Source organism: Peromyscus californicus, unplaced genomic scaffold (assembly GCF_007827085.1).
Source record: "Peromyscus californicus insignis strain IS unplaced genomic scaffold, ASM782708v3 Scaffold_10__1_contigs__length_136768540, whole genome shotgun sequence".
Lineage (NCBI taxonomy): Eukaryota > Metazoa > Chordata > Mammalia > Rodentia > Cricetidae > Peromyscus > Peromyscus californicus.
In genome coordinates, this window is record NW_026294391.1 from 101,691,023 (window position 1) to 101,763,111 (window position 72,089).

At 43.3% G+C, this 72,089-nt stretch overlaps 2 protein-coding genes across 2 annotated transcripts; one reads left to right on the plus strand and one right to left on the minus strand.

The window, feature by feature from the left end:
- Positions 1–31,296: 31,296 nt before the first annotated feature.
- LOC128117582 (homeobox protein Rhox13-like) lies at positions 31,297–36,876 on the minus strand. The gene is made up of 3 exons (XM_052749592.1): positions 36,485–36,876; positions 35,759–35,804; positions 31,297–31,416 (listed from the first exon to the last, which is right to left on the minus strand). Exons 1-3 carry the CDS (start codon positions 36,874–36,876, stop codon positions 31,297–31,299), a joined length of 558 nt encoding a protein of 185 aa, XP_052605552.1.
- An 11,594-nt stretch (positions 36,877–48,470) lies between these two features.
- Positions 48,471–57,483, plus strand: LOC128115798 (rhox homeobox family member 1-like). Its single transcript, XM_052746873.1, has 3 exons — positions 48,471–48,868; positions 49,425–49,470; positions 57,388–57,483. Exons 1-3 carry the CDS (start codon positions 48,471–48,473, stop codon positions 57,481–57,483), a joined length of 540 nt encoding a protein of 179 aa, XP_052602833.1.
- The last annotated feature ends 14,606 nt before the right edge of the window (positions 57,484–72,089 follow it).

Genomic DNA, 72,089 nt, shown 5'->3' on the forward strand with positions numbered 1-72,089 from the left:
GTAAAAGCAGTTTGCTGGTCTCTTTCCCCCAAGCTGCTTCTTCAGAACCTATTTATTTTTTATTTTTATTTATTTTATTTTTGGGGGGCAGGGGGTTGAGACAGGGTTTCTCTGTGTAGTTTTGGTGGCTGTCCTGGATCTTGCTCTGTAGACCAGGCTGGCCTCAAACTCACAGAGATCTGCCTGAACTTCCTCCCAAGTGCTGGCATTCAAGGTTTGTGCCAACACCGCCTGGCCAGATCCTATTCTAACTCAGAAGGAATACCAACCTGACCCTCACAGAATCCTCCAAGGGTGAAGAATGGTACATCTTGAACTGTCAAGTTTCTGATTTTTTTTTTCTTTTGCTTCCTTGGGAAATGCTTTGAAATCCAGGAAGCACAACATGATCCAGGTGAGAAGGAATGAAATGATGAAGCACACATCCAATGTCTCTTGAGAGGAAAGATTTTAGAGGATCTCCTTTGCTAATAAAAAGACACTGGTCCCTGCTGTCATCAGTCTACAGCCCACCCGGGGAGTAGTGTGCACACAGCATAAACAAGAACATTGGAAAACGGTCAAAAGAATATATGAAGTGGGACCTGGTAAGATGGGTCACTGAGGGAGACAGCTGAGTCTTTAAAGTGGTTACCACGGGTGCCTGAAGACCTGAGTTCAGATCCCCAGCACCTACTTAAAAGCCAGGCAGAGTGGTACCTGATTTGAATCCCAGTGCTAAAGGAGAAGAGACAGATCCCCTGGAACTCACTGGCCAGCCAGTTTAGCCTATCAGTGAGCTTCAGATTCAGTGAGAGAGACATTGTCTCAAAAAGTAAGGTTGACCAGGTATATAGGCGCATGCCTTTGATCCCAGAGACAGAACTCTATGAGTTCAAGGCCAGCCTGGCCTACATAGTGAGTACCACATATACCTACACAAAAGTATATACGTATCCACACATATAAATGAACATATACACACATGCACCACACACACAGAGTAGCTGTCATACTCCATTACTTCCTTCTCTAGCATGTTCTCATTGCCTCTGTTCATGTTGAACTCTATTACCCACTATAAACTTACAAATAAAGGGTTAAAAGTGGCAACCAAACACAAAGCCCTCTGTCATTTTAGCACTTCCCTCCAGTTCAGCTGAGTCAGCCTCACATTGGGGCTAGAGGCCCCCTTCATGGTTACCAAATCCACACTGCCCTCTGCTGTAAGAGGAAGTCATTGTAGTTTCCTTTCTGTTTGCTGTGATAAAACACTCAGACCAAAAGCAGCTAATGGATTATATAGTCCATCTCTGAGAGAAATCAGGGCTGAAAGTCAACCAGAAAGTTGAAGCAGAAACCATGGAGGAATGTTGCTTGCTGGTTCGCTTGTAAGCTTTTTAATACAGCTCAGCAACACCTGCCCAGAGGTGGTACCACTCCCAGAGGCCTGGGCCTTCTTCCTCTGTCAATTATCCATCAAGGCAATCCCCTACAAACAGGGCCACAGGCCAATGTAATCTAAACATTTCCTCAGTGGAGGATTTCCACTCAGATGACAGGCACACACTGGCTGACTAACAAAGCTAACTGGATCTTTATAGTCACCCATTCTTGCAAGCTTTCTAGCCCTCTCTGCAATGAGCCCAGAACATTGAGAAGTGGACATGAAGTCTCACACCTAGCTAAGGAACTATTGGCAGGTGATAGCTATTGGAAAGGAGAGACTTAGTTTTATTTAAGGACTCAGACCTGTTGATCACCCTCCAGTGAAAGCCACACATCCAAGAGTGTATGGGCAGCACCAGCTGTCCGTGATGGCTTCAAAAGAAAAAGCAGACATCATGTTGTGCAGGTAGGGAAGGGGTGGATCCAGGAGAGCTAGATCAGCATTTATGAGTATTTGCTGCTCTTGCAGAAGACTCGAGTTTGATTCCCAACACCCACCTGGTAACTCATAACCATTTGGAATTCCAGTTCCCCAGGATTCAAGCCCCACTTCTGACCTCTGCAGGCACCAGACATGGCACATATGAACGTGCCAGTGAAACACCTATACATATGAAGTAAAAATGAGTAAATATTTCAAGAGACTAAAACTTCTCATGCTGAGGTTCGGAGTGTTAGGGGACTTGCTTAACAGGCAGTAGGTCTTAGGTTCAATCCACAGTAACACAAAATGACATCACAGAATATTAACTGTGGAAGAATAGAGACCATGCAATTAATTCTTGGAACTCTGTGCATTGTGGTAACCTGAAGGAAGAGATAGGATGGTAACTTTCCCATCACAGGGCAGCACTAAGGAAACTGCACTGCCTAGTGGAGTTTAAAATCACAGTGGGATGTAGAGTTTCATGTTCTTTGCCTGCTGTGATATTCAGCATACAAACCAAGAAGAATTCTTTCCTCCCTGATCAAATGTTTGATTTGTGAATAGAAGGGTGACTGGGGTGGTGTGATCTGGTCCTTGGAAGCTACTGTAGCAGCTATCTTGGAAAAACTATTGGCTGCTGAGGACTGGACACTGTAGCTGTTAGCCCACGGTTCCTGATGCTCAGGGTCCAGCAGTTGAACAAAATCAGGAACCTGGCCTCGTTCACTATAAGACCAAGCTGATCTTATGAGGTGAATGGAGGTTTGTGCTAAGCAGCTCAGTGTAGGTGTGATCATGGGCTGCTAGAACTTTACACCTCCCAGACAGTAGCATATCAGCTCTCCTGTGAGTTGCCCAAATTCAGGGATCCTGGACATAGCCTCATGCCATGGGGCTATCAAGGCCCTCAGAAGAGAACTGAACCTGGATTTCCTCAGCTCTGTGTGCCATCTGCCAGGAGCTATTCCAGAAGGAACCTAGGCTACATGTCTTGATCAACAACACAGTCAACTTCTAGGACTTGTATATGGACACTGAAGATGGTCATGACATGGATTTGTGATTCTGGAGTCAATCAAATATTCTTTTTACCAAATAATAAGTTTAGAGTTCTCAGAAGTGGCTGTTAACAGAACACCCTGGTAACATATATGATAATTATGTTGAAAAGTGTCCCCAGCTGACCACACTTGTTAATTTGTTGTCACGAGCCTGTATCAAAGATCCACTGGAAAGGTATGAAGACTTTCATCTCTTCCATCTCTTGACATGGAGCCTACAGTGTCTTGTGAAGGAATTTGGGCGGTTGTATGAAGAAAGCATGATTGTCCAAGACTGTGGAGGACTCTGGAGGAAGAGAATCCTGGCACATCAGTGAAGTGATGTCTGGCATATTGAAACTGGAGCAAGGAGTAAGAGCTATTTACTAACGGGATACAAGTTATTCCGTGGTCAGGAACGCTGTGCCCGAAGCTCTTGCTACTTGAAAACCTAATTTTGGTTTTAGAAAGAGCTAGTGAGATACATACAGCAAGTTCCAAGATAGCCAGGGATACACACAGTAAGGGAAATAAATATATTTCAAGTCACTGAGACATCATATTTCAGCTGTCCCAGCCATAGAATCTTTCTGTTTTGTTTTGAGACAGGGTTTCTTTGTGTCCTTTTGGAGCCTGTCTTGGCTCTCACTTTCTAGTCCAGGCTGACCTGGAACTCACGGAGATCTGTCTGGCTCTGCCTCCCAAGTGCTGGGATTAAAGACATGCACCACCACCACCTGGCCCCATAGAATCTTAGGAGTAATAAATTGCAATTTATGTGGCACTGTAGAGACAAAATCAATTCAGACATGCTTCAAACACCTAGAAAAATGTAAAGAGTAGAGGTTTTATGCAAATATGTGTTCTGTAGAGACCAAATGGTATATTCATGTGCCTGCTCCCCACCTTGCTCTCCCAGGCCAGCCCTCTGCCATAAAGACAGAGAAGGAAATTAGACAAGGAGAGTAACATTGGAAAGAAATTTCAGACAGATCGTGTGTGGGGGTACTGTGTTCCCCAAAATATTGTGCACTCTAATAAACTTATCTGGGGTCAGAGACAGAACGGCCACTAGATACAAAGGCTAGAAAACGGTGGCACTCGCACCTTTAATCCTAGCATTCCAGAGGAGAAATCCCTCTTTATCTCTGTGAGTTCAAGGCCACATTGGAAACAGCCAGGCATGGTGACTCACGCCTTTAATCCCAAGAAGTGAGCCTTTAATCCCAGGGAGTGAGGGCAAAAAAAAAAAAGCTTTATAAGGCATGAAGACCAGGAACTAGAAGCATTTAGCTGGTTAAGCTTTTAGGTTTTGAGCCGCACAGTTCAAAGCTGAGAGCCATTTGGATATGAGGACACAGAGGCTTCCAGTCTGAGGAAACAAGATCAGCTGAGAAGTTGGCTAGGTAATGTTAGCTGTGGCTTGTTCTGTCTCTCTGATCTACCAGCGTTCACCTCAATAACTGGCCTCAGGTTTTATTTTATTAATAAGACTCTTTAAGTTTCCTGCTACAACCATGAACATGACAGATATGTAAATTAAAACTATCTGTAGCATTTTTGAAATGTGTATGTGTGATGAGGTGCTCTGTACAACACTTTCACATTATATTATGAGAAATATGAGGGAAGGATCTAAATTTCAGAGATGCTGAGATACTTAGTGACTAAACACTGTGATTTGTGGATTTACCTAAAATTATTCCAAGGGTAAATTTAGGGTGTTGTTGAATTTGGTAGGTTATCAGTAGAATCCAATTGGCTATGAATGATAATTGTTGAAAGGAGACAATGGAGTACAGTGTGTTAATATGATCCTCCCTGCTTGTGTATAATGGAGCAACTATGATACAAATATTTGCCATTCCGGGTAAGCAGACAAGTGATACATGAAGGAAACGAGAGTGGGTGATGTGGGAAAGGCAATGCCTCCTGCAATCTCAGTGTTGCTGGAGGAATGCAAAAACAAGTCTGAATGATTTTCCAGGTTCTCAACATTGGTGGGAGGGAGAAATGCCTTATAAATCCTTCACATTATTAAATGCTAGCAGCTACTTGAGACACTTTATGGAGAGTGTGCTGACATGAGAAAGACACCTGGAGACCACTCATAGGGCAGCTGCCCATGGATACCTTGTTTCTGAGAAGCTGGCAACTCCTCTTGGGCAGCAGAATGCCACAGAGAGCCCTGTCAAAGCTGGCACTCCCAGAGGGCCACTCTTTTCCCATTGTATCCTTACCATATGTCTTGATCCAGTACATGCTCTGCCCTCCAACTACACTCCTGCCTGTGAGTCCCCGAATTTCATCCTTTATTCTCTTCAGTCAGCTCTGTTCTCCTAACCTTGGTGGCCACTGAGCACCACCACATCCAGTAACAACACAAGAGGTCTCAGAGTGACAACTGAGGTCTTAGGGCCACAGCTGAATTAAAAACACCTTTCTGACACACTTTGCAGTCTATTTCCTTGACAAACAAGTAGCTTGAGGATGTCTTCAGAAAGTCACCACAAAAGATAAAATAAGAGGCCAGGGAGATCTGAGAATCCCAAAGAAGCAAAGGATACTTTGTGATATGGCACAGCCATATCTGAACTGAATGGCAGAAGTCATAAAGCCAGCACAGCTGCTTGACAAAGATCCAGCAAAGCTGAAAAATCTTTAAAAATTAAAAATTAAAGAAAAAAACAGAAGAAGAAGAAAAAACGTGACATGACATTATGAGACAAGAAATCTTCAAAGGTGCCCTTGAGTTCCTTTCAACTTGGCCATCTACTGCTGGACATGTGGCCTATCATTAAGAATAGTTTGTTTCCCCAATTAGAGAAAGCTTCTGGGTTAGGGATGGGGGTATGTGTCCACTTTGTCTTTCAGATCAAGGACCCCATGTGGTGCAGACCCATGTGGACCCTGCTCATGCTGCCTTGGTCTGTGTGAGTTTATATGTGCATTGATCATTTTGATTTAGAGGCCTTCTTTTCTTGGTGTCCTCCACTCCTTCTGGCTCTTACACACTTCCCCTCTTATTATCTGCAGGGTTCTCTGAGCCCCGAGAGAAGGGGTTTGATGGACACATTCCATTTAAGGCTGAGTGTTTCAAGGTACCTCATACCCCACATATTGTCTGGCTGTGGCTCTCTGTATTTGTTCCCATCTGTCACAGGAGGAAGCTTCTCTTATGGTGGCTGAGCAAGGTACTGGTCTATGAGTATAACCTAATGTCATTGGGAGTCATTTTATTGCCACTTGTTTTAGAACAGTAGTGTTTGGTTTTCTTCTAAGTCCCGGGACTATCTAGTCTCTGGTTCTTGGTCACTCAAGCAGTGTTGGGTGTGGGTTCCGTCTCATGGAATGGGTCTTAAGTCAAACTGGATATTGGTTGGCTAATGGCACAAGTTTTGTGGGAACAACCTTGAATTCACTGGCACAGGAAAAGACTTCGTGAATAGAACACTGTTAACTTAGTGCACAGGCATTAAATTCAGCAATTAATAAATGGGAACTTGTGAAACTAAAAAGCTTTTGTAATGCAAAGAACACCATCATTTAGACAAAGCAGCAGCCTACAGAATGGGAAAAGGTTTTTACCAACCTCATGTCTGATAGAGGACTAATATCCAAAAGACATAAAGAACCAAAAACACTAGATGGGGCTGTGTAGATGACTCAATGGTTATGTACACTATCAGTTCTTCCAGAGGACCCAGGATTAATTCTCAGCACCCACATGGCAGCTCACAACCATCTGTAGTTCCAGTCCCAAGGAATTCAGTGTCTTCTTCTGGTCTCTAAAGGCACTGCATGCATGTGGTACACAGGCATACATGCAAGAAAATCACCCCTACATATAAAATAAAAAAAATCTAAAGGAATGCAAAAAATAAATTAGATATTATGAAAACAAATAACTCAATTTAAAAATGGGGTACAGATCTAAATGGAATTCTTAAAAGAGGAAACTCAATGGGCGAGAAACACTTAGAGAAACGTTCAATGCTCTTTGTTGTCAGGTAAGCACAAATCAAAACTACTCTGAGATTCCATTCTATCCCTGTCAGAGTGCCTAAGACCAATAAAGAACCTGAACCTGACAGACCATGCTGGTGAGGATGTGGAGTAAGAACACTCATCCATTGCTGGTGGGAGTGCAAACTTGTATAGCCACTATGAAATCAGTGTGGTGGTTCCTCAGGTAGATGGGAATTGATCTACCTCAATATCCAGCTATATTGTTCTAGGGCATATACTCAAAGGACACTTCATCATACCACAGAGACACTTACTCAAATATGTTTATTGCTGTTCTATTGATAATAGCCTCAAATTGGAAACAACCTAAATGTTCCTCAACTGAAGGATGGATAAAGAAAATGTGGTACAATTACACAATGGAATATTACTCAGCTGTTTAAAAAAATGGCATCATGAAATTTGCAGGTAAATGGATGTAATTAGAAAAAAATCACCCTGAGTGAGGTAACCCAGACCCATATAGACAAATATGATACGCATTTTCTTATATGTGGATATTAGCCATTAAGTCCATGATAAGCAAGTAACAATCTGTAGACTCAGAGGATGGACACAGAGTAAGTGACTACGGGGACAGATAGATCTCCCTAGGAGCGGGAAGTAAAACAGATAGTTATGGATGGTTGGGAAAGGTTGGAATGGGAGGATGTGTGAGTTTTTGTTTTATCTTATCTGTTTTATTTTATTTATCATTATGTCTTAGAAGTATCTTTCTAGAAAGAGACAGGAAGGGAGTGGATCTGGATCAGAGTGGAGGTGGGAGGAACTGGAAAAAGTAGGGTGGGGGAAAAGTAATCAGGATAAATTATGTGAGAATAAAAATGAATTTTCAATTAAAGGAAAATACATAAACTACCAAAAAATGAAAAGAAAAGACAAAAGGAAAATGAGCTGAAAAACCACAGGCAGCTAGCCAGTAAGCAATGTTGGTCCACAGCCTCTGCTCCAGTTCCTGCCTCCAAAGTCCTATCTTGAGTTCCTGCACTGACTTCCATGGATGATAAACTATAACTTGTAATATACAAAACATGCTTTGCTCAGCAAGTTTGATTCTGGTGATGTTTTTAAATGCAAGAAATAGAAACTCTAAGACAGCCTCCAGACCACCTCTCCTGATGGAAACTTCATATTCTAGTAGCTTCTCATTCAGGGATGGAACTTGCAGAATACTCCTTATAGCAGCTTCAACTTGCATTGTGGACATCTTCCTCACAGCATCATCAAATTCCACTATCTCCTTAGTGAAGAATTAATCCTGTTGAGCACCTCCCCCATGGCATCATCAACTGCTTCTAACTCCTCAGTAAAGAAGAAGCCCTGTTGAGCACTTCCCTCATGGCATCATCAACTACTTAAAACTCTTCAGGAAAGAATGCGCCCCTTTGAGCACCTGCCCTCGGCAGTTTCAATTGCCTATAACTAAAGGGGTGGTAGAGCATGGAGAGCACCTCCCTATCATAGCTTCAGTTGCCAATAGCAACTCAGTAAGGAAAAGGGCCTCTGAAGTGCCTCATCTTTGACAGCATCAATTGCCAAAGCACCTCAGTAAGGTATAGGGACTGGAGAGCACATTTGATGGCACTTTCAATTGCTAATAATTATCCAGTAAGGGTTAGTGTCTGGAGGACACATCACCTATGGTAACTTCATCTGTAAAAAGATACACAGGAAGTTATGGGGCCTATGGTGGCTAGTGTTTTGTCAAATCGACATAACCTAGATGCATCTGAGAAAAAGGAAACACAATTCAGAAAATACCTCCATAAGATTGGCCTGTAGGCAACCCATGGGGCCATTTCTTGATTAAGAATTAGTCTGGGAGGGTTCAGATCATTGTGGAAGGTACCACTTTTGGCATTTTGTCCTGTGTTCACCAACAAAGCAAGCAAAGCAAGCCAATCACAGCAAGCCTGAAAACATCATGATTCCATAGACCCTGCCTCTGTTTTCACCTCTAGGTTCTAGCTTTAAATTCCTATAGTGCCTTCCACAGAAAATGGACTATAAGCTACAAGATGAAATGAACACTTTTCTCTAAAAGTTGATTTGGTTCATGGTGTTTATCCAAGAACTTGAAACTCTAAGACAGGGAGTGAAGTTCACCTTTCCCCATGGAAGATTTATATGCTAGTAGCTCCCCAGTCAGGGATGGAAATTGGAGAGCATTTCCCATAGCCAATTCTACAAGCAACATCTCCTCAGTAAGGGGTATGGACCTCCTGCATGACATCTTCAAACAGCACTAACTCATCAGTAGCAGAAGAAGCCTGGAGAACACCTCTCCCAAGGTTGCTTCAACTATCATGAGCTCCTCAGCAAGCTATTGGGCCTGGAGAACACCCCGACCAAGGCAGATTAAACTGCCAATAGCTCCACAGAAGAGGATAGGACCTGCAGAGTACCTCCCATGACAACTTCACCTGTGTAAAGCTTCCCAGTAAGGGACAGGGACTGGAGATTACTTTCTTCCTGGCAGCCTCAACTGGCAGGATCCCCTAAGTAAATAAGAGCCACAAAGGGCACCTTGCCTCATGAGAGATTCACCTATCAGCAGCTACTCAGTAGGGGATATTTTCAGGAAAGCACCTCCTCCGCGGTCCATGGTGGCTTCAACTGCCTAGAGCTCTGCAATAAGGGACAGGGTTTGTGTTTGCTGTTTTGTTTGTTTTGTTTTGTGTTGGTTTTGGTTTTTGTCAACTTGACACAAGCTAGTCAACTGAGAGGAAGGACACTTAATTCAGAAAATACTTTCTAAAGATTGACTTGAAGCCAACTCCTGGGGGCATTTTTTGATTGAGAATTAGTGTGGGAGGGCCATGCTCACTGTGGCAGGTACCAGTCTTGGGAAGGTGATGCTGGGTGCTGTAAGAAATCAGGATGGGTAAGGCATGACCAACAAACCAGTCAGCAACATTCCTTCATGATCTCTGTTTCAGTTCCTACTTCCATGTTCCTGCCTGAGTTTCTGCCCTGACTTGGTGAATAATGGACCACAAGCCATATAATAAAATAAACCTTTTCTTGGAGATCATTTCCCATGGCAGATTCTGCTAGCAACATCTCCTCAGTAAGGGATATGGCACCACTCCCATGGCATCTTTAACTAGCACTAACTCCTCAGTAAGGGATGAGACCTGAAAAGCACCTCTCCCAAGGTTGCTTCAACTGTCAGTAACTCTTTAGCAAAGGGTAGAGTCCCAAGAGAACCTCCACATGACAGATTCTACTGCCAATAGCTTGCAATTAAGGGACAGAAGCAGGAAATCCCTTAAGCATAGAAGATTATACTGCCTTCAGCTCCTTAGTAAGGGAAAATTTGTGGTAGAGCACATACTCATGAGAGCTCATATGGCCAGAAACTCCTCAGTATGGGATAGGGTCTGGGAGATCATTTCCTTCAAGGCAGCTTCATCTACCAGTATTTCCTCAGTGTGGGATATTATCTGCAGAGCGTTGTCCATAGCAGATTCTACTAACAACATCTCCACATAAGGGATGGGACCAGAAGGTTTCATCTCCCATATCTCTTCAGTAAGGGAAAGGACTTGGAGAACTCCTCCCAAGGTAGCTTCAACTGCAAACAGCTATCCAGTGGCAGTTGGGGCCTGGAACGTTTCTCCTCCATGACTTATTAACTGCCAGTAGCGCATCTATAAGTGCTAGAGCCTACAGATCACCTTCCTGGCAGCTTCAACTGCCAGTGTCTCCTAAGTAAGGGATAGGGAGGGCTTGAAGAGCAGCTCCTCACTGCAGCTTCATGAGTTCCTCAGTAAAGGTTAGATCCAGGTGGAGCACCACCTCACATCACAACTTCAACTGCCAATCAATCTCCAGTAATTGATGGGCACAGGAGAGCTCTTCCTCAAAGCAGCTTCAACTGCCAACATCTATATAAGGGATATGGCCTGTGGAACACCACACACATGGCAGCCTCAACTGCCACTAACCCCTCAGTAAGAGACAGAGCCTGAAGTTCACTTTCCATTGTCAATAGGTTAACAGGGACAGGGCCTGAGGACCACGTCCAACATCAGTGTTAGAAGATTCTGCTGAAGGTGATTTAAGATTTAAGACAGGATAATAGTAAAGAAATTGACATTTGAAAAAATTAAGAATAGTAACAAACAGGATTGACTGGTGCAGAGGGAAATACACTAGACAAGTCTACTATCCAAAATTGCTAGAATAAAATACGGCAATGAGGTCATGACTGAAGGGTGTGACTGGAGAAATGAGAGTCTGGAGACAGCACAAGCAGGATAATATCTCACTGAAGTACAAAGAGATAGATTCAGTGGATTATTATTCTAGACGTTTGCTTCTAACACTTGTCCAAAACTCTGAAATGGATAAGGTGGCCTCCTCATTCAGATGTTGTCTGCTCCCCTCTGATTCCCCTGGCTGCTCTGAGTTATTTCAGTTTTATCTTTTATGACCTCCTGAAGATTTCTGCGAGAGGGAATGCAGGAAGAAATCACTTCTTCATGGGTCAACATGTATCACCCAGTCTTCCTGACCCTGGCATTTCCAGCACACACTGTGCAAATATACCAATCAGTCAGTATAAGCCAGATGGCATTATGTCTGGCTTAGGGGCAAAATCACATTGTCCTAGGCATTCAGGAGCTAATGTCTCAATAATGGCATCTGTATTCAAGGCAGCCACATAGGGATGAAGAAGATTTGAAGGGCAGTAAGTCCCCAGCTAATTTTAGCTGTGGGATATCATATATTTTATTATTTTTCCATTCCATCTTTTTTTTTACTATGAGACATTTACAAATATTTTATTTTATTACTGTTTCACACAGAAGGAAGATACGTATAAAGATAAAAAGTCTATACTATGACACAGAATATAAATAAGCTTATTGAGAACTTAGTTATAGAACAGAACAAAATGAATTTTGAAAGTTGGAGAAAATATTTCAGTCAGAAACATACTTGAGAAAAAATATCTTTTGGTTCTCAATAGCACTGAGTAGATAAAGTTGCACACATAGCAAATATTTCACATATACAGAATTGGTGACATAGACACTTCAGCCACATTAGAATTCACTTGAACTTTGCAGTCTGACACCTGAACCCAAGTCATCATACATGCTGAACAAACATAGTACTATTGAGCTACACCCCAGCACCAAACCACATTTTTACTAATGAGGTCCGTGAATAAATGAAGTTGAGTCTCAGTATATTTTCGTAGAGCTCCTGTTTTTTCTTTATTTATGGAGGGGGTGTAGATGACAACTAGCTACATTTTTGGTTCTCCCTAGACATCTAGGAAATTGAGGATTTATATGCACTAAAAACAATCTGTACATTTAATCCTTCTCTTCAACAAGTCAAAGGGGGAAAGAATCATGGACTACTGTTAACCACACAACATAAAGTGATATATGGTGAAATGCAATTATGTTGGAAGGAAATGACAGATTGGAAATCAACTTCTTTTGTTCTGCCTTTAGAATATTAAGTGCATGGGATCATTCATTTGAAGTCACATTGTTGTAGTATGCTTGCAGTTCCAGAAGAAAAAATTTCTTGGGAAAACAGTTTCTTATTCCAAACTACAGAAGCTAATTCACAATAGTGCAAGCAAAAACAAAGGCGTATTAAAAGGAACCTGTCATGTATACTTCCTGGACTTGTGAGAAATGGAAACCAAAACTCAAGGAAACCAAGAATCAAGATAATTTCTCACTCTCGGCCCACTTTCTTTTTTGAACCATCTTGTGTTGCATACTGTTTGTGTCCCTCAGTGATTCTTTTTCATGTTTTCTTTACAGATCCACTTTGTATCCATCTACCTAAAGAAGAAAATCAAACTACTATTTCTAAACTAGAACTGATGAGATGATAAAAGAAGAAGAAATGCACTTTATCCTCTATATGTGCCAAAGATGGCAAGAGCTAGAAGACACTTTCTGGAGGGACAGTTATACTTTGTGGAAAAAGCTGAAATCCCACAGATACACTTTCAAAATCTGCCTACTCTACAAATTAACACTGTACCCATTCAGTAAAGTATATTTTGATTTTTCGATTCTCTAAAATATGGATACCAATATTTATGTTGCTCATATGCTATGTAAATCAGTTAAAGTAAAATTATGACAGGACTTGTCACTAAGTAGATACTCAAGAATGTATTGCTATTGTTTATTATGTTGTTTCTTTGCTATCAATTTACTATACTTGTCTTAGTGTTATTAGTATGTTACAGATAAGATTCCTCTATGTAGGGTATTTGATGAAGATGGTGACAAGAGTTAAGGATTTTTAAAGTCCTAATTTTTTAGTGTTCTTTTACCTTTAGCTCAGAGATGTCTCAAGTCTCCCTTGGAGCAGAGTTGCAGAGCTGGGGCGACATTGAAAGAATGTTCAACTCATCATTCTTTTTGTACACCTAAAGGGAATTTTAAGAAATGGAGATTGATCTCTGCAATGACTAAAGTGTTGGATTAGCTCCTTCTGAAGCACTCTCTTCTCTGGATTTCATAACACCATTCATGCCTAATTTTCCTCCCAGCTTCTCTCAGTTTCTTTGTTGGTTTCCTTTTGTCTGTCTATCCTTTAAATCTTGGTGTGTCTTAATGATTGTTTCCCTCTTTTCTCTGAATCTTTTCAATCATGTTTGTTCACAGTCCTACCTATATTTATGACCTCTAATTTTATATTTTTGATTTCTGAATTTTCTTTTCATAGATACCCAAAGAGCAACACATCAAGTAATCAATCCTTTCCCTTGTTATCTCTGCAAAGAATCTGCCTTCCTTCTCCCGTGTGTGCTCTTTTAGTGTGTGCACCACAATTAACCTGTGAGGCCAGCAGAAACATAGGAATTGTTTTTGACTCTTTTTTTCCACCATTACCATGTTTCTACTCCTAATTCCTTTGGTCCCCAAGACCTGTGAGGACTAGTCTAGGATACTTATCATCCCCTGTCTAATCATTTTAATCACCTACTAACTTTCCTCCTTGAACAAACCATCAACATTCCCTATACATCCTCTGTAACCTGTCCCAAGAGATCTTGAATACATTTTCAAGGCAGACTCTTACACCGTGTGTCTGTGTGGCTTCCCAGTTCTCCCTGTTTTTATGTATTACCCAGAAAAGCATACCTTTTCTTTTTTCTTTCTATTTCTGTTCCAATTGTGCTTTTCCTAACACTTCGGACTTCCTTAATCTTTTTGTAAAGCCCAGCTTCTCACCATGTGGCAGACCCCCCCATGCCAGCTTAATTCAAGCAGTATGTGTTTTTCTCCTTCTCTACTCCATTCTCCTCCATCCATGAAGTGGTCAAGAGTTCGGTTTGCCTCCTTCCTTGGGGTTCTTCTTTTAAACCCTAATAAAATTGTCCTCAAGCATATGAAACAGCTTAGCAGGTAAAAGAACCTACCTGATGACCGGAGTTCAATCCCTGTGACCCACATGGTGGAGAAAACTGACTTCAGAAAGTTTATTCTGACTTCCACACATGCTGTGGCACATGAACCCCCTCCCCAATATTAGTTTTAAAAACTCACCTTGAAAATAGTAGTTGTCCCTTAAAGAATCATTCGTTACCATGTGCTTGTTTCAGGATAATGTCTTAACCCCTTTAGTGGTTTACATAACTCTGATCAAATTTTAGTTTCTTTTCCAGATTTTCATTCTTTCCTCACCCCATTCCCTGCATTTTCTGTTCTATTCAGTGTTAATTGTTCTTTCCCTGGCACAAGATCCAGGGTCTGGCATGTTCAGTGCTCTTTTTGAGTGCATGTAGACCAAATGAGCAAATCAGGTACAATGTATAGGGAGCTTGGAACTTAGTTTGAAGCATTTTCCCTATAATCTTGTTTTAGTTATGCACTCCAGAGTTAAGATTACATTTCTGTGCTTCACACTCTGCCCTACCTAGGCTTTTCTGCTTTGTAATGAGTATGCTTCGATACAGAAATGGTTGTCTGCCTTTGAGTTTCCAGTTCAAGGCTCATTAGACTGCATTGATCAGTTCCAATCAAATGACAGTGGAGAGTGAGTCCAAATTCAGGTGATGAAAGCACCTCACTTCTTCGATCAGTCATATTGCTATATATTCTTTCCTATGCCCTGTGAGTTAGATAGGAAAAGAAATGAAATCATTCTGAACTGAACCAATCTGTGGTTCAACTTGACCCAGCGTGTGTGTAATCCTGGGAGGACCTTGATGAGAATTGTCTTCTGGACTCTAGTTCAGGGATCTCAGTGTGTAGAAATCAGCTTTCCTTACACTTTAGTTCTGACACTTGCCACTGTGAACATATGTGAGAACTAATGGCTTCGTTCCTTCTATTGTCAGAGTTTAATGTTCTTGCAAATTATTGATTGATTGCCTATTATATAACTTCTTATTGGTTGAAAATGTGAAATAGAAGAGACTTTAAATGGCATTTGTTTTTTTTTTCTTTCACAGCCCGTTTGTCACGTGTAGCAATTATGAATATGCGTGACCATGCTGGCTGCTAACTGGCCTGCCCTGGTCACTGCCTCAGTCTCCTCACCTTCTGACTTCCTCCTCCTTCTTTCCCTCCCTTCCCTCTCTCCTGTCCTCCCTCTTTTCCTCTGCTTTTATATAACATCATCACGCCTGCATTATTTTCTCCTGCTTTCTTTTATCTTCTTGCTGTTGTTTCTCTATCTGATGAATGGTGTATTTGTGTGCATGTGTGCATTCACCAAAGAAGAAATGAAATGAGAAAAATATGCTTTCCACTTGAAGGAAATTTCAAGCTCACTTGGAGTATTTTTCCCTCATTCTTACACACAAAAAGAACATAAAATCTATCACCAGTTGAGCTCCTAGGAAGCTCAGAGACCAACTGGATTCTCACATGAGCTACTCGAAGCTCAGAAATGTTAAATGACTCACGTGAGCCAGACCCAGATGTGAGGGCAGAAATTGATGGTGTTTATGAGTGGAAGACTAAAGCAGATGTAGGGAGAGTAGCAAAGTCACAAAGCATGTAGGGAGAAGGGACTGTCCTAGCCTACCTTGTGCAGTGGTGAAAGGACTTTATCACAGTTTAGAAGATTTACATCTTCAGTCACACTGTGGTGGTCCTGGCAGATATCTGAGCATTCTTCATCTGTCACGATTGCCAACCTCAGTCTCCAAGTCCTCTTATCATCAGCTACATTGGTGTGTACATGAAGGATGCGACCTCTTCACTTCAGTGACTAGAATGTAGGACAGGTGACCTAAGTTTCAGACTCTGTCAACTCAGAGCAGAGGGAATTGAAGTCCCCTGGGTCACACATGTATTTTCTAGTGGCCGTGGTTAGAGGGAAAAGATCTAAGGCCCTCCATTAGAGGGAAAATTTGGAGGCCCACGTGCACATTGGAGATGCTCTGAGGACCCTTTGATCCTGGTCCACTTGGGCAAAATGGAAATTCTGAGATTGCTATAGTAAAAGACAATCATTCTTATGACTCTCCTTGGACAGAGAGGTAAGGTGTGTGGTATAACTTGTAATAGCAGAAAGGCCTGTCAACCACTTGAACCAAAGGAAAGTTCTGATAACCCTTCATCAATAGGGCATGGTGTGTGATGCCTTGAGAATAAGGACAGTTTGGGGAGTCCATATTCAGAGGGGAAACTTCTGAGGTCATTCTGAACTGCCTTGCTTAGACAGAAAGTGTCTGGCCTTGTTTAACCAAATAGTAAGATCCAATCACTCCATTGCCAGAATGGAACGGACTAGCTTACTTTGGGTGGTGAGAGAATGGTGTGGTTCTGCATCATGTGCTTCCAACTATTCTTTTCAGCTCCCATGATCCATATATTACATTGACTGTTTGGAAGAGAACAAGAAGCAATTACAACAGTCTTCCAACAGGATGCGTGATTGTCTGGACTTTGATGCTTCCTCAAGGTTGTATTGATCTGTGCTTATCCATCAATGAATGATGGGAACATTGCATTTCTGACAATCATCTTCTGGGTAGATAGCATGACTATTAGTTTTAGCTTTCTATATTTTGCCATCTGATCTAAACCTAGAATCTTGTGAGGTCCCATTTGTGACAAATGTGTTTGCCTAGCAATCTTGGTTACAGGGATTAGCACTAAGATAATATAAGTTCTAAGGTCACATGTAAGGTGTACTTTGAAGGCAGGAAATTGTCTAGGGCTTCCAAAGGTCAGAGGCTAGATCTGAAGCTCCACTGAGTATAGAATGAAGGATTGAGAGCCCCTTGGCCATGGGAACCAATTCTGAGGTCTCATTCATTATATGGCCAGACATTCATAGACAAAAATGGGATCTCTGTAGTCTTTGTGGTTGAAAGGAGGTAATCATAGCCCTCTTTTGCACTACACTGAATTGCATGTGGGCAGATCTTATTCTCACTTGTACAGAGGGAGTGGTGTAAGGAATACTTGGTCTGAGCCCTCTTTAGTCATAGGGAAATAACTTAGGCCCACTTACAAATAAACAGAAAGTTTGAGAGTCTTTTCCACAAAATGAGTACTTGAGACCACCTTGGGCAAATGGGGAAGGTCTGCAGTAGGCTTTGTCCTGGGAGGGAGGTTTGACATTCTCTTCAACTAAGTAAAAGGAGTGAGGCAACTTGAGAAGAGAGGAAGCACTGGGCCCCTTGTCAGAAAGAGAAAACCTTGACACCTGGTTGGGCAAAGGTATGAACTGGAAAACCCTTGGAGAGAGAGGAGAAGTCCCATGCACAATTCTGTTGAAGGTGAATGTCCCTGCTACCTTATTCCATAAAGGAAGGTCTCATCATTGCACTTCAGCTTCCAGCTCTACTTTAGAATTTCCAAATCTTCTGTTGAGTCTCGGAGAGTTAAAGCAGCAATCAGCACCTTTTTCAAGGAGCTTGGATGGCTGTCCCTGGCTAGGTCATCTCTTCTTTCAGTTTGTCTTCATAGTCCATATCTGGGCAGCATTGATGGGACCACTTCATTTCTAGTGATTGGATTGAAGAGCATAGCATAGGATTCAGTCTCTAAATATACACTTAGAAACTGGACCCTCAAACCAGTGTGGAGCAATGCATTTCCCTAGCCACCAAGGTCAAAAGTGAAAGGTTTAAATCTCTCTTATTTGCAGTAGCATATGTTGGAGGTACTTCAGAGACTTACAGGGATGCTTGAGAATTTGTGAAATAATAATACAAGGTATGATGCAGTATTATTCAAAAGAGTATGTCTAATGCCTTCTTGGGAATAAAAGAAATGCATGAGTTTCCTTGTGTCAAAGACAGTAGTTCCAATTCCCCCTTGTAGAGGTGAGTAATGTCTAAGACCACATTTTAATGGGGTGAAGGATGGAGTCTCAGTATGACGCAGGATAGTTCTCATGACAACTTCAATAAACAAAGAATGTGTGAGGTCCTGTGGGAACAGAAGAATTCTGAGAACATCTTCTAGGGAATGGGAAGTCATGAGACCACCTTCTGCAAAGGAGAAATGCTGAACATCTTTGTTCACAGGGAGGAAGCCCTCAGCCATATTTGATAGAATAGTGTAGATGTAATTCAGTGTAGATGTAGCCAACGGTTTTATCAGACAAGAAGCACAGAGCCGATTCAGAGAAGAAAGCCAAGAGGTCAGAGCCAAGAACCTCGCCCTTCCTGATTCAGGGATCCTTCTCAGCCAAGAGAGCTCTCCGAAAAGGAGCCCTACTTCCTGTGTGTCTGTCTCTATAGTCTCCTTGTTCTGGCTTCTCATTGGTTGTAAACCCAATCATGTGACTGCCTCGTCACTGCCTGTATGTACCGCCCTCCCGGTCCTTAAAGGCGTACGCCACCACTGCCACGCACTTGCTATGGCTCTAATAGCTCTGACCCCAGGCAACTTTATTTATACCACCACAGAATAGGAATATGCAGTTCACCCATGGTCAGAAGAGGAAGGTCCCAGGCTGTTCTGAGTAGTGGGAAAAGGTCCTGGCTCTGCCTCACTAGCTTCCAGCTATTTTTCCCAGTACAAACATATATACACTGTGTGAAATCTTTGAGAGTCTAAGGTAAATCTCATAACAGTTATCCAACAGGATAAGGGTTATGCAAATATTGATGTTTCATCAAGGTTGTGTTCAGCTGATCATATATGTGAATAAAAGACAGGAATAGTGCATTTTTGATAGCCAACTATTGAGGCAGATGGCTTGAGAGCAGATTTCATCTTTCTATCTGCTGCCTATGATCTAAAAGCAGAAAGTTATGAGGTCTCATTGGTCACACATATATTTGTATGGCTATCTCCATCAGAGGGGTCAGCTCTATAGCAATCTTAGTTAATAGGGGAATGTGTGACATCACCATGGAAAGAAGGGAAACTCTGGTGGTTCTTTAGACATAAGGGTTGATCTAAAGTGCCAAAGAGCAGAGTGTAGAGGTCTGAGACATCCCTTGGATACTGGGGAAGAGTTTTGAGTGCCCTTTCAATAGAGTTTGAATTCCCAGATCTCCTTTTACAGAAACTGGATGTTTGAAATCCTCTTGCTGGATGGAGGTGTATAATTGGTCCACAATCTATTGGGAAGATCAAGAAGGTCTGACTCTTGTTTGTGCAGAGTGGTATAATGCACTCTCGGTCTGATGCCCCTTTAATGAGAAAAGAAGACTCACAGACACTTGGTAGGAATGGGAATATTTAAGGACCATGTAACACAAAATAAATGTTTCAGGCCCCATTGAGAAAATGGGGCTTAGAACAACATTAGTCTCAGGAGAGTTCTAACAACTTGTTCCATGTACTGAGAAGGAATAAGATGATAATAATAATAATAATAATAATAATAATAATAATAATAGGAAAAGTGGAAGCTCTGAGCCCTATGTGACAGAGAAGTCCTCTGAGGCCCATTTAAAAATGAAGACAGAATCTCCTTTGGGTAGAGGATTAAGGTGCCATATACACTTCTGTTGAAGGTAATTATCCCTGGTACATTATACAATGGAGAAAGTTCCCAGCATTGATCGTGAGCTTCTAACTCTTATTCAGAGTTTTGTAACTTCATAGTTTGTGTTCATTCTGGGAGAGATAAGGCAGCAACAACCCATGTCTTCTTCCAAAGGCCTGAATGACTGTCCCTGACTAGGTTGGTTCCTCTAGTTTGTCTTCAGCTTTACAGATCTAGGCAGAGATTCTGAAGTCATTCCACTTCTATAGACTGACCTAAAGGCAGATGACATGGGTTTCAATGTTGTGATTACTAAACTTGGCCTATGGGACCTCAAACCAACGTGGACTGGTGCCCCTTGTTTATAGAGAGTCTCTCATAGACCTATGCCTGATCAGTTCAATGTGAGACCCATTTAGCCATATGTGGGGAAATGTCAGGCCCCATTCTTGAACAGAAGAAAGTTTTGTGTTGGCAGGTTTAGTAGGAATGAGCAGTAAGGTCCAAGAATACTTCATGCAGAAGATGAAGCTCCCAGGTTACCTTGAGAGTTGGATGAAAGTGCAGGCAATTTCTTATCAGGTCCAAATGTCCTCACACTACAGAATACCCATGTGTTCTGGACTCTGAGTCTTGCTTGCCAGCAATCAGAGCATTTTTTCTTACAGGTTGGTTAGTAATCCCTGGCTCTGTGTCTACATCAGCAGCACAGGCATAGGCAACAAAGATGGGACCACTCCATTTCTGGTGAGAATCTTAAAAGTAGAAGGTGTTTAATCAGGGATCAGATTTTTATAGTCATGTCCCAGGATATCAGTTTAGAGTGATCTGACATCCCTTTGGTCATTTGGGAATGCCTGGCCACCCAGGTCAGAAGGGAAAGACTAAGACCTCATTTAGAGGAAATGCACTCCACTAATTCTCAAGCAGGCTTCAGACCTAGCACTTCAGAACCACAGGTCTTCCAAACTGCTGTATGGACTGATGAGGTTTCTTTTCTGTCCTTCAGAACCAGGGGTTCTCAGATCATCCCAAATGGCCCAGGTTGCCTCAACCTTATCTGTCTAGAACAAAGATAACTCACAACATTCACCAGTAACTCAAGGGGGGTTGGATCTACCTCTTCAACATCAAAAGCTTCAACCATTCCCCAGTATTCAGGGGACATTGTCACACCTTTCCTTTAAGGACCAGGGGGTCTCAGGCACTCACTAATTGTCTTCTGGTTCTAAAGGAGTAAGTCTGAGACCCCTTTGTCAGAAACACAATTTGGAGAGCCCTTGGACAGAGTGAGAATATTTGAGGCACCCACAGACGAACAGGCAATTTTGAGGACACCATTCTTCAGAGGCAGAAAGTCTCATGTTATGTTGGGGAAAGCAGAAACATCAAAGAGTCTGATGGGGAACAGGGGCACATCAAAAGTCAATTTGGGGATTAGAGAAGGCCGGAAAATTTCCTTATCCAATCTTCATGGGAATATAGAACATCCATGTTATGCAGGGCAGGCAGCAGTGTGATCAATCTCCAACATGCTAGGAGGCAGTTCCCAGCTAGTTCTCCTGACCAATTCAGCTACCTACTTCTGAACATGAAGGGCATGGCTTCTTTATTCATGCTGACCAAGTTAAAGGCATATATCCTAGGTTTAGGGTGCTGCTGGACACTCTTAAGCTCTGGGACTTCAGGCATCAGGTCCTTTTATTTTTGCACAGAGGTGATGAAGTCAGATGATTAGAATAAGAAACACTCAGAGCCTCTTAGGCACAGGGAGTTGATCTGTCCCCCTGCTAGGTCAGATGAAATCAGTCTAGGGCCACATTAGTCAGAAGGAGCACATGCTGTTCTCAATGGGTAATAGATTGAATAGCATGTTCTGGATAGAAACTGTTATCTATTCTTAACCAGAAGGGAAACACCTGCCTTGCTTATAGTCAGATAGGTCTATCTGATGCCTTGATGTGCATCTGACATAGCCAGGAATTGAAGTCAAAGGTTCGACAGATGTTTGATGACAAGGAAACATTCTAAACTCCCATTGTTCATGTGGGTAACAAAGTGAAAAAATATGAGGCCAGCGTGTGGGTAAAAAGATCTGAAGATGTCATGGTAAGAGAGAGTATGGCCCAGGCTCCCCTCTTGAGATGAACATCTTCAGAACTTCAATTGGGCAGGCATGTAAGGTCTGAAGCCTCCATGGGCAGAAGGAGTATGCCGGGGCATCCTAGGGCAGAAGTTGAAGTTCTGACCCACTCTTGTTTAGGGGGCACATCTCTGAATTCCCTTTGGTCACAAGGAGCACATGTGAGACTCACCTTGTTAGATGGGGCATGCCTGTGGCTCTCTCTTTCAGATTGAAACATTCTAAGGCTGCCTTGAACAGGGTGACCATCAGAAATTCTGAGGCCCCTTTGGTCCCATTGAGAAGGTCTGATACCTGGTTGGGGGAAGAGGTTAAAACTCCAGCTCCGTTTTTGCAGCAGGATCCTTTTGAGACTGCATGAGATTGAATGTAAATATCTTTGGCCTCCTAGGACAGAAGGGTCAAATATGGGGACCTCATATTCATACTGGAAGGCTATACCTGTCCCTTGGTAAGAGAGGGAAGATCTCAGGTCCCCTAGTTGAGATAGGGTATGTCTGAATTTCCCTGGGACAACAGGGAATGATATGCCACTTGCTTTTGGAACTGGTGAATATATGAGTCCCCATTGGACAGGACACAGAGCCCTGAGCCCCTCTCTGGCACTAGTGAGAGGTTTTTGTCCCTCTTGGACAGAAAGAGTATGTCTAAAGCCCTCCTTGGTAGAAAGAGGGTGTCTGGCATCATCGCTTTGGGGTGATGAGTAAGGTGTGACACTCCCATTGGGACTGTCTCCATCTGTAGATGAGTTGAAGCTTTCTTGGGCTGCAGGGGAAGTTTTAATGGCTTCTTGAGTAAAAGGGGCGTCTCTGGGTCTTGTCCTGGTAGTAGTAGAAGTAGTATGGCTGAAAGTCCCATGGGGAGAGGTGGAATGTCTGAGATTCTCTTCATGAGAGGGAGTAGTTCCTGAGCCCCCTTCTGTACAGATGAAAGATTCTATGTTCTCTTGAGGAGTAGGCTTTGGTTTCTGGTCCCTTTTGGCAGAAGAAGCATATCTGAGCCGACTTTTTGACAAACAGGATTGTTTACAGCCCTTGTGCTCTAAATGGGAAGCATGAGCATGTGCTTTGTCAGAGGGGGCCTTTTTCAAATTGGTTTTGGTAGATTTGGAATGTCTAGGGATGCCTTGGGGGAGATGGAGAACTTCTGTAGTGCTCCTCACAAGATCATGAGGATTTGCAGTCTCCCTTATCAGAAGGAGAAGTGGTGAGACTCCCTTTGGGTTCAGTTTGAAGTCTTATACCCCCTTTGTCTGAAATGGAAGCTTTGCCCACCTTTTAGGAAGAATGAAGAAGTTTCAAGTCCTCATCTTCTGATGAGATAGATTTGAGGCCTGCTTCTTTAGAAGCATGTCTTGATTTTGTTTTCTTTGATTTAGAATGTCTGGAGCCACCTAGTGGAGAGGGAGTATGTCTGAGATCTTCTTTAGGAAGGGGTCTAGATCTGACAATTCTGATGATGGGGTGGAACTCTGAGGAGTAGAGGTAGGATTTGAATCCTTTTGGGCATACACTGAAGACATGAGCCTACCTTTGGCAGAAAGAATAGATCTTAACCTATCCAGTTCTGAAAGGGAATATCTGATATCCCCTTCAGGAAATGGGACATGTCTTGATACATTTTTGGTGGAATTGGAAAATATGGAGCTTATTTTTGGATAAGGGGAATGCCTTGGGCAGTCTTCATGAGAAGGAATAGGAAAGAAGTAGCCAGGTACATAAATGGACAGGCCCAGAAACTCTGTTGAAAAGCAAGGTCCCACAGCTTCTTGGGTAGATGGCATAGGTTCTAGAGGCCCTTGGGCTGGTTTGGAGTTTTCCAGAGTATCATGAACAGATGTCGATTGTCCTAGAATTCCTTGATCTGATACTGAAGGACCTAGAGCTCCTTGCTTAGATTTCAAAAGTCCCAGAGTCCCTAGAACAGATGGAAAAGATTCTAAAGTGCCTGACATTGATTCTGAAGTGTTACAAACCTCTTTGGTAGATGACAAAGCTTCTATTGTCTCTGGAGAAAGTGGGCAATGATTCAGAGTCTGCACAGAAGGAAGTGGAAGTCCTAGAAAATCTTGGTAAAGTGGTGAAACTTCTGTAATCCTATGGGTCGAAGATCGTATTTCTAGAGTACTTTGGGTACATGGGAATATTCCTAGTGTCCCCTGAGCAGACTGAGAAAGTCCAAGATCTCTTGGGTCAGATGATGACTATCATAAGGGCCCTTGATCCAAACAAGTGCCTGAAGCCTCTTGCGATGACAAGGAAGTATCTGGAGACCCTTCAGCAGAATGTCCTAGAGATTCTTGTATTGATGTGGACAGTCTCAGAGCCCCTTGAGTAGACAATGCATTTCCTAAAGAGATTTTCTGAGGTGGTAAATCTTCTGGAGTCACTTTTTCACTCAAAGACACTTCCTGTAAACCCTGGTCTGTTAGTGAAGATCTTATAGGCCCAGTTTTACATGAGGCATATTTCACAGACTCTTGGTCAGATGGAAAATGTTCCAGAGTGTCCTGGGAAAATGTTGGTGATGCCAGTATCACTTGGTCAGATATAGAAGGGTCCACAGCACCTTGGGCAGCTGTTGAAAGTGTCAGTGCCTCTAGGTCAGATGTCAAAGTTTCTAGGGACCTTGGGATAGATTTTTAAAGTTGTATGAACCTTTTGGGGAGATGGCAAAGGTTCTGATGTCTCTAGTTTAAAGTGTGAAGGACCCAGAGTCCTCTTCAAAGAAGCCTGTATTCCCAGAACACTTTGAACAGATGATACAGAATCTATAGACCCATGGGCAGATGATGGCGTTTCTCTAGCACCTTGAATAGATGATGATGGTCCTAGAGGACATTCTGAAGATTGGGAAAGTCCAGAAAGTCCTGGATCAGATGAATATGCTAAAGCCTCTTGGGGTAAAGAAGGGCCACACTCCTTTTGGGAAGATGTGGAAGTTGCTGGAGATCATTGATCAGGTTTTGAATGTCCTACATAATCTGGTGTTGATATGGAATTTCCCAGAGCCCCTTGGACAGATAGTGATTCTTCTTAATATCCTTTCTGAGATGGTGAAGAACCTAGAGACCTTTGGGCAGATCTAGGCAATTCTAGACACAATTGGGCTGATAATAAAGATTCCAAGGTCCCTGGTACAGATGGAGTAGGTCCCACTGAACCTTTAGAAAATGGAAACAGTTGAAGAGTTTCCTGGAGAGAGTTTGATGATTCCTGAATTGGTTGGTCAGAATCACAAAGGCACTCATCACCTTGCGCAGATATTGAATGTCCCAGAGAACCTATGAGAGGTGACAAGGTTGGACCCTGACCCCCATTCCTTGGATGGCTGTTGCCTTGCTTGCTGACCTTGATCATATGTCCTCCCTATGCTAATTCCCTCCCGTTTCCTTCCTCCTAAATGGCTTACCAGAGGTTCCTTTTTTGTGTATCCTGCATATTGCTGTAAACAGCTAGGATGCAAGAATGTAAAACATCTGTAGTGAACTTCTGCGCTCTGGGGTTCTCCCACTGTGCTGTAAGCCTGTATTTAAGGCCTCTTCCCTCCTTCAATAAAGGGCATTCTACTGAGATGAATGACCCACTGTCTTGTCTCTGTTTTAATCCTCAGCCCCTCCCGTGGACATGATGAACAGGTAGTAGCACAGGCGCTACAAGTGGAGGTCCCACTGAGATCCGAGAAAGAAGAGATGTGCTGAAGTACACCCAAAGAAAGGCTGGCCAGCATTTTTAAAGAAGGTATGAGTGGGTGAATTGTTATGGGTGCAGCTAGTTCGCAGTCGCTCCTGGAGGAACAATTAATTGGACTGCTGAAGCAACAGGGAATCACCATTAAGAGTAGAATGGCTAAAGATTTCATTCAGATCCTCCAGAATGTTAGTCCCTGGTTTCTGGTCTGTGGGGGATTTAATATACCAGATTGGGAACAGGTTAAGATTAATTTACAAAAATACTTGCATAAAGAAGGGCCTGATTCCATACCCTTCGCTACTTTCTCTTTGTGGTGCTTGGTTAAAGATGTGTTGCTTAGTGATAATATCAAAGTTCAAGAATTAACTGAAGCTAAAGCTGTGTTGGAAGAGGCTCAGGTAGAGGAGGCTTTCAGATCCCTTCAAACTTCTGATGTTTCTGACTGCAGAGTCATCTTCAGAGGGTCATGATGTAGAAGTCAGATTAGAAAAGAATACTAGATGCTTAAGAGGGAGATTACAGAAGATTTCTTACAAGGATAGACCTCCAGCCCACAACCCTGGCTTTTGCATCACAGAGGTTCATCCTTCCACACCCATAGAGGAGTTAACAGGGGGATTTGCTTACCCAGTTAGAGTCTCAAAATGCTCAACGTCAGAGGCAAGAGGAACACAATCCCCTAGATTTTAAAAGCATCAAACAGCTTAAGGAAGCTGTAATGTCATATGGGCCCCATGCTCCTTTTACCACAGCTATACTTGAATCTTCTTCTGCCTTAATTATACCCCTAGAGATTGGATGCAGTTGTGTCGTGCTGCTCTCTCTAGGGTGGGTTTATTTAAATTGGAGGAGTGAGTTTCAAGAACATTGTCAAACTACAGCTAATAGGAATGCCACTGTGGGCTTTCCAGCTCGCAATCTTGAGATGCTCACGGGTACAGGGCAAGATGCCACTTTATAAGCACAGATTTTGTATGATCCCACAGTTTATGCACAGATTAGCATAGCCGCTACCAGAGCATGGAACGGGCTGCCTAACAACCCTGCTGGCAAACAACTATCTAAAGTCATTCAGGGACCATCAGAACCATTTGCAGAGTTTATAGATCATCTGCTTCAACAAGCAGGTAGACTATTTGGGGATGCTGATCAAGCCATGCCTATCGTAAAGCAATTGGCCTTTGAAAATGCCAATAAGTATTGCAAGGAGGCCATTAAGCCCCATAAAAATAAGAGCTTAAATGATTATCTTAAGATATGTAGAGATATAGACGGGTATCGCATCATGGGACAGGTAATAGCTTCAGCCATGAGGGGAAAATATTGTGGAGGAGCCCACCAAAAAAGCTGTTTTGGATGTGGCCAGCAAGGTCATTTTAAGAAAAATTGTCCTCGAGCACAAACAGTGGCAAAGACACTGGGACTTTGCTCCCGATGTCAAAAGGGCCATCACTGGAGTATTGGGTGCCGATCTAAGGTTGATGCTCAGGAAAATCTGTTACCACCTTTGGGAAATGGGCAGTGGGGTCCACTCTGGACCCCCCACAGTCAGGTGTACTGAGCCCTGGATACACCCGTCCCAACCCCTGTTTCCCACCATCCCATCAAGTTTGTTCCTCGCAAAAATCACTTTCTGTCCAAGACCTTATCAGAGGGACCCCTGGGAGTGCAGGATTGGACCTCTGCGCCTCTGCCAGAGCAATATTAACACCTCGGATGGGCCCCCAGGCTCTCAGTACTGGAGTCATGGGTCCACTACCTGCAGGATCTTTAGGACTGATTCTGGGCAGGAGCAGTGCTCTTATGCAAGGTATTAGAGTAATTCCAGGAGTGATAGATGAAGAGTCTGAAGGAGAAATAGGAATCATGGTTGAGGCTGGTAAGGGGGTGACAGTTATTCCCCAGGGTGCTTGCATAGCACAATTGCTTTTGATGCCTCACTTTCAAACTAATAATCCTTTTCTTAAACCACATAGAGGTAAGGGTGGATTGGGCTCTATGGGCCCTCTAGCCTGCGAGGTGTCCACCTTAGAACAAAGACCCACACTAAATTTAAAAATTAATGATCGCAATTTTTCAGGGTCTTTTAGATACTGGTGCTGACACTTGAGTTATCTCTATAAAACATTGGCCCAAAGCATGGCCCCTTAAAGATTCCACCTCTAACCTACAGGGTATCGGCACAGCTCAGATGCCATTACAGAGCAGGCTACTCTTAAATTGGAAGGGTAAGGAAGGTCATGCAGGAACTTTTCAACACTTTGTGCTACCTGACACTCCAGGGAACTTGTGGGGACAGGACGGATTAGACGGTATGGGAGCAGTGCTTACTACACAGACTGTACAACAGATGCTGAAGAGTCAGGGCTACTGCCCAGGCAGAGGCTTAGGGAAAATGCTGCCAGGAGATCCACTACCTGTGACAGACAAAAGCTGTGTTACTAGATGTCCTGGGGATACTAGAGGATTAGGATTTTTTCCAAGGGGTCACTGCACAGCAGCCTGCGATAATACAGCCGATAAAAATCACTTGGAAAAGTGATGACCCTGTACGGGTGGAACAGTGGCTCCTTAATAAAAAAAATTGGAGGCTGTGAATGCATTAGTTAAGGAAAAGTTAGAGGCTGGACATATCATTCCTTCCACCTCACCCTGAAACACACCTATATTTGTTATTAAAAAGAAGTCAGGAAAATGGAGGCTATTACAAGTTCTTAGAGCTGTAAATAAAACCATGCTTCTCATGGGAGCAACACAGCCTGGTTTGCCTGCCCCTGTGGCAATTCCTAAACATTGGCATTTAATTGTGATTGACTTGAGGGATTGTTTCTTCACCATTCCTTTACATCCCAAGGACAGTTCTTGCTTTGCTTTTAGTGTTCCATCAGAAAATCTCAAAGAACCTTATCAGAGATATCTGTGGGCAGTTTTGCCCCAAGTAATGGCCAATAGCCCCTACTATATGTCAAATTTATATGTCTTTGTCCACAGCTCCAGTTCGAAAATCTTTTCCAGATGTTTATATAATTCACTATATGGACGATATTTTATTGGTTCCTGAAGGCAAAAAAAACTTGTTTTTGATGCCTTTTCTAAATTACAAGAGGTTCTTAGCCTGGATAATTTACAAATAGACCCAGAAAAAGTCCAGGTATCCTTTCCCTATCATTATTTAGGTCATAAAATGTTATGCACAGGCATACATCCACAAAAGATTACTCTGCATATGGATCAGCTATGCACGCTTAATGATTTCCAAGACTTCCTGGGAGATATTCAAAGACTTCAGCCCACTTTAAAGATTTCAACAGATCAGCTTCATCCTTTGTATGATGTCTTAAAGGATGACCCTGATCCTATATCTCCACAACATTTTGTTCAATTCTAACATGTTAATTTTTGTTTTACTTATTGTTACTATTTATTTATCTGTCTATCTATCTATCTATCTATCTATCTATCTATTTATTCATTTTGCATTTTTCAAGACAGCATTTCTTTGTGTAGTCCTGGCTGTCTTGGAACTCAATCTGTAGACCAGGCTGGCCTCAAACTCACAGAGATCTGCCTACCTCTGCCTCCCAAGTGCTGGGATTAAAGGCATGTACCACAACAGCTTGGCTATAGTTTATTTTATTATTACCCCTTAGAAGCCTGTATGTTTTCCATACACATACACACACACACACACACACACACACACACACACACACACACACACACAATCTTTATTGATTCCTTGGGAATTTCACATCATGCACCCTAATTCTGCTCATTTCCCAGTCCCTCCATATCCTCTCTTCACCCTTGCAGAGTCCCTCCCCCAAAAGAAAATTAAACAAAAAACCAAACTCAACCAACCAACCAAACAAACAAAAACCCCACTTCTCTCCTCTGTCTTTCCTGCCTCTTCAACATCTCTTCTTTCATTTTATTGGCACTGGGATCCTCGGTGTGTCATGCAGTATACACTTTGTTCAATCAGCCCCACCCGAAAATGTAAATTGTAATGAGTCATTGGTCTGGTTCAAGGCCTCTGGTTTCTGGTACACCGTCATCACTGGACCCTCACTGAAACTCCTCTCTGATATCCCATGTATGCCCCTAGTCATGGAGATCTGCAGAACCAGTCCCTTCACATGCTCCAGCAGGTCCTAGATGGGGTTGATGTTAGGGTGGGCCAATCCAAGGCCCTGGATATGGACCTGGGTGGTAGTTGAGTTGGTCAGTCCTTGATACTAAGGCTGCCCACTCAGGTGGAGGTGGAACCAGCTCTCCTATGCCCATGGCATCAGGGCCAGCTCTCTCATGCCTGTGTTGAGAGGTGGGGCCATCTCTCCTGAGTACAAGGGGCCAGATCTCCATGCCAATGTCATTAGGGCCAGCTGTCCTGTGAGGGTCAGGGTTAGCACTCTTGCTGCAGTGTCTAGTGAGGGGCAGGGCCAGCTTTCCTAGGGCCAACACAGGGCAGGGCCGACTCAGCACCGCCCTTGGATTTCATCATGCATGGACCCCTATGGTAACATGGCCCACAGACATCAACACAGACCCCAGTTGCAGCAGGACCACAGATCCAGACATGGCCCTTCAGAGCACCATGGGCCCAGATGTCACCATGTCCCCTGTGGCAGCTCAGGTCACTGAGATCAGTTTGGCTCCACCAGCAGCATGACTCTCAGACAACAAAATTGTCTGAGGTGACTAACCAGACCCTGGGCATCTTCATGGCCCTTGGTGGCAACAGATGCCATGGACATCAACTCAGACCCTGGCTACAGTAGGACCATGGACCTAAACATGGCCCTTTGCAGCAGTCCAGGCCCGGGTGTCATCACTTTCCTGGGTGACAAGCAGGTCACCTACCTCAGCCAGCTCCTCACCACCTTCGAGTCTTCGGTTCCACCTCTTTCCACAGCACATGAACCATCATTCTACCTCTCTTTTTCTCCCATTTCTCCACCACACATTTGCTCATCATAAAGGCACCCTCCCCCTGTCAATGTCTTTAGCCAGCCCTGATCTTGAGGACCCAGGCTGGCCTGGGGGTGGCTTCCACCCACCTGAGCTGTTTTCTAGTGAGAGACAGAAAGGGGGATATATCCAGATGGGAGGGTAAGTGGGGAGGAACTGGGAGGAGTAGGGGGAAGGGAAACCATAATCAGGATTATTATGTGACAGAAAAATCTATTTTCATTAAAAGAAAAAAGAATTGTTGTGACCCCTCCCCAAATAAAAAGTAATCATCAGCATCAATACTTTCTGTGCCCACCTTCTCCTTAGATTCCCCATTTGCAGGGTTACTACTGAATCCCTTGCTCAAAGGATCAAGTGAGCTTGAATCAAAAAGGCTTAAGTGATCCACTGTTTCACAATTCCCATGTATAGGCAATAGTCATCTATGCAAGCAATACTCATGACTTAGAAATGTCACCCCAAAAAACAAAACTTGTCATTTTGTTTAAATGGCATTTCCTGAAGAGTGTACATCTGTATACTACAAAACCCCAGAAAGCATATGAAATTAAATAACTTGGAAATTCATGATTTTATTGTTAACATGAGTGCTGAATTTTAGTGAAGCTGGACATTGAGTACAGGTGTCACCAGATTTCCCTCTAGCTCCTGAACTAAGATTGCACTCTAAGGATAGTCGTCCCTATCGATAATGAGAAGGACCTTTTCAATACGAGGAGGTGTGCTCTGTACTACGACACGCCTCTGACTCTTCCTCTCTTCTGCTCTCCGATGGACGAACCATGTCTAAAATTAGAGGAAGGCAGGATTGGAGTTAGCATTGGCTTCCACCCCAGAGCCAAGAGATAAAAACCACTTTAAGGCACATAACACTGACTTTCGATTCAGCTCATAAAAGCAAATACCAGCTGTGTGTCAACTTCTGTAACAGGCCATGATTTTGTCTTTTTCCAGCAGTATAGACACTTCAGTGGTTTCTTTTCTATTGGATGGAAAGCTTAGATTACAACATGTTCCAGTTCCTTGATATTAATTCAATATACGGTAACTGGGTAAAGGAAAGTCTGCATTCTGACATTTTTCCATCAGCTGTAGAATACCCTCCTCACTAGTGATCCATTCCTCTTGTTTGGGCAGAGATTGTAGATCACCAAATGTTAGCACATTTTAAAGGCCTGTGGACGGGAACAGCTTTCTATTTGCAAAAGCAATCTTCACTATGAAGTAATCAACAGAAACAACTGTGAAAGATTTTTAGAAAGAAAATAGCCTTCAAGAGTGCCAATGGGATTGTTGGTGCTTGAAATTTCAGGAGAGCAAACAGGTGGTAGGCAAAGAAGGCATGGGCAATGGTTTGACATCGCAGCCTCCAGTGTTTGTGAAAGTTGACAAATTTAACCTAAATGACATACAGGACACTGAAACCTTTGCCATCTCCAGGAGTTCAGCAGAAAGGGTAACTTCCACCCATGGTTAATCTGAACAGAATATGTTCTTTCATGAACAGTATATGTTCACAGTAAATCTGAACAGTATATTCTTTCATGTTATACAAAGTTCTCCATGATGAGGACGAAGAATAATATCTCTGATTCAGCTATATTTCTAGAATCCTGTCCAGCACAGAGGGCACACTAGGACATCTTCATCAGGACATCTAAAGCCCATCATTCTTCAAAAGGCAAAGAGTAAGATGGTCCACAACAGTGTGGGGAAAGTAGTCATGAATCAGTTCTTCCTAAATATTGTCTAGCTATGGAAATACAGTCACAGTTAACTGTTAAATGTCACCATCCTCTCAGGCTCCTAGTGAATGAGGGTCCATTTTATTGGGAAGTTCTCAAACTGTACATTTGTGCCTCCATGTCCTTTCTTTCCCTGCCTATTATGTGGATGTATAGTCTAAAGAAGACCAAACAAAGGAAGCCCTACTTCCATCATGATGCCTCCATGAACTCAAAGAAAGTCCCAGTGGCTGACTCATGTGTGCTCACATTAAGAGTTCCCTGTGTTTGATTCCTAAAGCCTATCTATTACGTTTGTAAGAGGAAAGGGGAAATCAGAAATGAGGCTTTTGGAAAGTCACAATTAAGAGTGTGCAAACAGGAGACCATGGATGTTTTCTCTTGTGTCTTGTGTCCACCTTCTCTCTGTAGCTGCAGTGCACCAGTCTCTAGAGCTGTAGTTCATCAGTCTCTCTAGAGCTGCAGTGCATCAGGCTCGCTAGAGCTGCAGTGCAACATTCTCTCTAGAACTGCAGTGCACCAGTCTCTCTAGAGCTGCAGTGCATCAGCCTCTCTAGAGCTGCAGTCCATCATTCTCTCTAGAGCTGCAGTGCATCATTCTCCAGTGAATCAGCCTCTAGAGCTGCAGTGCATCAACCTCTCTAGAGCTACAGTGCACCAGCCTCTCTAGAACTGCAGTACATCAGACTCTCTAGAGCTGCAGTTCACCAGCCTCTCTACAGTTGCAGTGCATCAGCCTCTCTAGAGCTGCATTGAATCAGCATTTCTAGAGCTGTAGTGCATCAGCCTCTCTAGACCTGCAGTGCATCAGCCTCTCTAGAGCTATAGTGCATCAGTCTCTCGAGAGCTGCAGTGCACCACCCTCTCTAGAGCTGCAGTGCACCAGCCTCTCTAGAGCTATAGTACATCAGTCTCTCTAGAGCTGCAGTTCACCAGCCTCTCTAGAGCTGCAGTGCACCAGCCTCTCTAGAGCTGCAGTGCATGAGCATTTCTAAAGCTGCAGTGCATCATTCTCTCTAGAGCTGCAGTGCATCATTCTCCAGTGCATCAGCTTCTAGAACTGCAATGTATCAGCCTCTCTAGAGCTATAGTGTATCAGCCTCTAGAGCTGCAGTGCATTCGACTCTCTAGATCTGCAGTGCATCAGTCTCTAGAGCTGCAGTGTAACATTCTCTCTAGAACTGAAGTGCACAAGCCTCTCTAAGGCTGCAGTGCAACATTCTCTCTATAACTGCAGTGCACCAGCCTCTCTAGAGCTGCAGTTCATCAGCCTCTCTACAGTTGCAGTGCATCAGCCTCTCTAGAGCTGCATTGCATCAGCATTTCTAGAGCGGCATTGCATCAGCATTTCTAGAGCTGCAGTGCATCATCCTCTCTAGACCTGCAGTGCATCATCCTCTCTAGAGCTGCAGTGCATCAACCTCTCTAGAGCTATAGCGCATCAGTCTCTCGAGAGCTGCAGTGCACCACCCTCTCTAGAGCTGCAGTGCACCAGCCTCTCTAGAGCTGCAGTGCACCAGCCTCTCTAGAGCTGCAGTGCATGAGCATTTCTAAAGCTGCAGTGCATCAGCCTCTCTAGAGCTGCAGTGTATCATTCTCTCTAGAGCTGCAGTGCATCATTCTCCAGTGCATCAGCTTCTAGAACTGCAATGTATCAGCCTCTCTGGAGCTATAGTGCATCAGCCTCTAGAGCTGCAATGCATTCGACTCTCTAGATCTGCAGTGCATCAGTCTCTAGAGCTGCAGTGCAACATTCTCTCTAGAACTGCAGTGCACCAGCCTCTCTAGGGCTGCAGTGCAACATTCTCTCTATAACTGCAGTGCACCAGCCTCTCTAGAGCTGCAGTGCATCAGCCTCTCTAGAGCTATAGTGCATCAACCTCTCTAGAGCTGCAGTGCACCAGCCTCTCTAGAACTGCAGTGCATCAGCCTCTCTAGGGCTGCAGTTCATCAGCCTCTCTACAGTTGCAGTGCATCAGTCTTTCTAGAGCTGCAGTGCATCAGCCTCTCTAGAGCTATAGTGCATCAGTCTCTTGAGAGCTGCAGTGCACCAGCCTCTCGAGAGCTGCAGTGCACCAGCCTCTCGAGAGCTGCAGTGCATCAGCCTATCTAGAGCTGTAGTGCACCAGCCTCTCTAGAGCTGCAGTGCACCAGCCTCTCTAGAGCTGCAGTGCATCAGCCTCTCTAGAGATGCAATGCATCAGCCTCTCTAGAGCTGCAGTGCATCAGCCTCTCTAGAGCTTCAGTTCATCAGCCTCTCTACAGTTGCAATGCATCAGCCTCTCAAGAGCTGCAGTGCATCAGCATTTCTAAAGCATCAATGCATCATCCTCTCTAGAGCTGCAGTGCATCAGCATTTCTAAAGCTGCAGTGCATCAGCCTCTCTAGAGCTGCAGTGCATCATTCTCTCTAGAACTGCAGTGCATCATTCTCCAGTGCATCAGCTTTCTAGAGCTGCAGTGTATCAGCCTCTCTAGAGCTATAGTGCATCAGCCTCTAGAGCTGCAGTGCACCATCCTCACTAGAACTGCAGTGCATTAGCCTCTCTACAGTTGCAGTGCATCAGCCTCTCTAGAGCTATAGTGTATCAGCATGTCTAGAGCTGCAGTGCATCAGCATTTCTAGAGCTATCGTGCATCAACTTATCTAGAGCTATAGTGCATCAGTCTCTCTAGATCTGCAGTGCACCAGAATCTCTAGAGTTTCAGTGCATCAGCCTCTCTAGAGCTGCAATGTATCAGCCTCTAGAGCTGCAGTGCATCACCCTGAATAGAGCTATAGTGCATCAGCCTCTAGAGCTGCAGGGCATCAGCCTCTCTAGAGCTTCAGTGCATCAGCCTCTCTACAGTTGCAGTGCATCAGCCTCTCTAGAGTTGCAGTGCATCAGCATTTCTAGAGCTGCAGTGCATCAGCCTCTAGAGTTGCAGTGTATCAGTCTATCTGGAGCTGCAGTGCACCAGCCTCTCTAGAGCCACAGTGCATCAGCCTCAATAGAGCTGCAGTGCAACAGCCTCTCTAGAGATGCAATGCATCAGCCTCTCTAGAGCTGCAGTGCATCAGACTCTCTAGAGCTTCAGTTCATCAGCCTCTCTACAGTTGCAGTGCATCAGCCTCTCTAGAGCAGCAGGGAGGGACTTGGTCCTGCCCCAACTGAATGTACCAGGTTTGTTGACTCACAATGGAGGCCTTACCCCCTATCAGGAGTGGATGTGGGAGTGGGGTGGGGTGGGGATGAGAGCAGGAGATGGGGAAGGAGGGGGAACTGTGGTTGGTATGTAAAATGAAAAAAATTTTGAATAAAAAAAGTGCCTAGGACAAGGCTTCCCAAGACCTGAGGAAGGCTGTAGATTGACTGTTCAATGTCTTTGCTTGGATTTACTGACCTTCACTTTGACTTCAGGAATATTCAAAGCTTGTGCAAGTTCTTTCCTGTGGAAAGGAAACCACAAATGTTAGCATGCAGTGTTTTCCATGAAATGCAAAGTCATAAATGATTTCTCTGCTTTTTTAATATTGCTATCCTCCCTCACATCCCCCATTTAACTTTCATTCTCAGAACTAGTCTTGCTTTTGAAATGGTTTTACCTCTTACAAAAGTTTCTAAACAATAGAGATGAAAAATTTTAACACACTATTAAAAACTAAAAATAAATGCCAAAGTGTATGCTGAGCAAATTGTACTAATTAAAAAACAGCACCAGGGGAAGGGAAAGGGAAACTGAAAGGAGTTGATGGATAGGTACACAGTCCCTGAAAAGATGACGAGACTTCTGGTCAGGAGGTCACCCAACAAAGTGTAAATCCTTAACACTGGTGAATTTTACACTAGTGAGTATTTTGACACACTATACTCATGTCTCTATATTTTACAGAAATTAAGATATGACTCAAAATGAGTGGTGTTAACTATGTATACTTGTTTCAGATCAACCCTACACGCTAATACTGACCTTGACCTGGACACAAGGCCCCCTCCTGTACCCACCACCAAGGGAGAAGACAGCAGTGGCTTAGGGAGGGATGATAGGAAACCAGGGCCTGGAACAAAAGGACACCTCAACCTGAGACAACAGGGAGGTTGGGGATAGCTCCTGGTGCAAGACACATACCTGGCAAGCGCATCTGGGTACTGGGTTTCTTTGAACAATTTTTCCATTTCCTCGACCTGCCCCAGTGTGAACTTCAATGTGGTTCGCTGTCGCCTTCGTGATGAACGGCGCCTCGGAATCCGAATCACAGCCTCGGCTGAGGGCCTTGGCTCCTCCTGGTGAGGCTCCAAGGAAGAGGCGTTCGGGTCCCTACTGCCCTCCTCAGAGTTGTTTTGGCTCTCAGGGACCTGGCGGACCCCGTTATTTAGTTCCATTACGCAGCCTGCGTCACCTCCACTAGGGTTGCCACCCACCATGGCCAAGGCAGCCTCTAAGGTGGAGACCTCAGCTATCTCCTCACCATTCTCATTCCTCACAACGTATATATATTGCCAATGGACCTTGCGGGCCATGACTAGTAGTGGGCCGAAACCACAGAGAGAAGTGGGGCCCCAGGAATGACGACACTCAAGGCCTATTGTTCGGTCATGTCTACTACTGATGAGGAATCAAGAGAGGCCTGAGGAAAGGGTGACGTCAACGTGTCCTTCTGCGCATGCTCCACACTTCTCCATGTTCCTCAAGGTTGACGTCAACACGCTCCTCTCCAGATGGGCGCTATAGGCTTTTCCCGCCCTGACTGACTGCTCTGGGCTTTTTGACCTCTTGCTGAGGTAGGTGGTATTTGCTTTGTTGCACAAATGGTGGGTGTGGCCCAAAAGATGAGGAACTAGGGAGCCATTGTGAGCAGGGTTGTGAAAGGTCGTGTGAAGTTAAACCTTGCTTCCAGGGCATGCGTGTAGAATGAGTTTTAGCTTGCATCTGCGTGCATGTGCATGCTGCCTGTTCCTTCTAGGTTGTAGAAATGACACTGAAAGTGAATTGTGTAGCATTGCAAGATAATTGGGGAATAGAGTATGAGAGAAAGGTGGGAACACACAGACCACAGGACCCTTGTGTGAACATGTAGAAAATTTCTGTGGACCTCACCCTCCACCTACTACTGCTGCTCAGAGAATGGGCTTAGAACTAAGTGGACATGATCAGCTTAGTGGCTGCTAGTTCAAGAGTGCCTGTTAGTACATTGAATGCTGGCTAGCCATTCCTCTTCAAGCTCAACATCAACATCTTGGGACTGAATTTGAATATAATTCTAGTTAATAACACTGTTGAAAACCAAACAAAAGACATCCCCTCCTCTAAAAAGAAAAATGATCTGCTTGAGACATAATTACCTCAGATTATAATAAATTTATAATCTCTGTTAAATTCCACATGTAATATTTGCCTCAGTTCTTATCACTGAGGATGTTGATACAGTCCCTTATTCTGTTGAATGGAAGGTAAATACATAAATATTCAGGCAGTGTTTAAAACAATATTTGACATGTGACATATGGCATATGACAGCTTTTCAGAAAAATAATAGGTGCCTGAGTTAGCCACTGTTGGAAGTGGGGAGGGTCAGTACCACCCTTCCTGACAGATTCCCAGAAGTAAAGAAAATTTTGCCTTGTTCAGGATTACAAATTAATTAATTACAAATTAATTAATTACTTAGGATAGAAAATAGGTCTACAAAAAATTAGACCCCAAAAGGTACAAATTAAGAAAGATCAATTACGGACTCTTAATGACTTTCAAAGATTACTTGGAGACATTTCCCGTCTACAAACTGTTGCTGGGGAAAAAATTATGAATTGAGTAATTTGTTCAAAACCTTAGAAGGTGACAAGGACTTAAATAGTCCAAAAGAATTATCTGCTGAAGCTGAGAGAGAATTGGCCTTGGTGAAAAATAAAGTACAGGAAGGACATGTGGATGTAGCTAGAGTTTTCCTACCTGGCCCACAGTCAGGACAAATCTCTTTCACCTGCCAGTCCCACAGCCCCTCAGACCCAACCAAGTAAACACAGAGACTTATATTGGTTACAAACTGTATGGCCGTGGCAGGCTTCTTGCTAACTGTTCTTACAGCTTAAATTAATCCATTTCCATTAATCTATACCTTGCCACATGGCTCGTGGCTTACCGGCATCTTCACATGCTGCTTGTCATCATGGCGGCTGGCAGTGTCTCTGACTCAGCCTTCCACTTCCCAGCTTTATTCTCCTCCTTGTCCCGCCTATACTTCCTGCCTGGCCACTGGCCAATCAGTGATTTATTTATTGACCAATCAGAGCAACACATTTGCCATACAGAACATCCCACAGCATGTGGATCCAAAGCTTGATTGCATTTTGGTTATTTTACCCTCTAAGCATTCTCCTACAGGAATTTTAATGCAGAGGGAAGCTATTATATTGGAATGGATATTTCTACTAAATAAACAGAGTAAAAAATTAAAAACTTATGTGGAATAGATCTCTGACTTGATTTTAAAGGGAAAATTGAGACTTTGTCAATTAGCAAGAATAGACCCAGCAGAAACTGTAGTGCCTTTAACTAAGGATGACATTGAAAAATTATGGGTGGAAAGTGAACCTTGGCAAATAGCTTGCAGTAATTTTTTGGGAGAGATTAACAGCAAATATCCCAAAAGTGATAGAATTCAACTTATAAAGAGAACTGATTGGATTCTGCCTCATATTGTATGGGAAATACCCATATCTGGAGCCTGTACATTTTATACAGATGCAAACAAACAAGGAAAGGCAGGTCACAATTCAGAAAATTTAAGTAAAGTGGTTCAAAGTCCTTATAATTCAGTTCAAAAATCAGAATTGTATGCTATTCTGTTGGTATTAATGGATTTTTTGGAACCTCTCAACATAGTTACTGACTCTCAGTATGCTGAAAGAGTGGTATTACATATTGAGACTGCAGAATTTACCCCTGATGAGTCAGAATTATCTTTGTTATTTATTCAGTTACATGATATAATCAGGAATAGGAAACATCCCTTACATATAACTCACATCTGATCCCATATGGGTCTGCCAGGCCCTCTAGCACAAGGTAATGATGAGATTGATAAACTATTGATAGGAAATGTGCTCAAGGTCTCAGAATTTCATTAAAAAAACATCATGTTAATAGTAAAGGTTTAAAAAAGAATTTTTCCGTAACCTGGCAACAAGCCAAGGAAATTATAAGAAAATGTCCTACTTATTCTTTTAACAATCAGAATCTACTACCAGCAGGATGTAACTCAAAGAGTACTCAGAGGAATGAAATCTGGCAGATGGATGTGTTTCACTTTGTAGATTTTGGAAAATTAAAATATGTACACCACACTATTGATACTTATTCAGGATTTCAATGGGCAACTGCTCTGAGATCTGAAAAAGCTAAATCTGTAATCACGCATATGCTGGAAGTTATGGTCATCATGGGTATACCTGCACAAATTAAAATTAACAATGCTCCATCATATGTCTTTGTTACAATGAAATAGATTTTTGCTTATTACAATATAAAGCATATTACAGGCATACCACATAATCCTACAGGCCAAACACTCATAGAAAGATCAAAAAGAACTCTAAAGGATATGCTAAATAAACAGAAAGGGGTAACAAAAAAAACCCAGAAATAGATTACATAATGCTCTGTTAACTTTGAATTTTCTCAATGCTAATGAGAAAGGAACAATAGCTGTGGAGTGACATTGGATAATAGAAAAAACTACTGAGTTAAATCAGCCTATATACTTTATTGCTGACCTCAGAATGGGAACCAGGATATGTGTTACATTGGGGACGAGGTTTTGCTTTTGTTTCTACAGGAGAAGATAAGCTGTGGATAGCATCAAAATTAGTAAAGGTTCAATTGAAAAAGAGAGACCTCTTAATTAGAAGAGGTGATAGTTCATCGACCAGCATGATCATCCAAATAAAATTAACTTATATCACTAACAAATCCTTTTCATTTAATCAGATGTAACTTGCCAAAAAGGGACCTCCCCAAAGTTAGGCTTGGAGAAGGGATTTTGTTTTTGTCTTTCAAGAGAACGAAGGCTAAGGAATCTGAAGAATACTGGACAAATGGGACATCTCAAGAAAAGGGACAAATCATCCAGAAAAAATGTCCCAAGAAAAAGAGTAAATTGGCCTATTGTTATATCACATATAAAATTTCATAATGTCTTCCTAAATGTTTGTTTCTGCTCTTCTCTCCAGACAGTCTTCCTAAATGTTTGTTTCTGCTCTTCTCTCCAGACACTTAACACAACCCTAGGGTTTTCCCTGCTCTTGGAAGTTTGGGGAGGGTCAGGATTAAAAATTCAGTTCAGGGCTGGAGAGATGGCTCAGAGGTTAAGAGCACTGACTGCTCTTCCAAAGGTCCTGAGTTCAATTCCCAGCAACCACATGGTGGCTCACAACCACCTATAATGAGATCTGGTGCCCTCTTCTGGCCTGCAAGGACACATGTAGGCAGAATACTGTATACATAATAAATAAATAAATCTTAAAAAAAAATTCAGTTCAATTTTTTAAGGTTTATTTTTCTTTTTCTTTATGTGTATGTATTATTGTTCACTTGTTTGTATTTGTACATGTGTGTGGGTGTAGACACATAATAAGGCATATGACACCTTTTCATAAAAAATGATAGGTGCCTGAGTTAACCACCGTCGAAAGTGGGGAAGGCTCAGTAACCCTCTTCCTGACAGATTCCCATAAGCCTTACAATGTATTTTGTGTGTTTCTAAAAGTTGACTACTTGGCTGTCCATGGGTTTGTTAGTGTAGATAAAGAGACAGAGACCCTGAGTCTGCAGCACGCTAATGCAGGAAGCTGGGGTCTTTATGGTGGATGTGGAGCCATGGAAAGGCACTTGACATTTGTTTTTTTTTGTTTGTTTGTTTGTTTTTGTTTTTGTTTTCTTTTTTGGTTTTTCGAGACAGGGTTTCTCTGTGTAGCTTTGCACCTTTCCTGGAACTCACTCTGTAATCCAGGCTGGCCTCAAACTCACAGAGATCCACCTGACTCTGTCTCCCAAGTTCTGGGATTAAAGGTGTGCACCACCACCACCCGGCTTGGCACTTGACATATTTACTTGGGCCTCAGAGGGCAGTTTTCCCTCTCACTGACTGCCACACAATTTCTAGGAGATCTCTGCATTATAATTTCAGAGGGGGGAAGAGAGCAGAAGGTAAAGAAAGAAGCAGCTGAGAAAAAAGAAAACAGGATGGGCGGTGTCATCTCTATTTAGCTAAATCCCAAAGCCTGAGCTCCGTATATCTTGGGACCCTGAATGAAATGAAATGCCTAGTTCACAGCTTCCTTAACCATGAAATGGGGATAACATCAATGGCACAGGACGGGGATACCATCAGGGTTCATTGAGTTACTTGCAGAGTTTGACATCCTTTTACTTCAACTTCACAAACCAGTGTACCAGTAACTACAGTTTACTTCCCCTGAAAAGCATAATCTCAGCACTAGGACAGTGCTTCCAGAGCCTTTGTCAGCATGGAAGCCTCTGACTTCTGAATTTCTCTAAATAGCCCAATCAAGCTGCCTATAACAATCCAGTGCATCTCATGCTCAGCTCTAAACAGGATGTCTCCATCAAATCCCTCCCCTCAGGGCTCAGGGAACCCCAGAGAAGAGGAGGCAGGAAGAGTGTAAGAGCCAGAGGGGATGAAGGACACCAGGGGAACAAGTCCCTCCAAATCAACTGAGCAAAGCTCCTGTGAACTCTCAGAGACTGTAGCAGCAAGCACAGGGCCAGCATGGGTCTGCACCAATCCTCTGAATTCAGTTTAGTGTATTATGGGACTCCTGAGTGTGTTGACAAAGGGTCTTTGATTCTTGGGGTCAGTCCAGAAGCCCTGGGACTTCCATGCTTTCACCTTGTGATTCCAGAGCTGAGAGAACATTTCCCTAAGTATTCCTAGTCCCTGTGTCATTGTGAGTTAAGCGCCATGCTCAATGGCCCGAGAAAGGGCTGTGCTCAGGCCTCATTCCTCACTCCTTGGCTCATTTCATGCTTCTGACAACAAGCTTCTGAGTCTTGTCATTTGCCTCCCTGCCTGCCTTGTGCCCCTTTCCGTGCCTTCCTTCACACCTTCCAGGGTGCAGCCCTTTCTTCAACCTACTCCTTTACATTCTCAGCTTCTCCTCTCCATTCACAAAGGGTCGTGGTCCCGCGGCTTTCCCGTATATCTCCTGTCTCAAGTAGACAGGGCTGGTACCTCAGACTCATGGAATTTTCGTCTATTTTCACTGTGAAGTATGCTTTTGTTCCCCTGCTATCTACCCTGAGGTCATGGAGGGGAGGAGCCTGCCATCCAGTCTCTCCTGAGCTCTGAGCCCAGACTCTGAACTTAGGACTTTGTGTCTGCCTGGTCCGAGTTTAGCAAAGCTCCTGCTCAGTCAGTTGAGCTGTCCTGCATAGCCTAGCACTCCCGATGTCTGCTCTGCATCCTCATCCTTGCACACACCCAACAGAAGTCTGGGCACCCTGACCTGACTTAGATAAAGTCTTATTATCTTTATTCATCCAGAATTACGCCTTCCTACAAAGGATTTAAGTGAGTAGATTTCCATCCACTACTCTACCCTCTGGTCTGAAGCTGGGAATTGCCACATTCCCAGGCTGCCATTTGTTTATTTTATTAGATTTATTTATTTTAGCTTATGTGTATGACTCTTTTACCTGCATGTATGTATGTATACAAGAGGGTATCAGATATCCTGGAAATGGGGTTATGGATAGTTGTGGGCCACCATGTGGGTAATGATATCTGAACCCAGGTCCTCTGCAAGAGCACCAAGTGCTCTTAACCACTGAGCCATCTCTCTAGTCCCAACCAGGCTTCATTTTAGTGACAGTGACCTCAGTTTTGGCCCTAAATTCACTGAAGAAGTAACTAAAATTTTCTTTCTCCTCCACAGTTAGGGCCACAGACCTGGTAGGTCAGTGTTTAGGCCAAAGAAGAGACTTGACTACGAGCTGTCTTGACTGTGGCCCACACCTGAATCTGAGCTTAGCTCCTTTCCCTATAGCTGTCTTGAGGCTCCCCTGGAACAGTCTCCCTATGTACTGTTGAAGAGTTCAGTAAACGTTTTCCTTTCGTAGTTGTGATGCTGTAACATTGACATCCCTTAGCTCCTGGACCGCTCATCTGGGACCCCAGGTATTCATACTTCAGTGTTGAGCCTTCACTCCTGACCTATATACTTGACATCTACTTATGAATCATATTGCAGAAGCATTGCTTCAAGCAGCTTCTATGAAAACTGGTTAGGATGGACTCAACTCCTGAGGTTTAAGTCTACTCTGAGACTGACTCTAAATGATGGTTAGAGTCCTGAGCTTCTTTGAAAAGACTCCTCCTAGGTGCAAAGACTTTTTTTAGCTTCATCTTGTGTGGGCATTATTCCCAGATTCCTTGCTAGGAAGGTTTTTCTTGGTAACAAATGGGTCTTTCTGATATATGACATCATGTGAAGATCTCATCTGAATGGAACCCTATTCTTGAACCCCTACTTTCTGACAGAATTTTGATGAAGGTTACTTGAACATTCATTGCAGTATTTGGGATATGGAAGTCACCTCATTGGATATACCAGGTTCTGTTCTCTGTTTCTGTCCTCCTCCTCTCTCTAGTCATCTTCAATCCTTTTTTCTCTGGCCTTGAACCACTTAATGTGTGCCTCATAAACCCTTCCCTTCTCCATCTGTGCTACCCTGCCATACTGCTTCTTTCCCACATCAGACCCTGTGCTGTCTACAGTCACCTTTGTTTAGAACAGTGGTTCTCAACCTGTGGGTTGTGACCCGCTTGGGGTTGCTTATCAGATATCCTGCATGTCAGATATTTCTGTTACGACTCATAACAATAGCAAAATTACACTTAGGAAGTAGCAATGAAATAATTTCATGGTGTGTGGGGTCACCTCAACATGAGGAACTGTATTAAAGGTTTGAAGCATTAGGAAGGTTGAGAACCACTGGTTTAGAATCTTATAGAAGGCTGCTCCCTCTGAGCCAAGTCAGATGGACTCAGTGGCATTGCAGTCACCCTATACCACAGCTCTGATAGCAAAATTCCTAAAACACGGCCTTTTGGGAAATTCTGAATCCTTGGCCAGTTTATCTGTATTCAACAAAGCACCCAGCATGTGCACTCTCAAGTATCAGGTGGCACATGTGTTCTGAGCTGTGGTGTAGCCTGATGCTCTCTGTTGCATGTCCTCTCCACAAGCTTGAGTGTTCTGTGGCCTGGGATCCTGCTGTGTACCTGGCTGGGTGTACCCCCACTCCTGTATCATTCTTCTGCCCCTCAATAGTCAGTCTTGTTTTGTAAATATAAACTGATCTGTTGCCCAGGAATAACAACAAGCTGTGTTATATCCAAATGTGTCAGAAACATGTATTTTTAACGAAGATGATAGGGTTTCTTTTGTGGCCTACTATACTATATTAGTAGGTAGCTGAAAGTTATGATGCCATATTAATTTCCAAGTATTATGTGCCTTCTCTGGGAGGGTATAACAGGGAGCATGACAGGCTCAAGTGTACATTTTTATCATTGATTCTTTTTACAGCTGTTGTATAGCAGTTTCCTCCTGGATTGAAACATTCAATTCCACAGAAAAGCTCCTTAAGAAGGAGTAAAAAAACAGGGATTGCGGATTTAACTCAGTGGTAGAGTGCTTGCCTAGCAAGCACAAGGCCCTGGGTTCGGTCCTCAGGTCCAGGCAGTGGGGGGAAAGGAGTAAACAACTGAAATACCTTCAGGAAATTTCTGAACCTGACTTCATTCAGTGGGCCCCGCCCTCCTCAAGAGTATATAAATAGTTAAGAGTGCTGAGAGTCTTTCTCAGACCAGTGGAGCAGCTGGGAAGAGACCAGCAGACCTGCTCAGAAGGAGCAAAGACCAGTTGAGCTGCCTGGGAGAGACTCAGACTAACAGCCACCTGGAAAGACTGTGACCTGTTTTTCTGCCTGCAGGCTATATAGAGTGCTTCGGGTTTCCAGATTTGGAGAGCCATCACTCGAGCTGAGGTAGGATTTGGTGACAAAGGTGACTTTGAGTCATTTCTGCTCCTGTAAGCAACCCCTCGCCCGTATTCCTGTAACTCTGGTAAAATCCATTGGTTCACTTAGTTGGACACTGGTACAATCGTTACTTCTGTCTGTGGGGGGATCCCTTTCTGTAGTGAGTAAACGTGTGTTGTTTCCCTAGAAAAAATGTGTTTCACAACAGCAGCTGAGTGTAAAATGTTCCCAGGAGGCAAAAGGAATAGGTGAAGCAGCAATACAGGAGGCTAACATAACTGAGAATTAGACACAGTCATCGAGGATCCTAAGACACAAAGCTCAGGATTTGGACCTGGGCACCCATGTGCCCCCTTACACTACTGATCATCACCTTGCTTCACAGCAGCATACCTTTTCCATTCCTTTTCTGCTCATTCTTACTTTTTTTCCTCCTCTCTTCCTCCTCGAGGGTTAGAATCAAAGGACTTCCTAGCAGTGAGTGGAAAGGGAAGGTGACTGTGTCCTGTCCTGCTGATGCTCACATGATGGAAATATCAGGGTTTTTTTATGTTCAGCATCACCATGAAGACCTCAGCTTCTAGCATTAGCAGGTTGCAGTCTCAGAGGCTCTGCTTCTTATTCTATACTACCCAAACCTGCTAACAACCAAAGAACTAATCTTTATAAAATCACACAATCCATTGAAAGGGGTCTAATACAGCTTCAGAAAAGATAGTATTCTCTTCAGAAGGGATATTCTACTCTTCCTCCTGATAGGATGCTTAGGAGGAATTTGACGGGATTTACTTGGGTCAGGAGTTCTGGGGGGAATACTGTTAGGATTTATGAGACCCTGTAGTCTATGTAGGACTCAAAGTCCAGTAAGCTGAATATCCAAAGGCATTCTAAATGTTGTTTCATAATTTTGAGCAGGCATACTTTTACAGGACTTTGCCTGGACCATACCCCTGTACACAAAAATGAATCTTTGTGTGGGACATGAGGACTTCTGTGATGTTTCAGTGGGTAAAGGTGTTTGCTGACAAGCCTGATTACCTGAGCCTGATCCCTGGGATGCACATGTAGAAAGAGAGAATTGATTCTCCCAAGTTGTCTTCTCACATCCAACGTGTGCTGTGGCCTGCACTCCATGGTACTGGTCCATACACACATAACAAATAAATTCAACAATTAAAAGAATTCCTAATCTACTCAGCTCCCAACTCTATGGGTATTTGACAAGGCTTTTGTATTTAAGGACATTGATTTTCACATTTGCAAGTCAAATTATTTGCACTACAACTTTCTTAGGCATCTTACTTGCTGCCCTAATATCACAAAACTCTAGGAATCTACAACTGAAAGGAAGAAAGAAAAAGTTTGCATTTGTGTGAGGGGACTGGAAGATGGCTAAATGGTTAAGAACTTTTGTTGTTCTTTCAGAGGACCAGAGTCCAGTTCCCAGCATGACCTCAGGTCCTCACAACCACCTATCTATAAGTTGAGCTTTAGGGCCTCCAGTGCTCCCTGTAGGCACCCAGAAGCATGTGCACACAAACAAATAATCATCTTTTTAAAAAGGAATTATGTTTTTAGGTTTCTTAATCTGTAACTTTAGTAAATTCAGTATTAATTTTTAAAAGCAATATTGAACTCTAGTTTTTCTTTTTTATTAATATATTAATTATTTTCCCAGCCCAATCACATTTCCCCTCCCTCCTTCCTCTCCTTCCAGACCTTCCCACTAACCTTCTCTCTTCCCCCATTCACTCCTCCTCTTTTCTCTTCAGAAAAGGACAGGCCTCCCTTATGTATCCACCAGCCATAGTTTATCAAGTTGCAGTGAGACTAGGCACCTACTCTCCTGTTAAGGCTAGACAAGGCAATCTAGTAGGAGGAAAGGGTCCCAAAAGCAGGTCACAGAGTCAGAGACAGCCCCTGCTTCCACCGTTAGAAGCCCCACAAAAGATCAAACTATACATCTGTAAAATATGTGCAGAGGGCCTAGTTCAGACCCATGTAAGCTCTCTTGCTGTCTATTCAGTCTCTGTGAGCACCTATGAGCCCAGATTAGTTGATTCTGTGGGTTTTCTTGTGGTTTCCTTGGCCCCTCTGGCTCCCATAATCCTTCCTCTACCTCTTCCACAGGATTCCCTGAGGTCCACTTAATGTTTGGCTGTGGGTCACTGCATCTGTTTCTATCAGTGGCTGGGTGAAGGATTACATTTTCTTAATGAGATCCTCTTGATATTTTCCAACATCTCAGTACACTGAAAACACTTCTTTGAGACTATTAACTCCTTGAAAGGAACTGGGCCTGACATTCTTTCCTTTTCATTTTCTTAATGCATATATGGTGTTTAATCAACCCAGGTACTGTTCCAATGCACGCTCAACCTTAAGTGGTTTATTGACACTACAAAAGGGCACTTAACCATGCAGTGTCAGCATTTGCAGACACAAGAAGCACTGGGCAGGACACTATACTACTCTGATGGAGATTTTTTTACAACAATCTGGAGTATGTGAATTTTTTTTCACTGATGACATCAATTTTTTTTTTGCAGTGTCTTGTCCACCAGAATGCTGCACATACCTGGCTCCACAAACATGCCACTGCTGCTGATGGAGGACAGTGATTGGCTGTGTTTTCAGTGTCCTTACAGAAATTTGGAACAAACACAAACTGAGATAACCATGAGCACTTAGTTCCTAGTTCCTGCAATGTGCACCCAGTGAGATATAGAGGCTAGAAGTTCTCCAGAGGTTCACTCAGGGGCCATGTGCTCAGTGTAAATTCTTGTCCTCGTCCTTGCTTGTGTACTTGCAACAGCTTGCTTGCTCCTGAAGTCCCTTCTTCTCGAGGTTTTGATGGGCTTGGTTGGATTCCAAGTTGGGTACATTCTGTACATGCTACCTAGAGCCACTTCCATTGACCACATATCTCCTATAGGGATCATGGGATGAAAAAGACAGATGTGAAACTTGCAAAAACTCCAGGCACTGCAATACCATTCAATCCACAGAACATTTGTAGAGGTGACGCTACTTATTCTCTTTTAGGTCCACCATGGCTCTTCAATTCCAACATGTAGACCCCGATTTCTACAAGCAGGAGGAAAATGAGATCGAGGTGAGCCTTGAGGATGAACAAGAGACCACTGTAGCAGCAGAAAATGGCAACTTTGAAGGTTCTCCAAATGGTCCAGACAAACTAAAGAACCAGGGCATCCCAGACCAGAAGGATGATGTGATCCACTACATTGGTGATGACATCAAAGATGAGAGCCATGGGAGCCACCAAGGGTCTGGACACCCACAGTTGGAGAAGCAGGAGAACTTGGCTGCTGCCAGAGTTCCACAGTTCCGGCGCACAAGGCCACGGATCCAGTTGGGTCTCACACCCAGGCAGCTGAGTGAACTGGAAGAAGTTTTTGAACAAACTAAGTACCCTGATGAGGCCACAAGGTATGTGGCTTGTTTCAGTAGCCAATCCCACCTCCCATCTTTCAGCTTCTCATTTGGAGGTGTGTTCTCCACACTGTGGCCCCTATCTGCTTTGAGCCCCAAGGCATGGAGGTCTTTACCTGTTTCATTGATGGGAAGGGATTTGTCATGTCAGAGTCAATATTTCCATGTAATATTGATATAGATTGATTCTAAAAACTGGTTGGTGCCTCTCAATTCCTTCATTCAGTTTTCTTTTTGTTTATGTTTGTTTTCTTCCTCCTCTTCTTCTTCATGCTTCCTTTCCCCCTTTTGTAATGGGAATTGTACTCAAGACCTTGGGGTTTCTAGGCAATCCCACTACTACTATAACATATCCCCCATGTGTTAATTAATTAATGCGTTTATTTATTGTAGTAAAGTAGAGATAAATGAAAAGCCACTTTTATACTTTAGAGAGCACCACCTTTACATATTTTTGTGTTGGTATGTGACCCATCTCCAGAAGTCTCTTCATCTTGCCAAGCTGAAATCTGTATTCCTCTAACAGCTCCACTTTTCCATCTTCTTTCCACAGGAGGGACCTTGCAAAGCGCTTGTTCCTGGGAGAATCCAGAGTGCGGGTCAGTAAATCTAAAAAGGCTTTGGGTAGGACACTCTGCTTCAGGCTGTGGTTGATTTTCTTGTAGCCATTATGAAAAGTGATCATGGGTGGGAGGTGCTGTTGTCTGTTTTATAATGGCAACCAAGCATTGAGTCTTGCAGTTTTCCAGAGGTAAAAATGGAATGAACACCCAGCAGCTTATGGTCCTTTCCCATTACTGGAGGCAGCATGATCTCTTAATTGGAAAAAAAACCTGAAAAGGCAGACTACTTATAATCAGTGTGTGGATATCAGATGTATAGACAGCATTGAATATTATAATGCCATGCATATAGGAAGACATAAATGTTTACTGGAATGTCTGCAGTGATTAATAGTGAAGTCCAGACACTCAGGTCATTTCAGGGCACTTACATCTAGGATCATAGTAGGGCTCTAAATGACCTTGGGGACCTCTAATTGATGTAGCAAGCAGCAGGGATAAAAAGGGGTTCAGTTGCAACAAATATACATTTACTTAAAAGCATGAGTTAATTGAGACAAGGGAGAAATGCTTCCAAGAAACACACTTTTTCAAAAACTCACCTGTGTTTAGTTTTGCAAAGAGTCATGTGGGAAGACACTTTAAAAGTCCACGTGGTTGGCCCTCCACCTTTGTAAGTTTGTGGAAAGGTGATGTAGACAACAGCAAGGCCGAATTTTCATGTTCTCCCATGCTGTGTTTAGGTTATCTAAAACATTGCCAAAATAGTCTCATTAGTGTTTGGAGAGGTCTAGGGATGACAGCTTTGGAAGTTTGTGCTAAAATTAAACACAAACGAAAGCCGGGAGGTGGTGGCACATGTCTTTAATCGCAGCACTTGGGAGACAGAGCCAGGCAGATCTCTGTGAGTTCAAGGCCAGCCTGGTCTACAGAGCGAGATCCAGGACTGGCACCAAAACTACACAGAGAAACCCTGTCTCGAAAAAACAAACAAACAAACAAACTAAACAAAAAAGAGTCAGACTGAATTAATTTCAGTTAATCTTATAAGGAGGACGTGATCAGGGGAAAATAGCAAAGTCAAAATGCAGGTTGGGGCTGAGGAAAGAGCTCAGTGGATAAAGTACTTCCCACATGAGTTGGATCCTCAGCACCCACATAAAAGCTTAGTAGGTATGTTAGCTCACATGCATCATAAGCTCAGGTTCAGGAGGCACAGACCATGGGTCCTGAGGGTGATTGAGACTAGCTTAGTTGCTGAGCTTAGGTTCAGGGACAGAACCTGCCTCCATAAATCATGTGGGGAACAAGCTAGGAAGATGCTTGACTCTGATCTCAGTCCTTTGCAATCAGGAGTGTGCATGTGCACATGGACACACATGCACATCATACACCATCCACATAAAAAGTAAAGGTTGCCAAACCACAGACAAGTAAGTCTTCTGTTGAATAACTTGAAAACAGAAAAGGTACCTTTTCCTTTAAAGGAGACTGTGTTGAAGATACAGGTTTTTTGAAAATTTGGAAAGGCTAGAGCTCACTTGAAGGTAGGGTTGTAGCTATCTTATTTTCAAACGAATTTCTTTCCTTCAGACAGTAAAGACTAATGTTTAGCTCATGAGATAAAAAGCTGAGGCCATGAGCCCAAAGAAACTGAATACTCCATGCCAAATCAGAAAGGACAAAGGCAGCGCAGAGTGCTGTTAATGCTAACTTCAGCATGCATCAGGGCAGTCATGACGTAAGCATGCTGCCCTACCTGCAGTAGGTTGTCCAGAACAGAAGTCCCAAATAGCAGGCCCCTGAGTGCATGCATCCTAACAACACAAGCTATAAGCTACAGTAGGACCAGGCTCAGGTGGGAGAAGTTGGAAGAAAGAAGAGTGGTTTTCCCCAAGATGGAGAGGAGGAGTGAGAGGAAAAGAAAAGCTGAAGGTGTGAGGGATTTTTCCCCTCTCGGAGCTGACAGGCCACTGCACTACAGCTCTAGGTATAAATGCACTGCAGCTCTAGAGAGCTGATGCACTGCAGCTCTAGAGAGACTGATGCACTGCAGCTCTAGAGAGGATGATACACTGCAGCTCTAGAGAGGATGATGCACTGCAGCTCTAGAGAGGATGATACACTGCAGCTCTAGAGACTGGTGCACTACAACTCTAGAGTTGATGATGCACTGCATCTCTAGAGAGACTGACACACTGCAGCTCTAGAGACTGGTGCACTGCAGCTCTAGAGAGGATGATACACTACAGCTCTAGAGACTGGTGCACTGCAGCTCTAGAGAGGATGAGAGAGGATGATGCACTGCAGCTCTAGAGAGGATGATACACTACAGCTCTAGAGAGGATGATGCACTGCAGCTCTAGAGAGGATGATGCACTGCAGCTCTAGAGACTGGTGCACTGCAGCTACTGAGAGAAGGTGGACACAAGACACAAGAGAAAACACCCATGGTCTCCTGTTTGCTCACTCTTGATTGTGACTTTCCAAAAGCCTCACTTCTAAATTTCCCCTTTCCTCTTACAGACGTAATAGATAGGCTTTAGGAATCTAACGGGGAACTCTGACTTAATTTGAGCCCACATGAGTCAGCCACTGGGGCTTTATTTAAATTCATGGAGGCATCATGATGGAAGTAGGGCTTCCTTTGGTTGGTAATCTTTAGAATATACATCCACATAATAGGCAGGGAGAGAAAGTACATGGAGTCACGAATGTGCAGTTTGAGAACTTCCCAATAAAATGGACCCTCATTCACTAGGAGCCTGAGAGGATGGTGACATCTGACAGGTAACTGTGACTCTATTTCCATAGCTAGACAATGTATTGAGGAGGAGGCAGTTCTGTTAAATGTTCTCCACTCTGGCAGATCACCTTCCTGAGTGGAGGTTCAACCTTAAGTCTTTGAATGTCCTGGTAAAATAACAGGGTCCAGGATGCCCTTCATGTCGTGCAGGAAGTAGGGCATCAATATCCTCATGCTGCAATTCTCATTGAGAAGATTGCCTTTGTCCTAAGCCCAGAAAACATAAGAGGGCAAGAAGTCCATAGGTGACAGCAACCTCCCCCATCACCTAAACTCCATGGAAGCAGGGGAGTGCCAAGATACCGAAATGATTTGTCTGAATTGGTCTTGTTTCTCTAACCCTATAAATGACAATATCCCAGCTCTGTGCAGGCCTACCTTGGAGTAGTGTTACCTGTTCCAAGGCAATTTGAGAGGTATTTTTTTTTTTGAGCTGGGGATAGGATGTGGTTCTGCACACTCTTTGGGCAAGTGTGGTTCCTTGTAATCACCCCACCTCCTTAAAGTGCTAGAGCAATAAGAAGTCATCAATCCATGAATGGTGAGCTGAAAGCATGGGGGTTAAAATGTTACTAGGGAAGAATTGTGTGATAAACATATATGCCAAAGGAGATCCAGAAACACAGAAGGCTGCTTGTGAGAGACCAGGATAGAAGGAGAAGAAGCTGGGGGGAGAAAGAGGAGAGGAGGAAGAGGAAGAGGAGGAGGAGGAGAAGGAGGAGATTGGGAATGAAAGAGATTGTTTTCTGAACGTTTAGGGAAAGTAGGAAGTGGATATCCCACTATCATAAGTGATAAATCTCACAGTATCCTTTATCCTTTCTTAGCTTGGCCACTTGTGAGGAGGCACCATAGGGAGTTAGGATTTAACTGTTTGTGTAAGACACCACAAGTCTTGAAGTCAGGCTGCAAACAGAGTGTGAATGATGAAGTGTGTTGATTTCAGTTTTATTTTTGACCTTTTGTCCAGAAAATAGATTTTTGTTTCCTTAGAGTCATCCACCACCTCTGGATCTTCCAATCTTTCTGCTTCGACTTGGGTATAGATCCCTGAGCCTTGAGGGGAGGAGTTTGATGAAGACCTCTCATTTAGAATTGACTTTGGTAACAGCTTTGGATCAGTCTTTATTCCAGCTGGTTAGGACCACACTCAGGTATCTGGCACCTGGATGTGGCCCCAAGTGCCCAGAACACACGGATTTTAAGGTCAGAAACCATGTCCTAGAATCTCACTCAGCAGCTGCAGAGGGCCTTTGTAGAAGTAAGCACTTTGAAGCAAGCTGTTTAACGAAAGCTAAAATAACCAGTTAGCTGTGGTGGGGTTTTTGTACAAACAGGCAGTTTAACCGAAACTAAGTTAGCTAGAACATTCTTGATCTTTGGTCCCGAGAATAGATTTGAGTAATTTTCCATGGGATTCTTCATCATAGAAATCAAATTCTATTTATACCTGAAATGGCCTCAACAATAATACAAGATGGAGGAACCACTGCACTGTCTTGCCCTGTCACATTCCCCACTGGATCAAAGGCATGAGTCAAATCATTGACTCATCCTGTTCTAGGAGGGCATAGTTGGTTCTAGGGACCAGTAGCTTAAATGAGTTTATTCTCTGTTTGACACAGTTGGCCATGCAGCTGAGCATGCAGGGTTCCACCATTAGCCCAATAAAGACAAGAATCGATGGTTCAGCTAATGCTGACAGTAAGGTGGTCAGCCATAGGGACCAGGTCATCAGAGAGCGATACCAATTTCCTGATCTATGTCTTCTTTCCATTCATTGAGCTTTTCTCTCTCCCCTCTCTCTTCTCTATTGCGATTGGCTCAATTTTTCACCAGTTTTTCAGGACCTATTTGGTCAAAAGTCTCCTTTAGAGTTCTAGTCATTATTTTTACTAACCTGAACTCTGTGGTATATATGCACAATGTAACTTCCAATTAATAGTTAATACCTTTCTCAGATTTTGAGACATTTTGGCTGTGAAGGCCGGGTCATCGCTAGACCCCAAAGCTAGGCGCAGTCCAAACCTGGGAATTAGTTCCTGAAGAAGTTTCCTAGTAATTACTGGAGCAGAATCTGTTTGGGTGTGGTATGCCTCCATGCATCCTTGGAAGGTGTCTACAAACACCAGCAAATATTTATAGCCAAAAATAGTAGGCTAAATTTTAGTAACATCCAACCCCCAATGTTCTCCAGGCCCACTTCCTCAAGCCCAGATCCCTTTGGAGTTTACCTGAGCACAGGTGGCACATCTAAACATGGTGTTTGAGCCTTCTTGGCTTAGACTCTGTACCTCTGGGCTTGAAGGACCTCGAAAATGGCCTTCTGTTAGCTGTCCACATTCCTCATCAGTGGACAGAGCTATGAGGAGGCCATCTACCCACTGGAGCAGGGGGATTTATGGATATTTTTCCCTTTAAACTCCAATGGATCTGCACTCAGGGCCCCATCAAATGATGCTGGTGAAATACTGAACCCCTTCTCCTGGTCTATTTCTCCCATTTTTCTCTCTTGTCTGTTTCCCCAAGGGCAGTGATCACCTCATGGGAAAGTTTTTTTCCCTCTTTGTCTTTGGCTTCAATGTCAGCTACTGTAAACTTTCTGAGCGATTTCCATAAGTTGAAACCTATTAACCTTGTGCCACCACTCCCCACACATGGGTCTGCAAAATTACTTCTGAAGGGGCCAATATTGGCTCAAGACCCCCAAGACCAACTTCTCAGCACAAAGGAGATTTATTTGCCCCAGAGAGACAAAGGGCAGGGAATAAGAGACAAAGACAGGAGAGAGAGGATGAGAGAGAAGGGGAAGGAAACAAGGGAGAGGGGCAAAGGGTACTTGTGGGGGGGGAGACGACAAAAGATTATCTCTGGATAGAGAGGAGGCAGACATGGGCCATAGGAAAATGGCAGTTTATAAAGGTAAAAGGGGAAACTTCACGTTAAGATAAGGTGTTTAATGTTGATTAGACATGTTAATTAGGGAAGCTCAAGGGGATTTTGATTGCTGGACTTCAATACTTTGATACAGAACTTGGTAGTGAGTGTCAGGAGAAGGAAGTTGCCAAATAAGGGAATAGACCTTGGTGGCTAGCTTTAGGAATGTAAGCTAACAGTTTTTAGCAAGGCAGAGGGAATGGGGAGATGGACAAGGCCTGCCAGAGCCATGTTTGCCATGCTCAAGCTGGCTAGAGTCCCTTCAACTTTCTCCTTCCTCTGAGCAACCAGCACCTGGCTCTGGGAATTATTCCTGTCTCCCAGCTGAGGGAACAGGCAGAAGTTTGGGGTTTCTCCGAGTTACTTGGTTAGGACCAAAGGATTCTGGTTTCCAAGGAGGAGACACAGGTCTTAAGCCAAGGTGAGGGGTCTTGCACCAGAGGAAGCCATTGGTTATTACATGGGAGCTGGTGATTACAGATGAGGCTTGGAAGCACCCAGATAGTCACAGCAGTAGTGGAGCCAGCTGCCACGAGGCACAGTCACAGCTGCTGCCAGAAACAGGGGCACCACAGTGCTGCCTGGCATTGCCCATGAGCTTGCAGGAAATTGTGCACTGCCTAGGGGCAGCTCTAGCTGTGGTCTTGGGATGACTTACTCTCCCTTTCATTTTCAATCTGTTTCTTCAGCCAACAGAACTGACAGAAACACACAGGGAGACACAGTCATGCTGAGAGACACATAGAAAAGACAAATGACAAATAGGGGTGGCCACCACACATTCATACACCTGCAGATCAACAATCCAGTGATATTGCACAGATCCCAGACACAGGATCTATGGTCGAGCCTGACCTCTCCTCTTGTGTCCTAACCAGATGGCACCCCTTACAGACCAAACTTACCTCTGGAGGTGTTAAGACCAGATGACTTCTGTTTTACCTTTTTTGTTTGTTTCTCTTTGGGTGGTGACCAATACTGGGTGCCTCCAGAGTGCTCAGCAGCAATGGCTCAGAGATGATTTTCTTGGGATCCTGGACCGTCTCAGGCCGAGTACATCCCCTAAGAGTCCTCTCCAGCTGGTGCATTCTTCACTGTTCCTGGGGGTCCCAAAGACCTAAGTGTCTGTGTCCAGTCTCTGGGATCTCAGAGGGACCTCCAAAATTTTACCCGTAGCCCACCAGAGATGGCCACTCAAACAATTTATAGCCAATTGAAAGTATTTATTCCAGCTGTCTGGGATTACATCCGAGCTATTTGTGGATCTAGGTGTAGCTCCGAGGGTACAGAGCATGGGATTTTTAGGCAGAAAATACCCTGGCATCACACTCGGCAGCTACAGGGGGGCTTTGCAGAGTAAGTACTTTGAAACAAGCAGTTTTAATAGAAGACAAATTAAGTGGTTAGCTGGACAGAGTGTTCTGCACAAGCAGGTAGTTTAACAGAAGCTAAGATTAGGTAGCTAGGACATCTTGACCTCTGGTACCCAGAATAATAGATTTGGATAATTTTGCCTCAGTTTTCCAACAAGGAGATCAAATTCCAGTTAAATCTGAAATGGCCTCAGCAAGAATACAAAATGGAGGAACCTTTTTGTTGTCTTGCCCTGGGACAAAGTCTCTCACTTTCAGGCGCAAGACCTGCAAGGGTTTAAACCAGACAAAATTCCAGCACTGAGAAGGGGAAGTGGACACAAAGTTGCACCCCTAACCAAGAAGCTCTTTGCAATTGATACCTGATAGTAAAGGGAACATGAATTTTCTGCATGGAGTGTCACTGGGTACAGCAACCATACTCTGGGGCAGGCCCCATACCCAGGAATAGTTCTGGTTGACTCCATGTTTTCTGCAGAATTTTTGTCTCTTTTGTTTTGTTTTGTTGTCGTCTTTTAGTTTGTTTTGTTTTTTGTTTTTTTGTCATTATCTTATTTTTGAGAGAGAGAGAGAGAGAGAGAGAGAGAGAGAGAGAGAGAGAGAGAGAGAGAACGAGAAATGAAGTTGGGTGGGTTAGGAGGTATGGAGAATATGAGAAGTGTTCAGGAGGGTAAATGATCAACTATATTCCATAAAATAATTTTAAAGTAAAAACCCATATGTATGAGATTGTTCTATTTAGTCTAAAGCCTCACTGGCATACAGAGATTTTTTTTTCCAGTTGTGATATGGACTGTTGAATATACTAAAGTCATCTCCTTCACCATGTTATTGCAGAGTTGGTTTAAGAGAAGAAGAGCCAAGTACAGGAAAACTCAGCAGTCTCAAATGCTCAAGTGTGAGTCTGCTGACAGGCAGAACACCTTGCAGTAAAGCTTTTGGAGGAGTCCTGAAGCATCATTTTGTCTCGGCACTGGATGAAGACAGGATATTCTGGTGTCACTGACGAGTGCTCCCAATGCCTATGAAACCTTATTCTTTCATCAACAAAGAGATGTGTATTCAATATATGTCATGTCTTTTTTTGGGTAGCAGTAAGTTGTGGGTGTCAATTATTGAGAAAATATCATGTTTGAAGGACAAAGAGAGGTGACAAATCCTGAGTCATCTTTATTACTCCACAAATCACAAAGTTTCTCAGGAGCCACAGAGACCCTCACTCAGACACATAGTCTTCTCTATTGTCACATTGTGCTATCCTCACCTTAATCGTTGACCCTGTATATATGAGCAAATACATGAAAACAAGGACAGAGAAAGTCCCCAGTGAGAAGACTGTTCACAAAGACAGCTGAGTTCCACCAGTATTTAGGAGTTCACTCTTATCTGCACCAAATATACAAAGAGGAGATTCTGAGCATTCATGGGAGGAGGAGTGTGAACAATCACCCAGGCTGCCCCCAGGTCTCTTCACTATCCTTCCTTTCAATGGCTCAGTCATGGTACTAGGAGTCATTCTGCCTCAGGTCCTACTGTTTCAAAGGAATCACAAGAGCCCATCCCATGCTGACTAGAAGGAAGTTTCCTCTCTTCTCCCACCTCTATGCACAAGATGCATATTGACCCATTCCTCTCAGGTCAGACCAGAGAGGCAAAGGTTTCTCAGTAGATGCACCAGCCCAGGTTAGGGGTAGACATTGGATACAGGGTTTGGGACACGCAGGGAAAAATGTCTGTGTTAGCCCAAGGGTAATAGGAGGAGAGGCAGTGTGGGAAGTGTATAGAGAGGCTTGTGCCTGAGTTCCAGCAGAGAGAACACATCAAAGGGGCATTAGTATGGCTGTGTGGGGCATTAGTATGGCAGTGTATGGCATGGGAAGTAGAGCTTATGATCCTGTAAGAATGTGGCCATGACATGAGCTGATTTTGATGCTGTGACCACTTGTGAGCTGTGGCAGACTCTAAAAAAAGAGGGTGCAGCATCATGTATTGAAGGCCTCTTTGGAAACTGAATACAGGTAAGGGGGAATCTGGAATATGGAATAGAGAAGATGGGTAAACAGGGCTTGCGTACTCAGTGGACACACATCTAGAAGTCTGCTGTGACAGAGGAGGGATGGATAGACTAGTACACCCTCGTATTTAGGGAAGTTTATGGATGGTAGAGGCATTGGGGAAAGATGAAAGACATGGATCCACACAGCAGGTGTGTAGAGGCCAGATAACGTGTACTGGCTGGTTTTGTGTGCCAACTTGACACAAGCTAGAGTCATCAGAGAGGAATAACCCCCAGTTGAGATCCAACTGTAAGGCGTTTTCTCAATTAGTGATCAGTGGGCAAAGACTCAGCCCATAGTGGGTGGGGCCATCCCTGGGCTGGTGGTTCTGGGTTCTATGAGAAAGCAGGCCAGGCAGTGGTGGCCCATGCCTTTAATCCCAGCACTTGGGAGGCAGAGCCAGGTGGATCTCTGTGTGTTCTAGGCCAGCCTGGTCTACAGAATGAGATCCAGGACAGGCACCAAAACTACACAGGGAAACCCTGTCTCAAAAAACAACAAAAAACAAAAAAACAAACAAACAAAAAAAGAAAACAGGCTGAACAAGCCATGGCCTCTACATCAGATCCTGTCTCCAGGATCCTGCCCTGTATGAGTTCGTGTCCTAACTTCCTTCAGTGATGAACAGCAATGTTGAAGTGTAAGCCAAATAATCCCTTTCCTTCCCAGTTTACCTTTTGGTCGTGGTGTTTTGTCACAGCAACAGAAACCCTGACTAAGACAACATCTTTCTACTCCAAGCTGGGCTGGGAGCACTGATGCTGGAGTTGTAAGTACCAGGCTGGATGCTGGATTTAGGGACATGTGCAAGACCTAGAAGGAAGGGGAACAGTAGACAGATGCCTGTGCAGCAGAGGTGGGGTGTGTGAGGTGGAGACAGTGAGAAAGACTCCCTGGGGTCTACTACCACAGAATGCAGACAGGTTCTTAGTAGAGTCCTGAGAATTGGAGAGTGACTGGCCACACTAAGTGGGCCTGGTGGATCAGGGCCCAACAAATGCAGAGAAAGTTTCTTTCCATAGAGATCAATGAACAATGAGGAAGGGGCCCATTGATAAAAACAGGTTCTGGTGTGGGACCAGAGTGAGCACCCACAGCTCCACATACCAGGAGAGGGGAAAGAATATGTAGTCAATACACAAATGGGAAGGTGTCCTCATTGTGATCTGTGTTCCTTATCCAGCGACTGCCATTCCCAGGACCCCACGACAAAACAATCGAAACTGACACCCATTCCTTGGGGCAAAGTCCAGAATAAGGGCATAGAGAGATGGCACAGCAATTATGGACCCAATCATACTCTTTATGGTTCATTTCCCAGCACCTATGTTGGCTCATAACCTCCTGTAACTCAAGCTTCAGGGGATATGACATCCTCCTCTGGCCTATACAGGCACCTGTTTGCATACATGCACAGACTCGTGCACATAATTACAAATAAGATTTCAAAAAGAAAGTCCAGATTGAGAGTTCCAGACAACAGATCTTCAGCCATGAATCTTTGTGTCCCAGGATCCTTCGTGTCCTGCCACCATCAGCATATGCCTAGTGCAAGGCGTTTTTGATGCATGTATCTGAATAGGGACATTGCTGGTGAGAGAGTTCAGCAGGTGCTTCATTTCTCTTGCTGTGACAAAATACCCTGACAAAAAGTAACGGTGTGCCCATGTCACAAGACCCCCAAGCAAGACCACCACAGAGCCAATATCCAATGCAAGCACACAGGCATCTGTTAATAACAAAACAAGCCCGGGCTTGATCCATGTCCAACACTCAGCACAGTGGATGGAGGAGGACAGCCCCGAGCACTCACTTCAAGGGGTTTATATAGGAAAAGTTTATGTGCAGAGGGTTACATATCTCGGGATGGCACGAGGGAGCTCAGGGTGAGGTAGTTCTTTGAAGTTACTGGCTGACCTATAAGCGTGAGGTTACTAATGGCTAACAGGATGCAGGGTATCGACAGAAACATAAGTTTTTTACTCCCTATAAGCTGTTTTTGTTGAGCCCAGGATATATACATTCAGATTTATTATTTTAGTCCTTTTCTCCAATGAGTTTAATTTCTGGTCAGCTATAAAACTCTGGTCAGCAAATACCTTTAGAGGAGGTGGGGAAGGAGCATCTCTTAAGAGGGGTACTGATTTTTCCCTTTCAGTAACTCATGGGAGAAAGGACTTATTTCAGCTCACAATTCCAGGTTATAGACCATTATAGTAAGGAACTTAAAATAGCTGGACACTTTACTTTCACAGTCAGGAGTAGAGAGAAGTGAATGCATTCCTGCTTACCTGCTTGTTTTTGCTCATGGAAATGTATCCATTTGTATGCAGTTCAAGATCCCCTGGCTAGGGAATGGTGCCCCAAAAGTGGGCTAGATCTTCCTATAACAACTCACTTGAGACAATCTCCCACAGGCCAACCAATGTAGATAATTTATCATTGAGACTCTCTTCTCAAGTGATTGTAAGTCGTGTCAAGTTGACAAAGCAAAACATCAGAGAAGGTAAAGTCACCAAGACAGCTGACCTGAAGTTCATCCCCAGGATTTACATGGTGGAAGGAGAGAATCAGACCCTGCAAGTTGTGCTCTTATCTCCACACTGGGAAGGGTCACCCCAATAAATTAATTATAGTAATAATAATAACAAAATAGTAATGACTAATAGTGCCTCTACATACATAATTCATGTGCTGCATGGTAGAGATTGCCTAGCTTGCACTAGGTCCTGATTTAATGTCTAGTCCCATGGAGAAAGTTGAAATATTGTCATTGGGCAAGCACAGGGTTCAGACATTAAAGAAGGTATCAACTAAGTGTATCTATTTTCCTGATTCCCAGGGGAAAGCATCTGCCTCCCTTCCCCAGCTTTGTCAAGGCCCACACAGCAGCCAAGCACTAGGAGGCCTGGATTAGAGAGATCAGATTTCCAGCAAGTTCTGTTCCTTCCAGTTTGATCTTTGCTAACTCACAGCAGCTTCAGGTAGTGCCTCATTATCCTCCCCTACATGCTGGGCCTCATGGCTGTGACTCTCATAGATCTGCTGAGATGACGTCTTTCCTCTGTTCACCCAGGTGTGATCTCAAAACCCTAACCACTGAACACCACTAACACATGAATCCAAGACAGGAGGTCTTACAGTGACACTGTGGCTTCAGGGCACTGCTGGCCTGAACCTTCTTTCTGGCCCATGCTGATGGCCCATTGTTGTGTAACAGTTTCCTCTGAGATGGAAACATTGCACCATGCAGGCTTGGGACCTCCTTAACCAGAGACATAACTCCAAATAATTCTAAGAACTCCCTGATACTGACCAGGTTCACTAGGCCCCTTCCTGCCAGAGTCAACAGTGAAAGCTGAGTCCCTCTCAGAGGAAGAAAAGCTGAGCTGCTAAGAAGACTCTTAGAGGTCAAAAGAAGCAAACACGACTGGGACAAGACCAGCTGCCTAGAAGAAGCAAGCCCAGCTAAGCAGCCTAGAAGAGGTTTTAACCAGCTGAGGCACCTGGAAAGGACACGTTCCAACCTGTTGAGCTGCCTGCAGGCTGTGTAGTGTACTCCAGATTCCCAGGTTTTCTGAGCTGTCACCCATGCTGGGGTCGGCTTTGGTGATACACCTGTCTGAGTCATTTCTGCTCCTGTAACCCCCCACCCATATCCTCTAAGTAACCCCAGTAAAACCCATTCGTCCACCAAGTTGGACTTTGATGGTATCTGCACTTTAGTCTATCATGGGCTCCCTATCTGGGTTGAGTAGATGAGTGTGTTTCGTCTCCTCAGGAAAAATCTTGTCACACAACACATGCAGGTAGCCTGAGGGCACCTCCAAAAAACCATCTCATAAGGTAACTGGCTGGTGAAGTCAGGGCTGCCCAGAGCAACAATCAGCATCTCATGGCAGCGATGTCACCTGTGATTAAATACTTGTTTGTCCGATTCCACACTCCCTCCTGTATCCCATTCTCAAATCTTCTTCAGTTAAAATCTGACCAGAAGTTTCAATGATGTGGGACGCTTCTGTATGACCCAGTGCCCTGTCTGCAGGCATGCATCCTACTTCCCTTCTGGCTGCAGATTTCACAGAGATGGCTGTGGCGGTGTATGTCACCTCCACCCTGGTCATTTCTTCCCAATATGATGGTGATGCATTTGTTCTTTCCTCTATTGATTTTAGTGAGCAGCTTTCTTTAGCTTTAACATTGACAGGCAACACTTTGTGTGCGTACAACTGCAGAGTGATTGAAAAAAAATTCTAGAGAACAGGAAAAATGCATTTTTCCATTCCTGAAATTTTGGAGTATGGGAAGGAACAAGTCATTGCAAGGATATGCTAGATAGTAAGGTAAATTTTAGCTACAAATAAGAATTTTTTAAATTTTACCTTCACATTTATTTTATTTTATGTGTATGAACGTTTTGCCTGCATGCATGTGTGTATACCATGTGTGTGCCTGGTACCTATGGAAGTCAGAAGGGGGTGGTGTATTCCACTGGAAGTGGGGTTACAGATTCATGTGAGCCACCATGTGAATCCTGAACCCAGCTCTTCTTGACGAGCCAGTATTCATTAACCCTGAGCCATCTCTCCAGCCTCTCACATAATTCTTTTCAGCATAAATATGTCTCTAATAATGTATGGAGAATACACATCAAAGAATAAGCTTTGTCTGTCGTGGCACATTCCTGTGGTACCAGCGTTTGGGATCCTGAGGCAGATAAACTAGAGTACCCGGTCAGCCTGGGCTATACACTGAGGCTCAGTTTTAACACCATACATTAAGTGTTTACCTCTATTTTAAATATACCTTAATGGTTCTCTAGTGGAACTACAATTGTAAATTTGATGTGCCATTGTTTGATTTACAACGAGCTTGAACAATTGTACCTTTTGGAATTAGTTCATGGATATATATCTACCTGTGATTCAAGAGGGTTCCAGGAGAAAAATATATACCGAGCACTTCCTCTACATATGTGCACGCACCCAGGTAGCACCCCAAACACAGTTACCAACACTTGTTTTGTTATACAGCTTTTTCTGACCTATGTACATTTCCCATTCAGGTGTATCAGGTGCTGTGCTGAGGATGATGTGATCTATTCTTCAGCAGGGACTTCAGGAGATGCACGGGTAAGGGACAGAACTTGGAGACAGGTTTTCCACAACTTTATTAGACACATACCTAGAGTTTGACCCCAGGCCCCAAGCCCTGGGAAAAACTTGCTGGATCTGTATGGTTTTGTTTACATAGGTTCTTCTGCTTTGGACAGTTGTGCATGGCAAGTTCTGGAGTGAACAGAAAAGTTACTTTCTCAGACTGGACAGAGCTTCCTTTTTTTCCACCTCAGGAAAGACTCTTGTATTGAGCTTAGCAGCCTTGGAAAGAGGCCTTGCTCTTAGGCACAGAAACCAGAACATTCCACAGCATCAATCCGAAGTCACAGGAAAAGTTTCTTCTTCAGTAGCTAGAGGTTGCATACGGAATCCTCCTGAGGATTGTCCATCCAAGGGTAGAGAAGGTTAAAGAGGGTGTGGAGTGATGGCTGGGGCACAGAGTCACACAGAACGGACCCTTCAGAACCATTCGCCTCTATCACTTTGCTGAAAGAACACCTCAGTAGCCCCCTCAGACAGAGAAACACAAAAATGCTTTGGACTTGGAAATCGAGAAGCCTGTGTGAATTAGTTGCCTGCACAGCAACCTGATCCTGTACCCAATTGCCCAATTGCTAGCGTGGTATTTTGGTTCCTTCTGTGTATTGGATGTTATACGTCCCTTCCTGTCCACTACATTGATATTTAGGAAACGGACTGCAAGAGTATAAATGGGCTCTGAAGCACCAGGCAGCTTTAGAAAGGGCCCGGACTGTGTGATTTAAAGATTAATTTCCCTCTTGAATGCTTTTTACTCCCTACCATTTTGTAAGCATTTACAATGTAAGTTGGGCCTGGCTCTGTCTATCCCACTAACATCTCTGGACTGACTTTATCCTGTATGTTCACATGATAAAAGTCCATATGTGTGATGCTGTGATGAAAGGAGGTTTGTGCAAGGGGCAGAAGTAATAATGTCCAATATTAGAGCAGGTGGTTCTGGGTCAGGAAGCAGTCATTAGTGTTCCTCCCTCTCAGCTACTCAGAGAGGAGCAGAGTAATCAAGTTTTCTGGAAGTTCATTAACACACCCTGGAACACCCGCCCAATTCAGCCCCAGTTGCCAACCAGCAGGCATGGCTCCTGCAGGAAGGCTCCCCATTCATCAAGACCCCTCAGCTGCAGACCCTGCAATCTACATGCCCTGCCCCCATTTCCATCTGCCCGAGACCCCAGCCACTTCCTGAGGCTTGGAAACCAACCCTTAGCTCTATTCTTACAGAGAGAGAGAGAGAGAGAGAGAGAGAGAGAGAGAGAGAGAGAGAGAGAGAGAGCTCTCATTGGACAAAGGGCTGTCTTTGGACCAAGAGTAACCTCAGCAAAAAGGGAATCTGTCAGCCCTCATTCAACCAAGAGCGGCTTTCTCAGAAGTAGAATCTCCCACCTCTCATTGGACCAAGAGAGGCTTCCTGAAACACAGAATCAGTCACTTCTGACTGGATCAAGAGTCCTGAGAATACCAAGAAAGCATCTGGGACTCACAGAATCAACTAGCTTGGGTTGACCCAAGAGCATCTCCCTGAAACACAGAATCTGCCTGCTCCAATTAGACCAAGAGCTAAGATTAGACCCAGAACGGCCCCCTGAGAATCAGACACAACAAGCACAGAGTGCCAAAGCAACCCATTCACACACAGGCACCTCATATACCCATTAGAGGAAGAGATGGGCAGACGTCAAGGCAGAAGTACATACAACAACATAAAGAGCAATAGAGCATCACCAGAACCTAGGCCTCCTCCAACAGCAAGACCTGAACATCACAAGACAGAAGAAGCAGAAGAAAGTGACCTTAAGAATAGAATCATGAAGATGCTAGAGGCCTTTCAAGAAAACATGAAAAATGAAATTGAGGAAAAGATAAACAAAAAAGTGGAAGAAATCAATAAAGAAGTTGAGAAAAAGACAAACAAAAAATTGGAAGAAATAGAGGAAAAGACAAATAAAAAATTGTAAGAAAGCAATAAATCCCTTAAAGAAAACAAAGAAAAAGCGATTAAACAGGTGAGGGAAACAGTTCAAGACCTGGAAAGGGAAATAGAAACAATGATGAAGACACAAACAGAGGGAGTGCTGCAAATAGAAAATCCGAGTAAACGAACAGGAAACACAGATGCAAGTATAATCAACAGAAGACAAGAGATGGAAGAGAGGATCTCTGGTGTAGAGGATACAATAGAGGAAATGGATTCATCAGTCAAAGAAAATACCAAAGCCAGAAAAGTCATAACACAAAACGTCCAAGAACTCTGGGACACCATGAAAAGACCAAAATTAAGAATAATAGGGATAGAGGAAGGAGAAGAATACCAACTCAAAGGCATAGAAAATATATTCAACAAGATCATAGAAGAAAATCTTGCCAACTTAAAGAAGGAAATGCCTATGAAGATACAAGAAGCTTATGGAACACCAAATAGACTAGACCCCTCAAAATGTCCCCTCAACACATAATAATTAAACCACTAAACATACAGAATAAAGAATATTAAGAGCAGCAAAGGAAAAAGCCAAGTGATTTATAAAGGCAGACCCATCAGAATAACACCCGACTTGTCAATGGAGACTTTGAAAGCCAGAAGGTCCTGGAAAGATGTAATGCAGACACTAAGAGACCATGGATGCCAGCCTAGACTACTATACCCAGCAAAACTTTCAATCACCATAGACAGAGTGAACAAGACATTCCAAGACAAAACCAGATTTAAACAATACCTATCCAAAAATCCAGCCCTACAGAAAGCGCTAGAAGGAAAATTCCAACCTAAGGGAATCAAATATACCCACAAAAACACAGGCAATAGATAACCCCACAGCAGTAAATCCCAAAGAAGAGAAGTACACACACACACACACACACACACACACACACACACACACACACACTTCCACCAAAAGATAACAGGAATTAACAATCACTGGTCTTTAATACCCATTAATATCACTGGACTTAATTCACCTAGAAAAAGACACAGGCTAACAGAATGGATATGTCGTCAGTACCCATCCTTCTGCTGCATACAAGAAACACACTACCTCAGAGTAAAAGGCTGGGAAAAGACTTTCTAATCAAGTGGCCTTAAGAAGCAAGCTGGTATCGCTATCCTAATATCTAACAAAATAGACTTCAAACTAAAATCATTCAAACAGATCGAGAAGGACATTACATACTCATGACAGGAAAGATCCACCAAGATGAAGTTTCAATTCTGAACAGTTATGCCCCAAATACAAAGGCACACACATATATAAAAGAAACATTACTAAACCTTAAATCACACAACAAACCTCACACATTAATAATGGGAGACTTCAACACCTGACTCTCACCACTGGACAGATATGTCAGATCGAAGCTTAACAGAGAAGGAAGGGATCTAACAGATGTTATGACTCAAATGGACTTAATATATATCTACAGAACATTCCACCCTAACAAAAAAAAATACCCTTTTCTCAGCACCCCATGGAACCGTCTCTAAAATCGACCACATACTCGGCCACAAAGCAAATCTCAACAGATACACAAAAAATTGAAATAACTTCCTGTATTCTATCAGACCACCATGCCTTAAAGTTAGATTTCAACAACAACAAAAATTACAGAAAACCTACAATCTCATGGAAACTGAATAATGCTCAACTGAATCACCAATAGGTCAAGGAAGAAATAAAAAAAAGAAATTAAGACTTCCTAGAGTTCAATGAAAATGAATGTACTACATACAACCAAACTTATGGGACACTATGAAAGCAGCATTAAAAGGAAAATTCATACCACTAAATGTCCACATAAAGAAACTGGAGAAATCTCACAGTAGTGATTTAACAGCACACCTAAAATCTCTAGAATAAAAGGAAGCAAAGTCACCCAGGAGGAAAAGGTGCCAGGAAATAATCAAATTGAGAGCTGAAATCAATAAAATAGAAACAAAGAGAACAAGACAAAGAATCAATGAAACAAAGAGTTGGTTCTTGGAGAAAATCAACAAGATTTACAAGCCCTTATCTAGACTAGCCAAAAGGGACAGAGAGACTATCCAAATTAATAAAATCAGAAACAAAAAGGGAGACATAACAACAGACAATTAGGAAATCCAGAGAATCATCTGGTCATACTTCAAACACCTGTACTCCACAAAATTGGAAAATCTAAAAGAAATGGACAATTTTCTGGATAGGTACCCCATACCGAAGCTAAATCAAGATCAGATAAACTAATTAAATAGACCAACAACCCCTAAGGAAATAGACACAGTCATTGAAAGTCTCCCAACCAAAAAATGCCCAGGACCAGATACTTTCAATGCAGAATTCTACCAGATATTCAAAGAAGAGTTAATACCTATACTCTTCAAATTCCACACAATAGAAGCTGAAGGAATGTTACCAAACTCCTTTTATGAGGCTACATTTACTCTGATTCCCAAGACACTCAAACATTCAACAAACAAAGAGAATTACAAACCAATCTCCCTCATGAATATTGATGCAAAAATTCTCAATAAAATATTGGCAAACAGACTCCAAGAACACATCAAAAAAATTATCCACCATGATCAAGTAGGCTTCATCCAAGAGATGCAAGTATGTTTCAACATACAAAAGTTCAACATACAAATGTAATACACCATATAAACAAACTGAAAGAAAAAAAATGGCTGGAGAGACGGCTCACCGGTTAAGAGTACTGGCTGCTCTTCCAGAGGTCCTGAGTTCAATTCCCAGCACTCACATGGAGGCTTACAACCATCTGTAATGAGAACTGGTGCCCTCTTCTGGCCTGAAGACATACATGCAGGCAGAACACTGTGTACATAATAAAAGTCTTTAAAAAAAGAAAGAAAAAACCATATGATCATTTAATTAGGTGCTGAAAAGGCCTTTGACAAAATCCAACACCCCTTCATGACAAAGGTCTTGGAGAAACCTTTATATAAGGAACACACCTAAACATAATAAAGGCAATTTACAGCAAGCTAACAGCCAACGTCAAAGTAAATGGAGAGAAACTCAAAGCAATTCCACTAAAATAAGGAACAAGACAAGGCTGTCCACTCTCCTCATAGTACTTGAAGTTCTGGCTAGAGCAATAAGACAACAAAAGAAGATCAAGGGGATACAAATTGAAAGGAAGAAGTCAAAATTTTACTGTTTTCAGATGATATGATGGCATACATAAGTGACCCCAAAAATTCTACCAGGGAACTCCTACAGCTGATAAACACTTTCAGTAATGTGGCCGGATACAAGATTAACTCAAATCAGTGGCCCTCTAATATACAAATGATAAATGGAAGGAGAAAGAAATCAGAGAAACATCACCCTTTACAATAGCCACAAATAATATAAAATAACTTGGGGTGACCCTAACTAAGGATGTGAAGGACCTCTATGACAAGAACTGTAAGTCTCTGAAGAAAGAAATTTAAGATGTCAGAAAATGGAAAGATCTCCCATGCTCATGGATAGGTAGGATTAACATAGTAAAAATGGCAATCTTACCAAAAGCAATCTACAGATTCAATGCAATCCCCATCAAAATACAAAAGCAATTCTTCACAGAACTGGAAAGATCAATATTCAACTTCATTTGGAAAAACAGAAAACCCAGGATAGCTAAAAGAATCCTGTACAACAAAGCCACCTCTGGAGGCATCACAATCCCTGACATCAAGCTCTACTATAGAGCTATAGTAATAAAAACAGTTTGGTACTGGCATAAAAACCGACATGTGGACCAATGGAATCGAATTCAAGACCCTGACATTAATTCTGCACACCTATCAACATGAGATTTTTTTACAAAGAAGCCAAAACTGTACAGTGGAAAAAAGAAAGCATCTTCAACAAATGGTGCTGGCTTAACTGGACGTCAACATGTAGAAGATTGCAAATAGATCCATTAATGTTGCCATGCACAAAACTCAAGTCCAAGTGGATCAAAGACCTCAATATAAACCAGTTACACTGAACCTGATAGAAGAGAAAGTAGGAAATAGTCTTGAACATATTGGCACAGGAGACCACTTCCTAAATATAAAACCAGTAGCACAGACACTGAGAACAACAATTAATAAATGGGACCTCCTGAAACTGAGAAGCTTCTGTAAGACAAAGCACACAGTAAATAAGACAAAACTATAGCCTACAGGATGGTAAAAGATTTTCACCAACACCACATCTGACAGAGTGCTGATCTCCAAAATATATAAAGAACTCAAAAAGTTAGACAGCAAAATACCCAACAGTCCAATTAAAAAATGGGCTATAGTGCTAAACAGATAATTCTCAACAGAAGAATCTCGAATGGCTGAAAGACATTTAAGGAATTGCTCAGCATCCTTAATCATCAGGGAAAGGTAAATCAAAATGACTCTGAAATACCACCTTACACCTGTCAGAATGGCTAAGACCAAAAACACTGATGACAGCTTATGATGGAGAGGATGTGGAGCAAGGGGAACACTTCTACACTGTTGGTGGGAATGCAAACTTGTACAGCCACTTTGGGAATCAGTATGACAGTTTTCTCCTAAAAATGGGAATCAATCTACCCAGCTATACCACTCTTGGGCATTTACCTAAGGACTGCTCAATATTACCACAAGGACACATGCTCAACTATGTTCATAGCAACATTATTTGTAATAGCCAGAACCTGGAAACCACCTAGATGCCCTTCAACTGAAAAATGGATTAAGAAAATGTGGTACCTATATACAATGGAGTACTACTCAGCAGAGAAAAACAATGACATCATGAAATTTACAGGCAAATGGATGAAACTAGAAAATATCATCCCGAGTAAGGTAACTCAGACTCAGAAGGACAAACATGGTATGTACCCACTCATAAGTGAATACTAGATAAAAAGCAAAGGATAATCAGGGAACAACCCAAAAATCCAGGGTAGCTAACTAACAAGGAAGACCGAAAGAGGGATGCATGGATTGCCCTGGGAAGGGGAAATAGATGAGATCTCCATGAGTAAATTGGGGATGAGGGGTGTGCAATAGAGGGTAGGGAATGGGATGATTGAGTTGGAACAGGGATGGAGGAGGAAAGCAATGAAAGAGATACCATGACATCAGGAGCTATCATGAGGATAGAGAGAAACCTGGTGCTAGGGAAGTTGCCATGAATCCCCAAGGATAACCCCAGCTTGGACTACTAGAAATAGCGGAGAGGGTACCCATACTGAACTGCCTTACCCCCGTGTTCAGACCAGTGAATACCCTAACTGTCATCACAGAGCTTTTCTTCAATGACTGATGAAAGCAGATGCAGAGATCCACAGCCAAACACCAGGCAGAACTTCAGGAGTCCAGTCAAAGAGAGAGAAGAGGGATTCTGTGAGCAAGTGCATCAGGATCATGATGGGGAAACCTGCAGAGATGACCAAACCAAACTAGTGGGAACTCATGAAAGTTGGATCAATGGCTGTGGAGCCTGCATGGGACTGGACTAGGCCCTCTGCATGGCAAGACAGTTGTGTAACTTGATCTGCTTGGGGGGTCTTGGCGGTAGGATCAGAATCCTCTCTGGTGCATGAGCAGGCTTTTTGGAGCCCACTACCTATGATGGGACACCTTGCACAGCCTTGAGGCAGGGGGAAGGGCTGGGACTTGCCTCTACTCACATGGCATGTACTCACAGCAATGAAACCCTAACTAAAACTCTACAGTTGGTAAAGGCAGCCTGAGATTAGGTATCTAGTTTCCTAGCTTCAAAGTTGGCTCAGTCATTGAATATTGGTGTTAGTGGGCATGGTCCTATTTTAGACTTCTAAGGTAAATGTAAGCTGGATATCTAATTAAACTGGGAATGATAGTATTCACCATGAGTGATTGTTCTGGGAATGATGGTCACAGAGGTCTGAGCACGATGACTGACTAGTCTGAGCCACTGGGACCTATGTAATTGCAGGGATTTTAGCAAGGAAAGTATAACCAGTAACACACCTTTCCTTTTCTCCTTGTTTCCTTTAATTCAACAAACAATGGGATTTTGAATTTTAAAGAATAATTAAAATACTTTTAACAATTAAAAAACATCATATCCTAACTCAGACTGGAAACCACCTCTCAAGGCAGCACAAAACTCAAATAGGAAATTCAATCTCTCACATTTATGTATATGAGTCCACGAAATGTGGTCTTGGAAAAATAACTTCAATGAAATATCTAGAAGCAGAGGGTTCAGGTACCACCAGCTTTGGGGCAACCTGGCCCTTCAGGGGCCCTTGTTGGAGGCATCAAGTAACCAGAGATCCTCTCCTGTCTGAGGAAGTTCCTCCAGACCACTTCCCTCTGGCCACCTCCAAG

Bases quoted from the DNA above. Each gene is read 5' to 3' on its own strand.
- LOC128117582 (XM_052749592.1), bottom strand. From the start codon at position 36,876: ATGGCCCGCAAGGTCCATTGGCAATATATATACGTTGTGAGGAATGAG. The intron at 35,805-36,484 runs GTATGTGTCTTG...TCCTTTCCACAG, and splicing joins TACCCAGATGCGCTTGCCAG to GAAAGAACTTGCACAAGCTT. The intron at 31,417-35,758 runs GTCAGTAAATCC...CTCTAATTTTAG, and splicing joins TTCCTGAAGTCAAAGTGAAG to ACATGGTTCGTCCATCGGAG.
- LOC128115798 (XM_052746873.1), top strand. From the start codon at position 48,471: ATGGCTCTTCAATTCCAACATGTAGACCCCGATTTCTACAAGCAGGAG. The intron at 48,869-49,424 runs GTATGTGGCTTG...TTCTTTCCACAG, and splicing joins TACCCTGATGAGGCCACAAG to GAGGGACCTTGCAAAGCGCT. The intron at 49,471-57,387 runs GTCAGTAAATCT...ATGTTATTGCAG, and splicing joins TGGGAGAATCCAGAGTGCGG to AGTTGGTTTAAGAGAAGAAG.